Source organism: Lissotriton helveticus, chromosome 5_1 (assembly GCF_964261635.1).
Source record: "Lissotriton helveticus chromosome 5_1, aLisHel1.1, whole genome shotgun sequence".
Classification (NCBI taxonomy): Eukaryota; Metazoa; Chordata; class Amphibia; order Caudata; family Salamandridae; genus Lissotriton; species Lissotriton helveticus.
The window spans coordinates 833,017,433-833,089,521 of NC_136065.1; the positions used below are offsets into that span (position 1 = coordinate 833,017,433).

A 72,089-nucleotide genomic window follows, 5' to 3' on the forward strand; every position below is an offset into this window, starting at 1 on the left:
GGTGTGCTTTCTAGGGGGCTGGATGGATAGTGCTTGCTTAATGTGACAGCATGCGCTATGACCTAATCTGAAAACGGGTTTCTGTGCCGTTGTATGGACACTAGTGAATTAATAACCGGCCGAGGGTCAGAAATAGGAGTATCAATATAGGTACCTAGATAAACACACTACACCCACTCCACGAATTTATGTACATATTTACTAAACTAAGCAAAAGTAAACATAACTAACAGTGCATGTGTATACCAAACCACCCCAAAAATAATTTAGTTTGTTTTGAAAAATGGCGTATGCAAAATGCACGAAATGAGTATAGGTACTGTATGCATTCAAGCAGTATAACCATTCAAAAGGAGAGGCACATTTTATATCAGCATGAATGATTTGCGAAATAACACATGAAATGGCTCTTGATACAGAAAAAAAATTGCGAGACCATCTCATCACATATAAACACAATTAATTGCATATAGACTAGAGGTTTGAGGTAATGTAACGTCTCTAGAATTCCTAAGAATAGAAGCTCTGTTCTCTAAGAATAGTTTTACTTTAAGCAGAAGATAAGTGCCAAAAAGGTAAATATTTTGGAATTGGAAAAAAAGTTTTTGCCATTCAGGGGAGAAGAGAAAAAATAGTTCACAGTTACTTTGTTTTCAAAAGACTGAAGGCCAAATTCAGAGTTCAGGGAATGCCGAGTGCAAGTTTGTTTGAAATCATTCTCTCTGTTCCGGTGAAAACATCATTTCAGACAGACTCTCGAAAAAACAGTCTACAGCTTCTGGTGAAAGTTCGACTAGGTTGGAAAATGTCGCTATCATGCAGTCATGCGCATGATTGCTTTTAATGATGGTTCGATCAGAACTGCTTACAGAAGGTCGTACCTGGTCGATGCTGCTTTCATCTTGTACTTCACTACCCTTCAATCGTAGTGGTGAAGTCTCCACGAATGCCGTCATCAGGATAGGTAGCCGCTGGGGACAGCACAATGCATGAGCCTTTACCTGACCCAACAAAGTATCTGCATCCAATGGTACTTCTGATTGTAGTGTAAGACAGGTGTCCAACACGCATTCTTCGCCGCATAGCATGCACCTTAATACAGGCATAACACAATTCTGCCAGATTGGTCTGAATGAAAGAAACCAGGTCATATTTAGATCTCGTAGCCGGGCTAAGCCAAGGACTTTAGTTATGCGGTCCCGGTAGCGGATAGCTAGGATCGTTTCTTCCATTGTTGCTGGAGTCTTGTCTGTGACATGGCTTGCCATAACGAAGCAAGAGTAGCAAGAATAAAATGCCTGCTACGAGTCCCAACAGGAGTGGAAGTCCGCCAAAGATGGAATGGACGAAATTTGGAAAAATACCCAGGATCGCTTTGAATGGTGTTAAAGCTCCTGAAAAAACTGTCTTAAATACACTCGCGATACCACTTGTATCAGAAATATTTAAGATTTCGTTCAGCATTTCTGCGAAGTGTAGGGGGCAATTTGTTGATAACATTGAATGAATCTCTGCCGTTGTCCTTGCAACTTGGAGATCATACGTTTCTCTTGATGAAGTCAACTGAGTTGGCGTCTGTAGGAGCACATTCTTCATTCTGCTTAACGTATCAATTTGAATAGAAGAGATTTTTAAACTGGGCCATAACCTTCCCTCCCTGTCTGGAGCATCATTCGGGAACAATACTCTTTCACAGCACATGACCCTGGAAGTCACGCTTACAAGATAAGGTTTTCCTGGCAGCAAGATCTACAATTAGAATGTAACTCCCGTTCGAAAGTCTTCTAAAGAATGGTTCTATTTGTGTTGCAGGTGTGCCTAACTGGTGACATGAAAGGTTATTTGAAGTCCCTTCACAGGCCCCATGTAAACTAATACCCTGACACAGAAGTATGCCACCTAGTGATTTTTCACAATTATTACCGCTAAGAAATACACTCTGTCCGTTATTACTGACACATGTGTGTGTATAGGGCAAGTTCCATGTGGACTTAATGTATCATTTACCCAACCTTTCATACTGGCCTGCCTGTATATACTTTTGGCAGTATTGAAACTGGAAAGTTGTTATCGGTATATTTATTATCCCATGTATTATCCATTCAATGACAGGTCGTTCTGACATTGTCAATGGTAATCTCTCAAGTTTTTCAATGCTCAGAATTGTATAGTCAGCACCCTTTTGTGCCAAACTGATTTGTTTATCAGTAAGGTTAAAGATATTAAATAGTGACGTTGTGTTGATTAAACGCCAAGGCACATAGCCTGAACGCAGATTTTGTAACGTCCAGCCAAGCTGTACAATAGAACGTAATTGAGACTGACCGTGTTCAACATCAGTAAGTCTTGTTCTATTATATCTTTTGCAGAAGATACAATACTGTCCAGTGAATATATTCTGGAAGACAGAGTCATTAACCCATTGTCCACAACAGAAAGTGATTTTTCCAAATTAACACGGTCAATTTCCCGTATTTTTTCTGCTGTCTCAATTTGAGTTACATTCCAAGCTTCGTTGTAAGCTGCATATATAGAGGCCGCTATGAAACGTTTTTGACGCTGTTTGCGTGGTCCCATGATGAAATCACGCAAGTCAGCACCTTCTTTAAGTAAAGTTAAGTGTTGCTAAATTTCTGACAGTGTGGATGTATGTAGCCATTGAAAGCAGAGTTTCCCCACACTATAAGTAGTTACAATCCCTGGATGTTGTCTCTGGGAATATCTTGGGTCTGGCCTGGTCAATGTGAACCCCTGTATTTTGTTCAGGAATCTGTCTTGACAGTTATTTGTGTCTGTGGGCCAGATCAACCATTGTTTCCAATCAGCATGTGTTCTGTTTTGGTTTAAAATATGGGATACGTCTATCTCAACCTCCGTAGTGCTATTACTGTTAGGTGTTGGTTTTGGAATAGACGGTTTATTCAAGTCTTTAATTTTGGCTAGGCCAAGACAGGATGTCTGTTGAATTGTATCATTCAAGAATATAATTTGTTCTGGGATCATGCAGGCTCTAAATAATGATTCTATACCTTGCACTTGCCAATCTTTTGTGCCCCAGATCGTTTTCGTTTCAATGTTATTGTTCCAGAAATCAAAACCGAATGTATTTATTTTTTCGAAGAATGAGTCTGAATATATCAATTTAGTGTTTGTAAGCATGGTTTTCACTCCTGTCTTATTTAACAATTTGAAATAAAATTATTCTGCATTACTTGTGTTAAACCATGAAAAGTATGAATATTTATCAAAAAATGTCTTTGAACTGCCTTTTGGTGGAGTTGCACAATGCTCCCATTGGTTAAAATTTAAAACATTTCTAGGTTGAGTAGATTTATGCAGATAATGGTTACCATAATGGTTGTAACAAAACATTTTATCGTAATTAGATGAACCTTGCAAATAATCATGTTCTGTAAATTTAGCTGACATTACTAGATCAGACATCATATCATTAATACTTTCAAAGTCCCAATCATCAGCGAATGTGCTTGGTTTTACAAAGTCACTTAATGAAATCTTGAATTGATGAGGATACTTCAGGAGCTCAACCGGACCATAGATTTCGTAATCAGTTTTGTCCCATGCTACCCCGCCGGGTATACGATTGGCTGTGAAGTTTACTGAAGAAAGTTCTCTTTTCTCGATGTGTGAAGACTTGTGTGGTTTCAGGACCAAGTTGATGTCCTGACTTGCTGTGTCCATTGTAGCATATTTTCCCTCAATGAAATGTCCCAAGCATAATACCATGATGAGCCAAAGTATGAGGATGAATACTCCTAGTGCCACCCAAAGTTCAATCCATGGAGAAATCAGATAGGTTTCTTTTAGTTGATGAAAGAGTTCCTTTGCTTTGTCTTTAAAAGTTTTTGTTGTCGACTGTTCCTCTGGTTCACTTAGATCCTCAGAAAAATCATCGAAGTTGATGAAGTAGCCTGATGCTGTTCTGTCAATTGTTTCAATTGCTTCTGGATTCCTTTTTGTTTTTGGAATTTTCTTTGTTTCATTAGCATAGTCTGTGGTTACATGATTGTAGACTGGTGTTTCTTGATTTAAGATTTTAATTTGGTTTTCAAGAGGTTTAAGTTCCATGGATTTGTTGCATAGTCCTTGTTGTTTTACTGTAGGTTTATCAATTGTGATTAGTCTTTCAGTTTGAACCTCTGTGTTTGTAGCAAACTTTGGTGTTCTGCTACTTCTTGGGAGTCCACTTGGCCTACTACTTGTTATCGGCCACATGATTGTGGTTTAACCAGGTCGATGGATACAACTCGGTTCTCCTTTTTACCAGCAAGGGGCGGTAGTACTACTGATCTTGTCCCGTTGACAGACAAGACAGGAACTGCTTTTCTGTAAGAAGGCCCAAATTCCTTCTTTACCGCGATCTTCTCTCTGACCAGATCCCCGATTTTTGGAATCCAGACAGGCCTTGCTGGGACAGGTGGTTTCTCCTCAGTGGTTATTGGCTGCTGTTTCAACTTTATGTTGCTCAGGTCTTTTCTCGTTTCGTTTAAGTCCTGTAAAATAGCCAAACGATCTTTGATATCAAAGCATTTTTCTTTAACCACTGAAGTTTGACTATCAAGGTCCTGGATTAACATTCTAGTCCCAAACAATAGTTCGTACGGACTGAGACCTCTCAGAGAATTTCTTGGCAGATTATTAAGACTACGTTGGACACTTATTAAATGTTTGACCCACCCAGCTCCCGAACCTAATACCTTTGCCGTTATAGATTGCTCTGTACCTTGGTTTTTTCTTTACACCATCCCGTTTCCCTCAGGAAGGAGGTGACAAGAGTACCGCAATGCCATGCCCATTCCGGCCATGTCCGCCTCATAAGCTCTAGAGCTAAAAGCAGGACCCTGGTCAGAATGTAGCATGCCAATTGCGTATATGCCATTATAGACTCGCAAATCTTTTTATAACAGTTCAGACGTCAGCCAAGAGCTGGGGTCTACATTTTAAGTGATGATAGTCTCAAATAATATACATTGGGACGCATGTTTCTTGTTTAATCATGCGAATAAATCGCTTTGTGCTTTCTATTGTGTGTTCTGGCACTACCTCGACCGGCTCGCCACTGCGATCCCCTTTGCAGTTTTCACAATTTTTTGCAAATTTGTGATTATCCACGCTCATCCTCGGCCACCAGTATTCTGATTTAAATTCTATCAAAGATTCTTTGATTGTCTGATGCCTTAAACCTAATCCCATATGTGCTTCTTGTATTAAGAAGCCTCTCCTTTTCCTGTTTGGAATTACTCTATCCCCCACTCCAGGGATTTGAGCAAAAGGAATGGAGTTTGCATCGATTATGTATGTATAATTGAGTGGATACATGAGGGGTAGCGCTGAGCAGTCGCCTTTTGATGACGTTTTTACCGCCAGCATTGTTTCCCCGTTGTTAGAATTGGGGATCTCTGGTTGGCGCAAGTATACACTTGTGACAAGCAGGGACCCTCTCCTCTAAGTCAGGGCGAAGGATGACCCCTTAGAATTACCCTTGCTCACCCTCTAGGTGCGTGGCGTGAGCAGCCAAGGCTATTCTTCAGGCGTTATTCAGTGAAGCATTTGTAATTACACACACAGTAACATGTACCAATCCCCCCACAAATGGACACCAGGCTGTGAATATATAAAAAATACGCTTCTTTATGTAAAAATATATATATGATTCTCAGCAGACTTATCACAAGACCAAATAACGTTTTTGTAGCACCACAGATTGTAAATAGGCACTTTTCCTCTTAGTTGCAGTTCAAAAATAGTTCGTTTACTTTACTTCAGGGAATAGTTCTTTTGGTGTTCTCTCCTCTTAAAAGATAGTCTCTCACGCACTTTGGGGGCTTTAGGAACCACTCCGGGCCTTCGGCGTGCTTTGCAGCTCTCCTCCTGCCTTTGACGGTGAAACTGTCTCAGTCCCTACCGCGGCTCACGCATCGGGCGTGAGCACGCCTGTGCTGGGCCCGGCTCTTCCTCTCGGCTCGAGGACAGAGTTAAATGCGGGCCGGCCCAGCGGTGCGGGAGGACTCGGGGGACAGTGCGGCAGGTAGGAGCAAGCTCGGAGGCCCTGACGGGGAGTACTGACGGAGCACACAGCTCTTACTCACCCGTGGGGGCTCCGGGCACACGGAGACTTCTCTGCTCGGCTCCAAGGCAAGGAGCGATGACGGGGAAAACACAAGTTGCGGGCCCCGAGCCCGGTGGTGATTGATGAGCACTTCTTCTTTTTCTTCGGCGAGGGTCGGCACAGGCTTGTGCGACTCCGACGATGGGGCACTCTCGGATCTTGATGCCAGCGGGCGTATGCAGTCAGGCAGGCGCGGCCCGCGACCCTTGGCACGACGGTGCGGGGGTCTCCTCAGCGGGGGCGGCGCGGCCTGACGAACCTCGGGAATTGCAAAGCGGGGTCACAGGGCACGGACTGTGCAGCTGTAGACCCGGCGTAGATCACAATCCACAGAGGGAATTCCGGCGGGAGGGGGAGAGCGTCTCAGGGCACTCCAGAAACAGGCAAGGGGCAGAGGAGCAGGAAGCCAAGCCTGGGGGCAGAGAGCGACTCCGATCGGAGCGAGGCTCTCACAGGACAAAGGCAGGCAAGCTCCCGAGTGCCACAGCCCTAGGAGGGGCGATGAGGGGCGCAGTCTGGCTCCAGCGGGATGCACACACGGCTCGAATGTCAAGACGAGCAAAAGCACCAAGAACCCACTAGTCCTGGGGTTCGGATCAGGGGGCAAGCTCAATCAAGCCCTTGGAGAATGTTCAAAGCACAAAGAAGCAAAGTCTTTTCTCAGCAAGTCTTCTCCTCTCCTTTCTCAGCAAGGCAAGCAGCAGGCCAGTCCTTCCAGCGTCTCTTCTCCTTCTAGTCGGGTAGAGGTCCTTCGTGGTAAAACAGGATTCTAATTTACAAGGAGCAGGGCTCCTACTTTTATACATAGTTTATTTTGCTCTCACTGGCTAGGGGGGCCTCTGCATAACTGCTCTCAGCCTCTGAGCACTTGTGGTGGGTACTTCTGGCTTCTGCATTCAGTGTGAGGGCAGGCACATCAGCCGCTCCCCAGGGGGGCGGAGCCAGCATTGTGTGGACAGGGGCAGCCAGGAGTACTTTGTTGACAAGCTTCGCCCTTCCTGGGCCAGGTGCAGGCTGAGTCATCAGTCGCTCCCCAGGGGGGCGGAGCCAGCATTGTGGTGGCAGAGCACAGCCTGATGCATAGCCCAGGGAAACTCCCACCTCCCACTAAGGTGTAATCCTGCCATTCACCATCTGTCATCTCCCAGCCCTGTCACTCACACAACCCAGACAGTCAGATACACATCCAAGCAGAGGCGGGCTGAAATGGTTAGGCAAGCAAATGCTAGCTTTCTAAAAGTAGCATTTGCAAACACAGGATATTAAAATAAACTTTACTAAAAGAAGTATTTTATTATTCTGAGTTCAGGCATACTAAACACTAATTTCTACCATGTTCCCTGAGCCTGCTGGGATTATAGAGTGTAATAATTCCAGCAGCCCATCTGGCCTAAAGGGGACAGGTAGCCTTACAATAGTGAAAAACGAATTTGGCAGTAATTCACTATTAGGACATGTTACACACATCAGAGCATGTCCTACCTTACACTTACAATGCACCCTGCCCTCAGGCCTACCATAGGGGTGACTAATATGAAGTTAAGGGAAGGTTTAGGGGCTGGCAAGTGTGTGCACTTGCCCAGCCAGCATGACAGTACCAGACTGCACGCAGGTTCTGCAATGGCAGACCCTAGACACATTTTAAGGCTGCTTCTGTGGGTGGCGCAATCAGCGCTGCAGGTCCACTAGCAGTATTGGCATTCACAAGCCCTGGCACTCCTGGTGCACTTTACTAGGGACTGACAGTAAATCCAATGAACCAATCATGGACATCAATCACAGATACACTTTACAGTAGGGAGCAATTGCACTGTGGCATGGGTTGGCCGTGGCGCAGTGCCCTGAGCAGCGGACACCAGCAAAAATCTCTGAGGCACAACAGCAAAAAAGTGGAAGGGAAACTCACGCCAAGGTGCCAGGTCTAACACGTGTCCCCTCCAGCTGAAATGTGGGGAGAACTACCCTTCCCCAGGGAGTTCCTCATCACTAAGGCGGAAAAACCTGGACAGACTGTCAGCGTTGGCGTGATCTGTGCCAGGGCGGTGTTCCACCGTAAAGTCCATACCCTGTAGGGAGATGGACCACCTCAACAGTTTTGGGTTCTCACCCCTCATCTGCATCAACCATCTGAAGGGCCTGTGGTCTGTCTGAACCCGGAAGTGAGACCCAAACAAGTAGGGTCTTAGCTTCTTCAGCGCCCAGACCACAGCAAATGCTTCTCGCTCTATTGCACTTCACCTACTTTCCCGTGGAAGTAACCTCCTACTGATGAAGGCTACAGGTTGGTCCCAGCCCTCCTCAGTCATCTGTGAGAGAACAGCCCCTACACCATGCTCTGAAGCGTCTGTTTGCACTATGAATTCCTTGGAGAAATCAGGAGCCAGGAGCACGGGCGCCGTGCACATGGCAGTCTTCAGGGTGTCAAAAGCCTTCTGACAGGTGTCAGTCCAAATCACATTCCTGGGCTGCTTCTTAGAAATCAGCTCTGTCAAGGGGGTCACAATAGTGCCATAGCCCTTGACCAACCTCCTGTAATACCCAGTGAGCCCCAGGAAGGCTCTCACTGCAGTCTGGGTCTTGGGGGGTTCCCAAGCCAGGACGGTCTCAATTTTGGGTTGCAAGGGTGCCACCTTGCCACTCCCCACTTGGTGTCCCAAGTACACCACTGAACCCTGCCCAATCTGGCACTTGCTTGCCTTGATTGTGAGGCCTGCCTTGCGCAGGGCCGTCAACACTTCCCAGAGGTGTCGCAGGTGTTCTGGCCAGGTACCACTGAACACTGCGATGTCATCCAGGTAGGCGGCACTGAACTCATCCAGCCCAGCCAACACCTGGTTGACCAACCTCTGAAAGGTGGCAGGGGCATTCTTCATTCCAAATGGCATAACCCGGAACTGGAAATGCCCATCTGGTGTAGAGAATGCTGACCTCTCCGTTATTGCGTCCACTTTCTGCACGTTCTGGCTGCAAAATGGAGACGCAGGTTACCGCTCTAGTGCTTCATGACCAGGATCGGACAGGTGAAAAGTATTAGTTTATCTGAACGGGATTTAAATGCGAGACACAATCCCGGTCCATTGCTCCCAGCGTGAAGGAAGGGTTAGCAGACTGTTTAGAGAGCCTTTTTTTCGAGAATTCACAAGTAAGTCCTTTAATTCCGGAAAGCACTGCTCATCTTACCGAGTGTGTCTTCATAGTTTCGAGCTTATATATTTACTTTTAAGTAAAAACTTTCTCGTCTGTATTTTACAGAAAGTATTTTCGAGAACAGAACAGCTTTCCGTGCATAGTCAGTTCCAGTCTGGATTTTCGCCACGGACTGTTTACTCCTTGAAGCACTTTAGGAGACTTACACCATGCACGACGAGTAAGTTTCCCCGGGTGCTCGCATTTTTTAGATAATTGTGGTCGCACCTCGTTTTGTGCAATTACTCTGTGACTCCATGAGACTTTATTTCGTATTTCAGAAATTTTCTATATACGGAGTCTAAAGAATTCATCTGACCCATCCTAGAGTCGAATAATTATCGGTCTGCTGCCCTTGAATATATCCGTGTACACTTTTATACTTTGGAGGTAACTATGTGAATTCTTTCTCCTTTGTTGCATCTTGTGTGATGTTTACCCAATCTATGCACAGACTTATTCTCGGAACGTTTGACCTCCGTTTTACCTGTGTCTCCGCTATACATATACTCTTTTGATCTATTGTCCTCTCTAGGAATGAATATAGAATTTCGGAAATGATGAAGGCTATTCCCTTCTCTTTTTTTCTTAACAGTATTTCCTACCGTGTACATGTATGTGACCTTCGTGAATCTTGATGGTTTCACTTCAGCCCTTCCACTGAATAAATATATGTATGTCTCTCTACAGGTGAGTTACTTAGTTTTTCGTGAGACCAGCTGCTAACAATAGGCTTTTTTAAATTTGTAGAATATTTAGGTATTGGTCCATCTCCCTTTTTCTGTTTTCCTTTTTTCTATCCTTTTTTATATATAGGTTGCATAGGCAGTTTATTCATTGCCCTGATCTCTGTTAGTAAGTCACTATTTGAGTGACTTGGTGTCTTTTATTTAGAACACCGGTATGCTGCCCTTCTGCTATATGGTATGTTTATTGCAAGATTGGGGTTCTAATTTTGGAAACATAGTTATGTGTCTAAACATTTTGGCCTTGAACATTGAGCCACATGTAATCTCATTCTGTAGTTCCATCATTATTTTTACTATTTCACACCCTGTGTTTTTCTAGTGTATTCTTTTTCCTTGTTACTTTTTTGGTAAATTTGCCACCCTTTATGTTGTGACTTTGGACCAGACAGTGGTGTGTGTATATATTTATCGTTTTAGAGTGTAATGTGTAAATGTGTGCTTTGTCTCCAATTGATGACCAGTTTCCCTCCCCCTTGTATTATGAATTTATATCTTTTGCTCTCTGCCCACAGAAACGCTACGATTTGCAGTTTGTTGCCCGGCAAAGTTGAAATGGAACTGTAGAAACTATATTTGCGCCCTGATGAAGGAATCCTCAATGGTGGCACTTTTTCCAAAACGCGCGTCGGCGCTTTCCTCTGTCTGTTGGTTTCGAGTGTGTTTGTAGTTTCTTTCCTTGATGTATCTGGTGATGGCTGGAAGTGTGTATGCCTGAGAGTTTGAATGGTTTATGTATATAATGTTTTATTGTCTTTTGTGCTGGGCTTATATCACCAGAGAAAATAATTTTATATGTCTATGAAAATAATCTTTTGAGGAAATGAAATCTTTTGTATCAAGAAATGTATTAAAATAAAATGATTTGATACTTGACAGCGTTTTTGTGGGCAATTGCAATTATTTGAACTTTTGAGTCCTCTAGAATAATGGGAACTTCCCGTTCATGTTTTGATTTTGATTGAACGCCCTGGTGGGTAGTTCCCCCTTATCCTTTTATTAGGTTCAGGGTTCCCTTCCTTGTTGTACATTCGCTTACCCGGCACGTTGCCGTAAGGGTTCTTTGTTAGGTCCCCCTCTGGTCACTTGGAGATGTATGTTGATTAGATTGTATGCAGTTGTTTGAATGACTTGGTAATGTGAATTTTACCTATCTGGCCTTCTAGTCTATTTACCCCCTTTATATTTTTGTTTTTCAGTTCTTCTGTACTTCTTAGTTTACTAATAGGAATATGGACGCCATTAAAACTTTTGGCTTTAGCGAAGAAGACTTCAATCGTCTCATAGGACCATCTTCGTCCTCAGAACAACCCCTCTCTATGAACAAGGGATCAAATGATGAATGGTTAAAACTTCTTAACCTGAAGAAAAAGGCTAAGAGAACCGAATCCCATGCAGAGTTCATAATTCAATATCTTAAAGCTGGAGTTATTCCGAATGGACTCCGTGTGCGGAATATTCCGGGGTTGTCTGTTGAAATCCGTCTTTTTTTGGAAAGATGGTCACTTATAGCAAACCGTTGCTCAAGAGACCTGATGTTATTAATTATTGAAACCGCCAGGGAAGTAGCGAGTAATCTCCTGAAAGAAATCGTCGAAATGGAAGATTTGCTTCTAAAAAACGACGTGGTTGGGATGCGAAGCGCAAACTAGAAGAAGTCAATTTAGAATTAGACTCTTTCAACGAATACATCTTGCGCAGAAAAAACGATAAGCTTAAAAAAGATATCCGCTATTTCTCTGAAGAGAGGGTTTATCCCTACCTTCATGCCCAGTATTACTCTACTAGAGACATGCAACAGGGAGACCAACAATATTGGTCAAATAAACAAATTCGGAATTTTTCAGAAACATCAGAATCCGATAATGAGGGCGCATCTGGCTCCAATGACAACTTCTCTAATAGACGGGCACGGTTCAATGGACCCCAGAGATCCAATCGTTTTTTGGGGAACCGCCGAGGTACATCTCGAGTGAGATTCAGACCCCAAGAGAATACACGGTATCAACAGAACGGGTATCAACAAGCAGAGAACCCCCCACGTTTTCTGGAAACAAGGCGGAACCAATACTGGAGGGAATAGCGGATAATATGGATTTCTCCACTGTATCCGCTATACCGATTTTCAATCTGTCCAAAAAACCTATCGAAAAGACTACAGTTGATCTATTGTCCCGAGGACTTTCCTTTGTCCCTACTGCTCCATTTAATTTGTTTGAGCTTCATAGAGACCTACAATCTTTCTACCGTAAAATTAGGCTGAAGAAATTTTTTATGAATAGAGAGATCGGACCATCTAACAACATCTCTGGGTTCCAACCCCCCTCTATCTTTACACCATCTCTTGAACAGGTTGGTCCTGAGGTCAGTGTGTTTGAAAAAGCAGTTAGCACTAAAATTCAAAGCCTTGCGAAATATGTCCCCAAATCATCATATAATCTTTGCTATGATGAATATCAAACCCTGAAGAAGCTGTCGGCCGACAACTCCCTCATTATCAAACCCTGCGATAAGGGAGGCGGCATAGCTTTGCTAGATAGCGCTACCTACAAAGAACGTATTTTGTCTATGCTTAATTGCCCAAATTTTTTTATCAAGGTCGTAACTATCCAGCAAGAAGAATCATGACAAAAATCTCTGATATTACAAACGATGCTTTATCTAGGGGCTCCATCTGCAGTCAGGAATTCGATTTTTTTAACAAATCCTTCTTCAAAATACCGGTTATGTACGGACTCCCTAAACTGCACAAAAATCTGATGGAACCCCCTTTTAGGCCCATTGTGTTGACCATTGGGTCCTTGACAGAACCACTCTCTAAATTTGTGGATGCTTGCCTAGCCCCCATTATATGTCAGCTTCCAGCCTATGTCCGTGATACCGGACATTTGATTTCTAAGATTGAAGGGCTGAAGTTCAATCCCCAGACAGACCTTCTTGTCTCAATGGACATTGAGGCGCTTTATTCCAATATTCCGCAAGAAGGGGCACTTAAAGCTGTCAAAAAAATGCTTGATGGGACTAATTGTACTTCTGAAAAACTCTTCGTACTTGAATGTCTTGCTATAGTGCTCAGAGAGAATTACTTTGAATTCGACAAGAACATCTATAAACAAATACTGGGAATCAGCATGGGAGCTGCCTGTGCTCCTAATGTAGCCAATGCATATATGGGGATGTTCGAAGAGAAGCATATCTATAACGAACTTGCCCCCTTCTTTGAGAATGTCACACAATATAACAGATATATAGATGATATCTTCTTCATCTGGCAAGGTCCCCCAGAACAACTTAACAAATTCACTATGTGGATAAATCTCTGTGATCCCCATCTGAAATTCAGTACGAATATCAGCTCCAAGAAAATAGAATTCCTTGATGTGTGGATCTTTGAGAATAACAACCAGTTAGAAGTATCACTGTATACTAAGCCTTCTGCACGCAATACTTTGCTCATGTACGATAGCTTTCATCCTCGTAGCCAAAGAAACAACATTCCATTCAGCCAATTTTTAAGGCTGCGCCGAAATTGTTCCGATCTGAGCAATTTTGAGTATCATGCAGAAATAATGAAAAAGAAATTCGTTGACAGAGTCTACCCTAAGCGCATCATCCGAGACTCCTACAAAAGGGCTAAATACTACAACAGGGAGAGCCTCCTTAAACCTAAAGAAAAAGAGGTTGATGATAAGCTCGTGATGATCTCTACTCATTCTAACTTTAACGACAAACTTAGGTTTGTGATCAACTCGCATTGGCACCTTCTTAACTTAGACAAAACGTCAGACAAACTAGATAAACTCATCTTTGCGTTTTGACGCAATAAGAACCTTAGAAATGTTCTTGTTAGGGCGTCGACGTCTGATCCCATAGGTCGAGTTCAAAAAAGCATTACTGGAGCCAACCCAATATTGGGTAGTCACAAATGTGGCGGATGCCACACATGTGACCAAGTGATCTGTACCCCTGAGTTAAAATGGGGTAAAAGAAACATCAAGTTTAAGGAAATGTATAACTGTAAGTCTAGTAATCTGATATACCTACTTACCTGTCCCTGCTCGAAAGGCTATGTCGGAGAAACAGGTAGGGAATTTCGTCTACGTTTCTCCGAGCATAAATCATGCATCAGAAACTCCCGGCTGGGAGCACCCCTGGTGGCCCATTGGAAAGAAATGGGGCATAAAATTGAAGATCTCAGGTGGCTGATCCTCGAACGGATTCACAGTCCCAAAGATGGTAACTCCGATGCCCTCAGGAGCAAGAGGGAAGTCTTCTGGATTTTTATTCTGGAGACGGCTGTCTCCGGATTAAATGAATCCATTTCATGGGAAAATGCTATTCAGTAGTCCCCGTATTATTCCTACTATTCTTGTCTATTTTTGTTTTATTTTTCTCTTTTTATTTATTTTTCATTTATTCTTATTTTTTATTTTACCTTGGTTCGTGTCAATTGTTTTTTCCACACATGGACCTTTCAATCGGTATCTTATCGAAATTGAGATATATTTTCTCTATTTCCATTCAGAGGTTTTCTCCTTTTGTAGTCCTTTTTCTAGCTCGGTCTTCACTCGGGACGCCTACACTCCGTTATGGCGTCCACTTTCTGCACGTTCTGGCTGCAAAATGGAGACGCAGGTTACCGCTCTAGTGCTTCATGACCAGGATCGGACAGGTGAAAAGTATTAGTTTATCTGAACGGGATTTAAATGCGAGACGCAATCCCGGTCCATTCCTCCCAGCGTGAAGGAAGGGTTAGCAGACTGTTTGGAGAGCCTTTTTTTCGAGAATTCACAAGTAAGTCCTTTAATTCCGGAAAGCACGGCTCATCTTACCGAATGTGTCTTCATAGTTTCGAGCTTATATATTTACTTTTAAGTAAAAACTTTCTCGTCTGTATTTTACAGAAAGTATTTTCGAGAACAGAACAGCTTTCCGTGCATAGTCAGTTCCAGTCTGGATTTTCGCCACGGACTGTTTACTCCTTGAAGCACTTTAGGAGACTTACACCATGCACGACGAGTAAGTTTCCCCGGGTGCTCGCATTTTTTAGATAATTGTGGTCGCACCTCGTTTTGTGCAATTACTCTGTGACTCCATGAGACTTTATTTCGTATTTCAGAAATTTTCTATATACGGAGTCTAAAGAATTCATCTGACCCATCCTAGAGTCGAATAATTATCGGTCTGCTGCCCTTGAATATATCCGTGTACACTTTTATACTTTGGAGGTAACTATGTGAATTCTTCCTCCTTTGTTGCATCTTGTGTGATGTTTACCCAATCTATGCACAGACTTATTCTCGGAACGTTTGACCTCCGTTTTACCTGTGTCTCCGCTATACATATACTCTTTTGATCTATTGTCCTCTCTAGGAATGAATATAGAATTTCGGAAATGATGAAGGCTATTCCCTTCTCTTTTTTCCTTAACAGTATTTCCTACCGTGTACATGTATGTGACCTTCGTGAATCTTGATGGTTTCACTTCAGCCCTTCCACTGAATAAATATATGTATGTCTCTCTACAGGTGAGTTACTTAGTTTTTCGTGAGACCAGCTGCTAACAATAGGCTTTTTTAAATTTGTAGAATATTTAGGTATTGGTCCATCTCCCTTTTTCTGTTTTCCTTTTTTATATATAGGTTGCATAGGCAGTTTATTCATTGCCCTGATCTCTGTTAGTAAGTCACTATTTGAGTGACTTGGTGTCTTTTATTTAGAACACCGGTATGCTGCCCTTCTGCTATATGGTATGTTTATTGCAAGATTGGGGTTCTAATTTTAGAAACATAGTTATGTGTCTAAACATTTTGGCCTTGAACATTGAGCCACATGTATCATTGGCACAGCTTGGGGGCACTTTCAAACAGCGTACCTGCCAGCAGAGGAGGCTCCGGATTGTTGACGCTCTCCCCTGCCGCCGAGGGCTCACGGCTGCCGAGTGGGGAGGAGCGCTGCACCAGGACTACACTTCCCAGCGTCCCAGCACTATCGGGACCGGGACGCCGCCTCCTGACCCGTGCAGCTTCCGCCCGGAGGTGCATAAACACCAGGAGCACCTCCCGCGTCGCGGGACGCGCGCGGGCGAAGCTGGGCGGAGCCCGGGCAGAGGGTGGGCTGTCTGTGGCCGTCCGGGGACGAAGAGGGACGGGACGGGACACAAGATCAAAATGGGTAAGAGAAAATTACCCTCCCCTACTGTTGGCGGGACATCTAAGGTTAAGGCTCCCAGGAAATCCAATAGCTTCCTTTCCTTTCTGACTTCGGAGGTGGGGAAGTTGACAACTGAAATCGCTGGAACTGAACGGAAACTGGGATTAGAACCATCGCCGACTAGTAAGGAGGACATAAGTCAACCGCAAATTGATACTAAAACTATCCCTCTTGAACCGAGGATTGTAATTGCCCCGCCAAAGGAGACCGCGATATCCCCCACCCTTGCCACTGCCACTGCTGAACCCAACGGGGTGACCTCCAAATCTCCTAGTACAGTCGGAGTAAACAGAGCAATACGCTCAAAGCAAACGAAAAGACAGTATAAAAAAAAGAATACGAATAAACCTAATGGAGGAAAGGGCACAGTGGGCTCACTGGAAAATGCAATCAGAGACATGGTGGAAAAAGTAATCACTGAAAAGATAGAGTCCACACTAACAAAAATTGCTTCAGATATCATTGACGTTCTACATCAGTGCGTCGATGGTATCCTAAGGAAATGTGAGCGCCTGAATGTATGCCTAAAAACTGCCGAACCTGCTACTTTTGTCTTTAAAGGGAATACACCAGGGGCATCAGGACCTGTATGTACGCAACCAACTAGTGGTTGCAAAAGACCTAGGGAAGAATCCCCAGTAGCTAAGAGTGCGGTAGCCATTATGCCCACTGACCCAGTAACCACCCAGGCTGACGCCCCCAGACCAACATGAGGTATTAATAGGCCCTCTAAACCCGTGATCATAGCACAACAGAAGCCATCCAATTCGCCCAAACCTGTACGCCAACCCATAATTAATTTACCCCCTGAGGCTGTGCCTTTTGTAGCCATTCTGGTAAATGTTCCCCCACTTAAGCCAGGAGAGTATGAACAACCGTTCCAACTGCTAGCCAGGGCCAAGTCTTGGGCAGACATGACTTGCTCGGGAGACAACAACATTTCTAGTGCAATTCTTTCTGCACGGCGGGTGGGTTGGATAGGGCGAACAACTAAATCAGCAGAGGGTGATTGTGTGATAATTAACTTCAATAATCCCGGGGAGGCTCGCAGATTATTATGGGACGCTTCGCCCTTAGAGGGATTAGATGCTGGGCCCTGTGCTGTACCCTTGGGCTTTTTCTACCCTACCATTAAATCTCACTTAAATTCGAACAAGGGGTATGCCCAAAGCAAGGGTTATGATAATACATCTACTCTGCTTATTCAACCCGTCTGTACTCGACAGGAACCTGATTATAGCTGGACTATGATTAATAGGACGACCAACCTCAATCCTGGTACACACACACACTAATGTCCTTAAACAGACCCATACCCTTGCACAATAGATACACGCCTCTGGTTCGGGCGGCTGAACATAATTGACGCCCAGCTAACAACGATCCTTTGCCCACACTACCTACAGTGGGCAATCCCTTTATAGGAAAACTTAGTAGAAGATCTAAAATCATAAGTTGGAATATAGCTGGCCTTCGAACCAAAAGGGAGGATAGTGCATGGCTGAATCTTCTAAACCAATATGATATCATAGCCTTGCAAGAAACCTGGGACTGTAACACCAACTTCTGGGTTCCTGGGTACACATCCTATTTTGTCCCAGCCACTAGATCCCTCAGTGGCAGGGACAAAGGGGGCCTTATGATCCTGATCACTGTTCATCTGGCGGGATCTGCCAAACAAATAACTACCGGCTCCCCCAATTTTTTATGTTTAGAGATTAGTTTAGCTAACGGCTCCAAATTCACTTTCATTAATTTTTATAATTCCGTTTTAGACGGAGATTCCACTGAACATCTCTGCTCTTTACAGCTTTTTTTGATCAATTACAAAGAACGCCAAACTACCTTTACGCACATCATAATCATGTGGGATTTTAATACTCATCTCTGTGGGCTTTCTTGTTACATTGAAGATACTGATTGTCCCACTTCAGGCCACTACCAGCATTTTGAACACAGCCCCGAAGGTCATGCCTTAGAAAATCTATTATCTAGTGTTGATCTTTATGAACCTGGGTTTAATGATAAAAGCGTTCGTGTTATGACATACAGCGCCAGAAACTCTGAATCCTTAATAGATTATATTTTTGTTTCCCCTGGCTTATTAAGTATGGTTTTTTTCTATAACGCAGCCGTGGCCGCGTTCAGTGACCATAATCCAGTCATCCTTGAGCTCGCTAACTCTGTTGGTTTACTCAAGGAGGGAATAAACAAAATGTCAGTGATGGCTGTGCGGTCTGTGGACCAAGGTAGAAGGGTGAAGTGGTCCAAAGTAGTTCCTGTAGAGTTTTTTAATAATATAACATGTAAAGCCCGCAAAGAAATCGATATTTGTCAAGACAACTCAAAACAGGGGGAGGAAGTGATTAACGCCTTTGCCACCATGTGTGCTCTGGTTTCTGAAGAACTCACTGTCAAATCCAGAAAGAACACACAACCACATAAGGGCTGGTTTGACAGAGCTTGTTCAAAAGCACACAGTTGCCTCCTGGAAGAACTGAAAAAATCACCAAGGGATAGGGGGGGAAGTGGTCAGATTAAGAAAAGAATACAATAACACTATCCATGCACGCAAAGATGCACTCAAAAAGGATGCTTGGGCCAATTTAATGGAACAGGCAACTTTAAGAGACAGTGCTAGCTTCTGGGCCATTATAAACAACCCTCTTTTTTCCGGTGAGGCAAATGATAACTTGGATGCCAATATTAGTGAGGAGGACTGGTTAGCGCATTTCAAAATCATTTATGGGAGCGATCATGTGTGTGATACACCCACTCTTCTCACAACTAACTTCCCCAAGTCAGTACTCTCTTTCTCTGTGGAAGAAGTAGAGAAGGCCATAACTAATACCATAGGGAAAAAAGCGCCAGGCCCGGACGGCGTCCCAGCTGATATGTACAAGGCCAACTCCTCCTTCTGGGCCAATATCTTGACCAACGTTTTTAACGCCGCCACCAACCATAGCTTGCCTGTCTCCTGGTCACACGCCACCATCATACCCATTTTTAAGAAAGGTCAAAGGGGAGATCCGAGGTGTTACCGCCCCATCTCACTCATCGATTCTTCCTTTAAAATCCTAGGGAAAGTGATATTGGCAAGGATTGATGAGTGGGCTGCCAACAACAACATTCTATCTAACGCCCAATATGGGTTTCGAAAGGGAAGAGGGACCGAGGATCAGTGCCTCAATTTACATCTGATCCTAGGTAAATACACAGTGGCATCCAGCGGATCAATTTATTTAGGGTTCATGGATTTGTCCACAGCCTTCGACCTAGTGAACAGGTCCAGGCTGTGTAAAATCCTTTTGGACCTAGGGATGGACCATTCTTTGGTTTATTTTCTGGCTGAGGCACACCGGGACTTACAGGCCTCTATCAGGATGTCACAGGAGGGAGCTTGCACTGCCGGTTTCAAGTCCACTAGAGGGGTACGACAGGGGTGCATCCTCGCCCCAATGCTATTCACACTATATATAAACCATCTCGAATCAACACTGGAGCTGGCAACATTAGACGTCCCGCGTTTTGGAGGACTGTCCATTCCGGTCCTCTACGCGGATGACGCCGTGCTTGTGGCCCGTACTCCCCTTGGGCTACAAAGATTATTGGCGGCCTTTGAGGCCTTTATGACCTCCCTTGATTTAAAAATTAACACAGACAAGTCCCATGTCATGTCAGTGGGCGGGAGAAAGAATAAGAACTTGAAGCCCTTTTTTTGTGCCAACACACCAATTTCTAGCGTGAAAACTTTTACCTATTTGGGGGTGGTTTATGACGACCTGGGCACCCCAAATAACGGTCAAAGTTAACGCTATGAAAAGAACAGCAGCTGCTATCGCCGGTTTTGCGAAACGATTGGGCGGCAAACCCACGGAAGCATTACTAGCACTTTATAGAGCTAAATCTATTGCAGTAGCAAGGTACGGGGCTTCCATTTGGGGTTATACCAATAACATAGAAGCGATCCAGGTTGAAGAAAACAGATTTTTACGCACGCTGTTAGGTTTGCCGCAATCCACGGCTACCTTCTCCGTTCATACGGAATTAGGCCAGGGGTATATAAGTGATATTATCAAACAGTCCCCAATTCTGATGTGGTTAAGAATGTGGCTGAACTCTAACTTAACCCTGAACCACACAATCATGAGGGACTGCTTAAACTTGGACAATATGAAAAATATCCCGTGGCTCGCATACATTAAAAACACCTTAAATTCCCTGGGCCGCCCTGACTTATTCTGCAAACCGGAACGCATTGTCAAAGATGACCTGGAATGGTTCAAAGTGACTTTTATTAAAATGAGAGAAATAGAGCGGGAGAGCTGTGAGCTTGAGAAACCCACTGTGAGGGAGCACTTTATTTCTAAGTCTCAAATGGCCATTGAACCTTATTTAACGGTCGTGTCAATTCCGTTACACCGCTGGTTACTAACCAAACTAAGACTTAACCAGATTCACTTCCTGCTAAATGATTCTAAGGTGTGGGCTAAGCCCGAGGATCTACCCGTCTGTAAATGTAATAGTTACTCTTTGCAGGACACTATTAACTTTATGTTTTTCTGCAGTACTTACGCCTTGCCTAGGAAAAAATATATTGTTCCGTTGCTTAAAAACAAGGGGTTTGTTCAAGCTAAACCAGCCCTACTCTATTTAAAAAAGCTAGACTCGCCACTAACAATGTTTAGTGTGGCAAATTTCTTGGTAGCTGCTTTTCGCCTTAAAAAAAGTAGCGGAAACAGACAACATAACATCATTGGCGACAACTTATGAAATTATTGAGAAATTGTTGTACTTTTTAAAAGCTGTAAATATTTTAATTGTTCAATTTTAACAGTGATATCTATTTAATGTAACTGTATCCCCTGATCAAGTATTTGTGTCTGTGTGCTTTTTATGATTTGTTATGAATCGAAATAAAGCTGTTTTGAACACAATCTCATTCTGTAGTTCCATCATTATTTTTACTATTTCACACCCTGTGTTTTTCTAGTGTATTCTTTTTCCTTGTTACTTTTTTGGTAAATTTGCCACCCTTTATGTTGTGACTTTGGACCAGACAGTGGTGTGTGTATATATTTATCGTTTTAGAGTGTAATGTGTAAATGTGTGCTTTGTCTCCAATTGATGACCAGTTTCCCTCCCCCTTGTATTATGAATTTATATCTTTTGCTCTCTGCCCACAGAAACGCTATGATTTGCAGTTTGTTGCCCGGCAAAGTTGAAATGGAACTGTAGAAACTATATTTGCGCCCTGATGAAGGAATCCTCAATGGTGGCACTTTTTCCGAAATGCGCGTCGGCGCTTTCCTCTGTCTGTTGGTTTCGAGTGTGTTTGTAGTTTCTTTCCTTGATGTATCTGGCGATGGCTGGAAGTGTGTATGCCTGAGAGTTTGAATGGTTTATGTATATAATGTTTTATTGTCTTTTGTGCTGGGCTTATATCACCAGAGAAAATAATTTTATATGTCTATGAAAATCTTTTGAGGAAAGGAAATCTTTTGTATCAAGAAATGTATTAAAATAAAATGATTTGATACTTGACAGCGTTTTTGTGGGCAATTGCAATTATTTGAACTTTTGAGTCCTCTAGAATAATGGGAACTTCCCGTTCATGTTTTGATTTTGACCTCTCTTTGGCCCCATCGCTCAAGGCGATCTGCCAGTACCCAGACGTTAAATCAAACGTGCTGAGGAACCGGGCAGCCCCTAGCCGATCAATGAGCTCATCAGCTCTGGGGATAGGGTGCGCATCAGTCTTGGTGACTGAATTGAGTCCTCTGTAGTCCACACAGAACCGGAGTTAAGGTGTGGCTCCCGGCGCAGCAGCCTTTGGGACCAAGACCACGGGGCTGGACCAAGGACTGCTGGAGGACTCAACCACCCTAAGAGCAAGCATCTTGGAGACCTCCTCCTTGATGCAGGCCCTGACCCTGTCAGTCACTCTGTAAGCCTTATGCTTCACAGGTAAGCTGTCTCCTGTGTCCACATCATGGACGCACCAATCTGTGACACCAGGAACCAGGGAGAACAGATCTGGAAACTGCCCCAGCAATTGGCGGCAGTCTTCCTGTTGTTCAGGCGTCAGGGTGGGTGAGAGGTTAACTCCATCCACTGACCCATCTTTCTCAGAGGCCACTAAGAGGTCCGGTAGAGGCTCAGACTCCTCCTCCATTCCATCATCCTTTACCAAACTCAGAGGTCCTCTCACGGGGTGACCATACAGCAGTTCAAAGGGGCTGAACCCTAGGGACTTCTGTAGCACCTCACGGTATGCAAAGAGCAGGCATGGCAAGAGGACGTCCCACTTACCCCTCATTGGACCTTCCAGGCCCATGATCATGCCCTTCAGGATATGGTTGAATCTCTCAACCAACCAATTTCCTTGGGGATGGTAAGGGGTGGTGAACTTGTAGGCTACACCACACTCTTGCCAAAGGGACTTCATATATTTGGATATGAAGTTGGTCCCCCTGTCGCTCACCACCTCTAGAGGGAATCCCACTCGTGAGAACTCCCATCAGTGCACGCCCACCACGGGGGCCGTCACTGTCCTCAGAGGGATGGCTTCAGGGTACCGGGTGGCATGGTCCACCAAGACCAGGATGAACCTGTTGCCCATGGCTGTCTTGGGGTCCAGAGGCCCAACAATGTCAATACCCACTCGCTGGAATGGAGTACTGACTACAGGGAATGGTTGGAGGGGAGCCTTGTTCTTCCCTCCACACTTCCCACTTGCCTGGCAAGTTTGACAGGTCCTACAATGAGCATCTGAGCTCTTGTGCATTTGGGGCCAGTAGAAGTGGGTGACAAGCCTGTCATAGGTCTTGTCCATCCCCAAATGTCCTGCTAACGGCACATCATGAGCCAGCCCCAGTAGGAAGGCTCTGAACTTCTGGGGTACCACCAGCACACGGGCTGACCCAGGTTCAGCAGCCTTAGGCTCTGAATACAGGAGGTCATTCTCCCAGTACACATAATGTGTCTTGGCCTGAACACCATTGGCCTGGTCTGCAGCCTGCTGCCGCATACCCACGAGAGAAGGGCATTCTTTCTGCTCCCTGCAGAATTCCTCCCTGGAGGGGCCTCCTTCTTGCTGCCAATGGGTCAGCTCAGGCAGGTCCCCCAGTTCAGCAATCTGTTCCCCAGTAGGCTCCAGGGCATCCCCCTCAAGGTCTGCTTCCTCCTGGACCGTGGGAACAACAGGGGCCGGTTTCCTGCGCCTTCTCTCTAAGGCCGGTTCCTGGGCCTCTCCTTCAGGCCCCAGCACCTCTTGATCACCCCTACTGGCTGCCATTGACCGGGTGGTCACGCACGCCCAGTCAGGTAGACCCACCATCTTCAGGTGAGTCGTTTTCTCCACCTTTTCCCAAGGGGAGTCCTCCAAGTCATTCCCTAGCAAACAGTCCACAGGCATGGTTTTTCTCACACAGACCTGCAGAGTACCAGAGACCCCCCCCCCCCCCCCACTCAAAGGGAACTTGAGCCATCGGACACTGACTCTCTGAATTGTCAGCGTTGACAACCCTACAGTAGGCATGGGGTACAACCTCCTCTTGAGACACCAGGTGCTGCCTCACTGTAGTCACGCTGGCTCCTGTATCTCTAAGAGCCTCAGCTTTCTTACCATTGATGGTCACCACCTGCACATATTTCTTAGTGTTAGAGGGCAGGTAGTTTGTAGGGACCATTTCACTGTCTCCTAATGAGACTAGGTTCATCTGAACAGGATCTCCACCCCCTGGGACCATCACTTCTTCTCCTAAGTGAACACTAGTCACTTGCCGGGGTGGAGCACCAGTGGGTGCTGGTTTTCCAAACAGGCGACACTTGGGGTCACTGGCAATGTGCCCCGGGTCACCACATCTGAAACCATTGAAGGGCCCCTTTGGAACAGGCCTACCTGTCGGGGCCCCATTCTGCTTTGGGGGTAGGAGTGGCTGAGAACCTCGCGGCTGGTTCCCTTGGGGATTACTTTGGGGGCCTTTAGGGAACCCTTTCTGTTTACCCCTGTCCCCCCACTCTTCTGCTGAGGACCCTGCCCACCCTTGGCGGAGTCTCCCACTGAACCCTTGTTGACCCTGGTGCTGAGCCAGCGGTCCGCCTCCTCAGCAAGCTTCCTCGGGTTGGACAGCTTGCTATCAATCAGGTGCTGGCGTAACTCAGGAAAACAGTTATCAGACAAGTGCTCCCATGCAATTAAATCAAAGAGACTTTGAAAATCATTCACCTTGTTACCCTTCACCCAACCATCCAGGGCTCTGAAAAAAAAAGTCACATACTCCACATATGTAGTCCCAGGACGCTTCGCACACTCCCTGAACCTGTCTATACATTTCAGGGGTAAGCCCATACCTGGTCATTAAGGCTTCTTTCATGTGGGGATAGGAACTCTGTTCTTCAGTGGGCAAATCTAGCAGGGTATCCCGCCCTTCGCTAAGGAACCTCCCCCACAACCCCGCTCCCCAATCCTTGTAAGGGACATGGCTACCTCATATGCCCTAAACCACTGTCCTATGTCATCCCCCCTAAAGAACTCCTTAACCACATCTTTGGGGATGTACACCTTGGACTCTACCTGCACCGGCGTTGTGCTGCCACCAGAAGGAGTTGTTCCCAAACCTCTCAGCTCCAACTCCTTCAATCTCAGGTTATGCTCATTTTGGCGTTGCTGCGCCTCCATGGCCAATCTTTGTTTATCCATCTCCATTTGTCCAGCTAATTTTGCCATCTCCATTGCATGTGCCCTGTCTGCTGCGCTGTCTGCCAGCTCCTCTGGTGACAGGCCTCTGCGGGGCTCCACAGCGCCATCTGGTGGAATGATATCCACCGGGGTCTGGGGATCTCTTGACTCCTTCCAGGCTCTCAGCGCCTTGATGTATTGGGATTTCTTCTTGCACCCAGTGTGTGCAGCTCTGAACTTTATACAGAAGGCTTTCAAATCCTGTACTCTGTAGCCCTCCAGGCCTCCTTGTTCCCAGTCTATATCTTCAATTCCAGAGATCTCAGAGGGTGCTCTTCCAGCAGGAAGTGAGCCAGGCATGGCTCCAACAATGGCAGATGTCTCAACAAAATTTAAAAAAATGGAAACTTGTGGCTGCGTTATAGGTCTGCTCTCACTATGTGGTGATCAGTAATTTACTGTATGTCAACTACAAATGCAAATTCGCAAATCCTCACCGCTGCGTCCAATGTTAGAATTGGGGATCTCTGGTTGGCGCAAGTATGCACTTGTGACAAGCAGGGGCCCTCTCCTCTAAGTCAGGGCGAAGGATGACCCCTTAGAATTACCCTTGCTCACCCTCTAGGTGCGTGGCGTGAGCAGCCAAGGCTATTCTTCAGGCGTTATTCAGTTAAGCATTTGTAATTACACACAGTAACATGTACCAATGCCCCCACAAATGGACACCAGGCTGTGAATATATAAAAAATACGCAATTATGTAAAAAAATATATATGTATCTCAGCAGACTTATCACAAGACCAAATAACGTTTTTGTAGCACCACAGATTGTAAATAGGCACTTTTCCTCTTAGTTGCAGTTCAAAAATAGTTTGTTTACTTTACTTCAGGGAATAGTTCTTTTGGTGTTCTCTCCTCTTAAAAGATAGTCTCTCACGCACTTTGGGGGCTTTAGGACCCACTCCGGGCCTTCAGCGTGCTTTGCAGCTCTCCTCCTGCCTTTGACGGTGAAACTGACTCAGTCCCTACCGCGGCTCACGTATCGGGCGTGAGCACGCCTGTGCCGGGCCCGGCTCTTCCTCTCGGCTCGAGGACAGAGTTAAATGCGGGCCGGCCCAGCGGTGTGGGAGGACTCGGGGGACAGCGCGGCAGGTAGGAGCAAGCTCGGAGGCCCTGACGGGGAGTACTGACGGAGCACACAGCTCTTACTCACCCGTGGGGGCTCCGGGCACACGAAGACTTCTCGGCTCCAAGGCAAGGAGCGATGACGGGGAAAACACAAGTTGCGGGCCCCGAGCCCGGTGGTGATTGATGAGCACTTCTTCTTTTTCTTCGGCAAGGGTCGGCACAGGCTTGTGCGACTCCGACGATGGGGCACTCTCGGATCTTGACGCCAGCGGGCGTATGCAGTCAGGCAGGCGCGACCCTTGGCACGACGGTGCGGTGGTCTCAGCGGGGGCGGCGCGGCCTGATGAACCTCGGGAATTGCAAAGCGGGGTCACAGGGCACGGACTGTGCAGCTGTAGACCCGGCGTAGATCACAATCCACAGAGGGAATTCCGGCGGGAGGGGGGAGAGCGTCTCAGAGCACTCCAGAAACAGGCAAGGGGCAGAGGAGCAGGAAGCCAAGCCTGGGGGCAGAGAGCGACTCCGATCAGAGCGAGGCTCTCACAGGACAAAGGCAGGCAAGCTCCCGAGTGCCACAGCCCTAGGAGGGGCGATATGGGGTGCAGTCTGGCTCCAGCGGGATGCACACACGGCTCGAATGTCAAGACGAGCAAAAGCACCAAGAACCCACTAGTCCTGGGGTTCAGATCAGGTGGCAAGCTCAATCAAGCCCTTGGAGAATGTTCAAAGCACAAAGAAGCAAAGTCTTTTCTCAGCAAGTCTTCTCCTCTCCTTTCTCAGCAAGGCAAGCAGCAGGCCAGTCCTTCCAGCTTCTCTTCTCCTTCTAGTCGGGTAGAGATCCTTCGTGGTAAAACAGGATTCTAATTTACAAGGAGCAGGGCTCCTACTTTTATACACAGTTTATTTTGTTCTCACTGGCCAGGGGGGACTCTGCATAACTGCTCTCAGCCTCTGAGCACTTGTGGTGGGTACTTCTGGCTTCTGCATTCAGTGTGAGGGTAGGCACATCAGCCGCTCCCCAGGGGGGCGGAGCCAGCATTGTGTGGACAGGGGCAGCCAGGAGTACTTTGTTGACAAGCTTCGCCCTTCCTGGGCCAGGTGCAGGCTGAGTCATCAGTCGCTCCCCAGGGGGGCGGAACCAGCATTGTGGTGGCAGAGCACAGCCTGATGCATAGCCCAGGGAAACTCCCACCTCCCACTAAGGTGTAATCCTGCCATTCACCACCTGTCATCTCCCAGCCCTGTCACTCACACAACCCAGACAGTCAGATACACATCCAAGCAGAGGCGGGCTGAAATGGTTAGGCAAGCAAATGCTAGCTTTCTAAAAGTAGCATTTGCAAACACAGGATATTAAAATAAACTTTACTAAAAGAAGTATTTTATTATTCTGAGTTCAGGCACACTAAACACTAATTTCTACCATGTTCCCTGAGCCTGCTGGGATTATAGAGTGTAATAATTCCAGCAGCCCATCTGGCCTAAAGGGGACAGGTAGCCTTACAATAGTGAAAAACGAATTTGGCAGTAATTCACTATTAGGACATGTTACACACATCAGAGCATGTCCTACCTTACACTTACAATGCACCCTGCCCTCAGGCTTACCATAGGGGTGACTAATATGAAGTTAAGGGAAGGTTTAGGGGCTGGCAAGTGTGTGCACTTGCCCAGCCAGCATGACAGTACCAGACTGCACGCAGGTTCTGCAATGGCAGACCCTAGACACATTTTAAGGCTGCTTCTGTGGGTGGCGCAATCAGCGCTGCAGGTCCACTAGCAGTATTGGCATTCACAAGCCCTGGCACTCCTGGTGCACTTTACTAGGGACTGAAAGTAAATCCAATGAACCAATCATGGACATCAATCACAGATACACTTTACAGTAGGGAGCACTTGCACTGCGGCACGGGTTGGCCGTGGCGCAGTGCCCTGAGCAGCGGACACCAGCAAAAATCTCTGAGGCACAACAGCAAAAAAGTGGAAAGGAAACTCACGCCAAGGTGCCAGGTCTAACACCCATCAATGTATTTTACTGAACGCTTTTTTGTAGCTACGGAAGCCGATTTAGTTGTTTCCGCTGTGGCTGTCTCAGCCAATGAATTCCCTGCAACGTGAACGCCATCACGCTGATTACTCAGTGAGTGTATCACGTGAGTCTTTGGTAGTTCTTTCTTTAAAAGAACTATTTGTTCCCAAAGCGATTTTTGCTTTATTGTGGCACCTGTGTCATCTTTGTATCCGTTTTCAATCCATTTCTGTAAATCGTTATTGTATGATTTGACGCAGTAATATGAATCGCACACTATTAGTGTCGGGAATTCGCGATCCGCATTATCTAGCGCCATTTTTAACGCTATTATTTCAGTTTGTTGTTCTGAATTATTTTCCACTGAGTGTGTTTTTGAAAACAGAGGTCTCAATTTACCTCCGCGCCACACATCTTTTACAATCTCGCATGTGGCGTTGTATGCTTGCTCTCCCCAAACTGAGGGTTGAGCATGTCCGTCTGTATGTATTACACAGGCGTACTGTCGTATGGGCAGAATGTCGATTGGCAGAGGATATTCTCTTTCATATTCTAGATTTTTTAATTTTGTCATTTCTGGATCAAAATAGTATTTCACTCTGTCTGTAGCAAGAGAATCTTCCCATTGTATCCATTTTGGATTTAGTGCCATAGTAGGTAAATTACATGGGCCTGTTAATGCCTCAAAGGCCGATTCTGCTGTTCTGACTGTAATCTGTCTGCCGTCAGCTTGGTATCTTTCTCTTGCTACAGCTGTTTGAACGCGCGTGAACAATGTTTTCCTTAATGCTGAATGTATTTTCAGCTTCTGTGTACAAATGTGATTTGTATGCTATTGGTACCTTTTCTCCCTCATTAGAGGTTAGGTATGTGAATCCGCATCTTCCTGGGATGACTCGAATCACAAGGTTGCGTGTGTTATCGCGTGTTTGCAGTTTTGTTCTAACTAACATGTCGGTTTGTAAAGATCTCAAAATTTCTGTGTGTTTTTGAGTCCAATTGATTCTTTTAAAATCTGGTTTTATTAGATCATAGAGAGGTTTAACCCTCTCTGCATAGTTTATAATGTAAGTTCTTCCGAAATTCAGGAAACCTAGAATTGATTGCAAGTTTTTCAGTGTTCTAGGTGCTTGGATTACAGCACATTTCTCTAGGAAATTGTCAGCCAGGCTTTTGCCTTCACTTGATAATTCATATCCTAAAAATAGGACAGTCAGATGGGCAATTATTGACTTCTTGAAGTTGAATTTGTAACCCTCTGCTGCGAACCCAAGTATTATGGTGTTCACTCTTTTCAAGTGAGTATCTAAGTCATCATCTGTTAGATAGATGTTGTCGACATAAGATAATGCCTCATCATCGTATATTTGTAGTAACTCTGTTACTCTTGCTGAGAATAATCCCGGGCTGTTCTTGAACCCTTGGGGCAAACGACAGAAATTTCTGTGAGCCATTTATTGAGAAAGCGGTCAAATATCTGCTTTCTGGTGCTATATTTTGACAAAAGAATCCATTAGAGATGTCTTATGTTGTTTTTGTATTTTTTGCACACTATGCTATTCATTAGTGCGGCACTGTGTGAGTTTTGTACTGCAAACGTTTTGCAGCATGAGTTAAGGTGTCTGTAGTCCAAAACTAGACGATATGAATCATCTGGTTTGGAGACAGGAAACAAAGGATTGTTCATTTGTGAGGTGCATGTTTCAATCACCCCCTGGTATTCAAGTTGATCTAAGATCTCCCATACCTGTTTTTTAGCTTCTTGCTTAATTGGGTACTGCCTCTGTGCAGTCGGTTGAGATTTTAACTGGATTTTGTGAGGAGGAGAGTCCTCATCCCATCCCACATGATTTTTATATAGTGCAGGAGCCTGGGCTACTGCCCACTTCCTTGCAAGTGTATATTTTTTATGAATTGGGATATGATTTGAGAAGGCAGGCATAATCATTTCTTCGCCATGAGGGCACTCCCTGACAAACTCTGGTGGCCAGTCTTTTTCAGCTAGAAGGATGTCATAGCCCTTGGAGAGATTATCCCAAAATAGACCCCTTATTTTCCTAGTCTTATCTCCCTCTATACGTAAAGTTATTTCATATATTTTATGAGGTTTGCTAACTCTGGTATCTGCAGTTTCCACTTGAATGTATTCATTCGTGTCCACTGTCTTCAGATGATTCATCAGGATCTTGCGAGCTATGCTCACTTCTGCTGCGCTGTCTAGCATTGTCTGAGCCCACTCTCCGTTTTTCAGCTGAGTCCTCTGGATCCTCGGCATGTTTGATTATTTTAATGCTGGCTACCTTTTTCTTTGGAAATTGTAACTTTTTACTTTGATGAGCAGGTTCTTTGTCCTTGACGAGCTCTTCCCTGTGTTCTGACCGTCCTCTTCTTTCCGATTTCTGCGAGGAAGTCTGAAAAGATCGAGAGGGACGTGTATCAATATCTTGATATCTATCAGGTTTCTTCAAATTATCCCTATTTCTAAGGTTGTATTTTTTCTCAGAGGGCTCCCTCTGGGGAGACTTGTGTCCTTGGTCCAGAGATATTTCTCTCCGCCGAGGAGACCTTCCTCTGGACTGGAATTTCTTCTCTCTGGGAGTGGATTGTTTATTTCCCAGTTCTTTTTTGAAGTGTTTAGATTATTTTTAATAAATACCTTTTCAGGATTTTCTATTAGTTGGGGTTTTACTGGTTTCCCACCCAAACTATCTCTTCCTAGTTCTTCATAGGATTTTCCTATGATTCTGGCAAGTTCAGATGGTTGGTCTGCTATATCTGTTTCCTTCAATCTTTGGCGGATCGCCACATTTGCTGCTTCCCCTTTTATGTTTGCTAGTAATATTGCCGAGACCTGCTTGAAGTCTTTCAGTAATTTCATACCCAGAGTTAAAGCAGGTTCTGGACCGTATTCATTTTGAATCAGTTTTAGCACCTGTGGTATTACCGCCATGGACGGAACACCATGTGTTTTTGTGTAAATGGAAGCAAAGACTGTACCCCAAGTGTCACAGTCCTCCACATGTGGTGCGATCCTCATTGGGAGACAGATAGTCAGAATTCTGTGTTTCTCCACAGGGGTGGTATCTGGGAATACCGCCTCTATTTGAGTTATTTTCTGTGCTAACCAGAATGGAATTTGTTCCCTTTTAATGGGTACTTTACCTAGACAGGACTGTATGTTCTGTGGTGTGATTTTATTTGTGTTCCCCTGATGAGGGGTCAGCTGTGGAATTTTAAATAGCTGGTTGGACTGTTGAAGTCCGCATTACATATTGGACTAGTTGTCTGTGTATTTTAATCTGTTGTTTTAACTGTGTTAAAAGTTCTGGTATTGACATTTTTCCAATGTCTGGATGTGGTGTGTAGCTGGCTAGAACCGGCCACGTTGCTCCTGGTCTACCTAGTGGACCGAGCCTGGTGATGTGATCATTATGTTTAGGGCGCCTTTAAACCAGAGCAGGTGCTCTTGGTATTTGAGTGGTATTTCCACCTCCTCGAAAGGGGTGTACTCATCCGGAGGTTCCTCTGTCTTGTAATAATGGAACTCCTTTGTTACAGCGTTTGCTGCTGGAAAATGTATCCATGAATAGAATACCTCTGTCTGCCGATATTAGTGTGCCTCAATTACGAATATGACTGTACCACCTCTTGGTGTCAGTCCATTTTCTATAAGTTTTAACGGTATAGTTTTCCTTATGCTGACCGGGATGAGTATTGCATCCGGGTCTTGCTGTACGAGACTTGTGTCTTCCGCTAGGAGTTGAGCTGCTACTCTAGCTGTCTCCCTTTCTTCTTCAGTTTCTGACATTTTACTGTCAAGAAGGGTTTTTGTTGCAGATCAGGTTTCCACGGAAACAAAGATTAGATGCACAATATTTTGGAACACTGTATCCTTCAACGTTGAATAAACCAAAAACCATACATAGGAGTCTCCTCCTACTAAGTTTGGCGGATTTAACCTTTTACCCACTCCAGACGTCTTTGGAGTTTTATGGGAAAAAGGGTCTGTGTGAAAAAGCACGACTGAGTTACTCTAATGTCTTGCGTTAGATTTATCGCCTATCCAAACCGTTGGGCGCCATGTAGTGTAGTTCCTATTATCCCAATAGGCTCTGCGCATTGGAATAATATCTTTAATAGTATAGACGTAGGACTGTGGTTAACTAGGTCTTCTACTGACGATATTAGACTTAAAGTTATGTGTGCCAGCTAGCTCAGAGTTCACTAGAAACTTTCTCGAATAGGCAAGGAGGAGTTTAACCTCCCTGGATAGACAAGAAGGGATTTAGTTTCTGACAACCATAGAACATGACAACTTTGCTCTCCCCTAATCAAGAGTATATCTCTAGAGTCGTGTGAAAACAAAAGACAACTATTTTACTCAGTCAGTACGTGCATTCTTAGTTTCACCAGTTTGTAGAGAAATAGGAGATAGGCGTGCTTCAATAAAAAGATGTTATTTATTGATCAGTCTCTTTTCTCATACAAGAGAAATGAATCGCTATTATTGCAATACTTATAGTTAAGTAAAGTGCATACAGTAAAAATAGAATTATAAAATAATACTGTAAAAGCATTTATATGGTTTCTTAGCCATATGATACTTAAAAATGGATAAAAGATATACATACATATATACATTGACTAATCGTTCTCAACTGGTGCTTCTAACTACGCCTACCCCGGTGTACCTGACCTAAGCCTAATACTTGGGCGGGAGTAAATAAGTAGCAGTTTAAGTTAAGTTTGTTTTGCCAAGAATCTGACTCAAGAATTCTCTGTAAGGGGTTAGTCAGTTCAGTACCTGGGATTTAAAAGGCTGGAGGGTTGGTATCTCTGTCTCAGGACTTGATATCCCAGTTACCCGCGAGGGCGGCTGGAAACGCCGGAGGCTGGATTTCTCGGCAGGAGAAAAGGCAGCATCTCTCTCAGAGCGTCAAAAGGGAGGGGCAGCGTCCGTGGGCTTTTCTGCATCAGCTGGGCTCTCCGGCAAGTAGCGCTGCTCCAAGCTTGTCACCACCGTGTCTTAGCTTAGGGCAGCGTCGGTATATTTATACCTGAAAGGTGCCGTGTTTGACGTAAGGATGGACATAAGGACGTCAGTAAGAATGTCATAAGGACTGGTCGTTCTTACATTCTTTGCAGGAGTTCTCGAGCGAAATCAAAACAATAGCTGCGGGGGATTTCCCAGGTCTGCTGGAGGTTTGATTTGTTTTGAGAACTTGGTGTGCTTTCTAGGGGGCTGTGGATAGTGCTTCCTCAATGTGACAGCATGCGCTATGACCTAATCTGAAAACGGGTTTCTGTGCCGTTGTATGGACACTAGTGAATTAATAACCGGACAAGGGTCAGAAATAGGAGTATCAATATAGGTACCTAGATAAACACACTACCGCACTACCCTAAACCCTAAAACACAACCCCCAGCACAACCCCTACATTACACAAACACCACTGCACTTCAACAAATCCTAAATCACTATCCCCTGCACAACCCCCTACACTACCCAAACACCACTGCACTAACCTAAACCCTAAAATACTACCCCCGGCACAACCCCCTACACTACCCAAACACCTCTGCCCTGTAGTGAGTTTTAAGTTGAAGAATTAATTCCTTTTCAATCTTGAGGGTCCCTGGGGGCCAACTAGCCCACCAGGTACCTCTAGTATGTGCCAGGGAGCTGCGTTGCAGAGAGGTGTTCTGAGGTCACGCCCCTTTTTACACCTCTCTACAACACAGCTCTGTGGTGCTTACTGGAGGTAGCTGGTGGGCTAGTTGGCCCCCAGACCCTCAAGATTGAAGAGGAATTAATTCCTTAACGTTGGGCACAGTACCAAATTGGCTCTCAAGCACGTTATGAATGACATTTTAAAAATGCTGGACCAAAATAATTCCTGCCTCTGAATCCTCTTTGGCCTTTCATCCGCATTCGATACAGTTAATCACGATGACCTCCTTTCCATTTTGAAGAACAGAATAGGTTTCTCAGGTGGGTGTTACAATGGTTCTCATCCTTCCTTCACCACAGATCACAAAGAATCAAGGCAAACAGCTCCCTCTCCCAGCCCTCTCCAGGACTCATGGTTGTCCGCCCTATCTCCTATCCTCTTCAACCTTTTATTGAAACCACTAGCTAATTCTCTAAATTCCACGAACACTCTCTTTCATATGTACGCTGATGACACACAACTTTATTTGAAAACCTCATACCTGGACAACATCATCTCACTCAACACCACCCAAAATTCTACGTAAAATTGGTTAGCGGAGAACCATCTACTGCTCAACACCTCCAAAACGGAATTCCTTTTCATCTCCCCCCAAACCACATCCCCATGCTAGACCTTTGGCTGAAACACCTCACTGCCTTCAACAGCACCCCTCTCATCATAGACTCAGACAAATCTCTTGGAATCACCCTGGACAAGCACCTGAATATGAAAAATCATATCAGTAATGTTTGTAATGGAGCTAACCACTTGATGAGGACACTTAGAAATATCAAGCCATTCATTCCTCAAAAGGACTTCAAACAGGTGGTACAAGCATTGATCCTGCCGAGGCTAGACTACGGCAGCGCTACGCTCTGTGGCCTTCCCGAATACACCCTGGTTCCACTAAAAGCATCACTGAACGCTGCGGGCAGACTGGTCACAGGTACCAAACGAAATGAGCATATATCCCCAATCCTTAAATCTCTCAAATGGTTGCCCTACGAAGCTCGAATTCAGTCCAAGATTGCAGTTCTAGCAAACAAAGCCCTGCATTTCAAAACCCCCAGGTACCTAGCACAAAAGCTATCCTGTGATGGCAGAGCCTTAAGAAGCGCTATCACTCTCCTGCTGAAATCACCCATCCTTAGGAAATAGAGAACTTGTCTCCGAGCCTTCTCCGGCGCTGCCCCAAGGATATGGAACTCTCTTCCACCGGATGTACGCAGAATCTCATCAACGACTGCTTTCAAACTGGAAGCCAAAAGATTCCTAATGAACAAATTCTTAACTTAACAGCGTTAGGATCATTTATTCGAACTCATTGATACTACAACCATTGTACCTTCTTCAGGTACCATCATGTGATGTTGCTCCTCTGTACTGTATTATGTGCCCCCCTTCAAAGCCTGCTATCTTCCAGTTTATTATATTACTCTCCTGGATTCATTTGTCGGGGAATCATGCCATTATTCCTATTGTATATTCATACTTGATGTCGATATCGGATCTATGCTCTTCTTTTCCTCATTATGTGTCCCCCCCCCCTCGTAGCCTGCTTTATACCTCTTTTTGTACGACTCTCCTTGATTCATCTGTCTGGGAATTATGCTATTATTCTTGTGGTGTAATCTTTCTTGATGTTGTTATTAGATTTATGTCCTGTCTTCCATCCTTTATAAAGTCCTCTGATATCCTTTGGGATCTTGTTTGCACTATATAAAACTTTATAAATAAATAAATAAAACATGATTCAACCTGTAGTCTTAGCTTGTGGCCTTCGGGCCACAAGGTCTTGCAGATGACTCAAATGGTAATCTCATTTCAGTCTCTGATAAACAAGGAGTTCAATAGGGAATCCAAGGAAGGCCACACTCCTCTGTGTGGAAATATAGTTAGAGTGGTGGGCAGTTGCACAATGCATAGGGCTCACTGTCAATCTGACTCATTCAGTCAATGGTCAGCTAGCAGGGATCCCTGACATTTCTTGTTCTAGGATACAGTTTAACAGATATTGAAGCTCTCCAATCTAGAAGCGAATGGCTCTTTTTACTCTGTCTTCCAAAGGGGACAAGATAGGAATTGCAGTGGGAAGAACTTAGTCACCAACATCTGTGACTAAAGGCATTCCCATTAATCAATTGCCTGTTTCATGGTTAGCCCTCTACAACCTAACTTCTTTCACTCCCACTGGAGTAGTTGGCAGCACCAAGGTCTGTGCAATAGGATGGTTCCACTGAAGCCTCAGTCCACCAGAGCCATGCAGGGTTCCACCTGTGTGATTATATAAGGCATACTTTCGTAAACATTGGTACACTGCCACCACAAGGTCTCTATGTAGGTCAATGACAAGCATTTTGACAGCACAGTCCAATATGTTGATTTTGGATGCCACCCCACAACATGCATTATTGGCACTGCTGCTTTTAAAAAAGGTGAATCTCTGCCACGTGCCTATTCCCCAGGCAACTCTTTTCCAGTTTAAAGCTCCATCACATTCATTGTTTTGCTCAACGAATGCAGATGACTGCAAGCCTATTCTCCTTGTTTCTGCAATAATGACAAGGGACACCGAATTCTGACTTCCATCAGCTCTGCCAATAGGCTACTGGGCAGTTATGAATTCGTATTTAGCACTGAAACAAAGCAGTGGTCCCCAAGAGAGAGGTTTGAAAGCAGTTCCGTTTTTAGAAAAAATATGCCAGCTGCACTGCTAGAATAGAAATATTTGTGCTTGTGCATTGCTTATGAAAAGTTAGCATTTGCTGCACCATTTTCTATTCAGACACCATTTTGAACCACAAACTAAACAAATCCTTTTCTATTTCTGAGAAAAGGCCCCATTTTGTTTAGTTTCTGCAATATTAGGTTTTGCTTCACTAATGAATAGACTGTTCATATTACTGCAAACATTTCTCACTAGATAGAGGCCCTCTCCCACTTGTCTGATGGCGGGTACAGGGTGAAATGACCTTGGGTTGTAGTAGGTGGTATTTTTATTTCTCTGTCCAGCTGTGTCTGCTTGGAAAATTCCACTGTGACATTTGTTTCAGCACAGTTGCGAAATGTACATAATGTATCTTTTTGCTTGTCGATTTCAGTCCCTCTGCAGCATTCTTAGTGAATGAGCAGACTGAGTTCCGCTCTGAGTGTATATAAATAAACAGTTACTGGTTTGTAATATACTGTCTGACCGACTCTTCATTTAGTATGAAAGGCTGAGAGGTGGTCATTAGTGACTTGGGTGACCCTAATCGGGTCACTTTGTTCAGTTGGCGCCCGAACCGTGTCTCCTTCGGGTGATTGATCCATCCCCTTTCTGCAGACGGAGGGGAGGCTGAGGACATCGTCCGGTCAGATGGATGGCTCAGGGATCCCTGCACGAAGAGTATTATTTGCTCGCATCTGCACCTTCTGTCCTACCGGACTGTGTCTCACCAGTGGTCATCCCTACTGGAGTCCTGAATGGCGAAACTCTTGGATCTGACCATTTGGTCTGAAGAGTCAGCAGTGGAGAATTGATCAATTTGTGCTACTCACATCAGGTTTGTTTGTCTTCGTTCTTTGTGGATATGGCTCCACTGTGGTTTGAGTTTGGTGCGGTCTGAGGACTTTTTGATAAAAGTATTTGCAACTAGTTTGCTAGGGAAAAATAAACTTGTTTCCCATTTAAAATGCCTAGTCTTAGTAGAATCCTGTATCCGTGTTGTCGTTGTTGTTTTGCAGATGCTCGATTGGAAGAAGGTCAACCAGCGCCTCCTGAAGGCAACCCTAATTTTGATATGTATGTGAAACATGGTCTTGGCCCTATTACGTTTATTACATTATGGCATAAATATAGGAGGAACAATGCCGAGTTGCAGTGGCCATTGACGGGCACTTTTGATGAACAAAAAAATTGGGTTTTTAAAGGAGCAAGTATTTAAGAAAAGAAGTAGACAGTCCATGTTTGACTCCCTCAGAACTTGGCAAAAGGAGGCTAGAGAGAGACAGTTGAAGATGGAGAGAGATGCACGGAAAGGGAAAATGCAAACATTGACACAGAAAGCTGTGGCATATGACAGAGAAAAATGAGGGTCTGAAATTGAATGTGAGGCTAGGAGATTTGAGTGCATATTGATAAGTCTTATTTGACCAAAGAACAAAACAATACTTTTGTAGAGGAATTGTTAGACACTCAACCCTGCCCTCTTATGCCCCACAGAGGATATAACCTGCTATTTCCTTACAGTCACAGCAGCCTGTTACGTCTGCTCCGGCTGTTGCTGTATCCACAGCTTTTGTTTTGACGGCTGTGGCTATGACACATCCCACTTCTTCTTTACTCACGCCTTCTTTAGCAACTGTGACCCTCAGCACATCTGTTGACCCCTGTATCCTCTGTTCTCTCTCCTTTGGTGCAAGCGCCAGTGACAATTGTCCTTGTCACTTCTGTTGTTTCTCCTTCCATGGTTTTTCATCCTCTGACACCTTTGAATGTTGAGACACCAGTATGCGGATTTGATTATAGAGATTGGACAAAGTTCAAGGAGCGAATGGCCCCATTAGTGCAATCTTGGGTGGGGGATGAAGAGAAACAAGTAATAGCTGACCAGGCTGTGGGTGGGCCCGTAATTCGATTTGTAGTGTGGAGGATGTTTGAGAAGTCAGGTGAGATTTGAAACCTTCTACACAGCAACATGCTACATTGATTAGTCTTTGGCAACAACATGTTGGGACTGAAGCACCTCAGATTTTATTTGATATTAGAGATCATGTGTACGCTGCTGACTTGAAGCCAGCCCAAGTATTTGGGAATGTTACAACTCTAGTTGCTTACATGGGTAGATTACATGAGAGGATCCCTACTCTGGTATCTCAGTTTCCGAAGCTGGAGGTCCATCCTATATATTACTCTGAAATACCTGCGATAACAAACCAGCATGGAAATGTTACTAGACCAGTTGTAGCGGCCCATTTTCAGGAACAATGGGTTTATACTCCATGGAAAAGTAATGAGGTTCTGGCCCTTAAGGCCCATTTGCCTGATCCTAGGAAGAATCCTACAGCTTATTATAAAGAATTTACACAGGCTGCCTCTTCTACTGTAATGACTCTTGCTGATATTGAAATGTTCTTTGGTCTTCTCCTGTCGGTTTATGATTGGAGACAGGTTCATACTCAAGACCATATCGCGGAGTTGGGCGGTACATGGGATGTGATTAAAGGATCGATCAGGAAAGGAAGCCTGGTGATAAACCCTGAGCTGAGATATTAGCTTTGCCAGGCCCTATTATTACATATATGCATTACCTTATTCTGCCCAAGTAGGTAAGCAGGGATACATTGATGGCTTGCCGACAGAAAAAGGATGAAAGAGTGTTGGATTTATTTACCCAGTTTGAAGATACGTTTTTGGCCTATAGTGGGCAGGATATGTCTATTGCAGGAGGAGTTTGATTGTTTGTCAACAGATTTGTTTCTAATCTTCTTCATGAAATTACAGGTGTCTGAGAGTACATGGTCCACCTCTTCCCCCGCTGTTATTTTGAATATGTCTCAGTACTATGAACATTGAGATCAGGAGGAAAAGGATAGTACTGATAAGAAACACAAGGATTTAAAGACAAAGGTGTTGTTGCAGCAAGCGTTTAGGGGAAATGGTAGGGGATGGGTGGTCCCTCTAGACAGCTTCCACGTACCAGCAGACAGTCTTCAACTACACCTTTAGGGCAAAATCAGTGTGCGTATTGCAAGGAGGAGTGTCATTGGCATTGCCAATGCCATGTGCTTTTACAGAAAGTTGCAGCTCCTAGGGGACATGGGTCAGGTGGCAGAGGTCATGGGACAGAGAGAGCTCAGAATGCTACTGCTTCACAGGGTTGTTCTGATAATAATTACTTTGATGACCCTCATGATAGCCAGTATTTTAATGACGATTACGATATGGATGAGGCAACAGGTATGTCCTGTAGCTAGGACAGCTAAGGAAAGGAAGAGGGACCAGTTCCAATACCTGTAGACCAGCTTGGTCCTTATGTCACAGCAGATTTTCAAGTCTCGACTAAGGAATTTTTGGTGGACACAGGTGCGACAAAAAGTTCTGTTTCTCAACATATGGTCCCTGGGGTGCCCTGTTTGGCCGCAATAATGTTTTGGTAGGTTTTTTAGGTGTACCGGTTGTAAGCCCCATTCCCTACCCCCTTGCATTGACTGTTGGTCCTTTTACTGCGGAGTCCCCATTTTTGTTGACATCCAACTGTGGTAAGAATCTGATGGGTTTGGATTTATTGAAAAAGTTGTATGCTACAATTTATTGGTCTTCTGCGGGTGTCTATATCACAATGGGTCCTGATGCGAGTACTAAGCAGTGTTTAACTCAGGATGCACCCCATCCAGCTGAATTTTCTAATGTCCCACCCACTCTATGGTCCACAGGTGACACTGACGTAGGTCTGTTGCATATACCATCAATTTCTATACAAGACAAAGAGAATGCTGTTTTGCCTCTTATTCCTCAGTATAAGATACCGCAGGCAGGAGAATGGGCTATTCTTCAGATTATTCAGGATTTAATACAAAAGGGAGTAATTGAGAAAACGTCTGGCAATATTTGTAATAGTCCTATTCTTCCGGTTCTTAGTGCTTGGTACACATAACTACGGCAAGCCATTTGTGCTCTATGTCCACGAGATGGCTTGTTGCGTGCTTTCTGTCCTGACATGAAAATGTGGAGATAAGCAACGGCTGTGTGACTACTTCATTGCTGTGCTTGATCCCGTCGCAAGGGCCCTCCCGAGTTGTCTTAGAGCAGTTGCGGCTGTGGCCACTTCAATTCGGCAATCAGCTGGACTTGTGCTTGATACTGACCTTACAGTTATGGTACTCTATGCTGTGGATACACCTTTGAATAAGACAAAGACACAGCACTTCACCAATGAACGTCTTACCGGCTATGAATTGACATTGTTTGATAAACACATTACAATTAAAAGATGTGCTACTCTGAATCCAGCCACATTACTACCCCTCCCTTCTGGGAACAATGAAGTCAATAAGCATGATTGTATCTACCAGATGAAAGAATAGACATAGGGATGGGTAGACTTGACTGATGTTCCCTTATCTGACCCCAAGGAAAACAATATTTTTGTTTTAAATTACCAGATGGCACCACGACGGCAGCTTATGCTGTCACTCAGCTGCGCACAGTGTTAGAGACATCTAGGGTCGCATATCAGTCAGCTTAAGCTGCTGGGTTTGTTGCTCTTATTCGAGCTTGGGAATTGAGCGAGGACTGGTTATCAACATATATACTATTAGACAGTATGCCTTCAAGGTCGCGCAGAAAGAGGGGGCCTTACTTCTCATGACACCAACATTCAGCATGGGCACCTCCTATTGAGGCTTTTGTCTGCTATAACGCTCCCAAGAAATTGGCCATAATCAAGTGTAGTGCCCACAAGAAGGTTACTGATGACGTGGGCAGAGGAAATGCTTTTGCTGTTCAGACAGCTAGGGAAACAGCCAGAACAAAGATGAAACACATGTTTGTAGCAGGTCCAGCTAGGTGGGTCCCTTACGTTGTCATGTTTGAGAATACCCTTGAGAGTGTAAAGGAGATACCAAGTGAAGCCACAATGGAAGAATTAGTAGAATGGGAGGAAAGCACTGCACAGTTAAATGAGGAAAGATGTTGGATTGATAAATTAGGGAAGCAGAGAGGGATGTTGCCGGATGCATATGTCCTCCCCGTGGTGGCTATGTCGCATGGTCCAGCTCATATCCGTGCCAAAGGAATTTGCAAATTGTTAGACCATGTATGGCAGAATTACAATATCTCTAAGACAGCTGTACATTTGGTGACATATTGCATGGTCTGCATAATGCATAATCCAGGGAAGGGTACCCCTACACCACCAGGTAATTTTGCACGACCCATTTTTCCTTTTGAAGTACTTCAAATGGACTGTATTGAATTGGTGAGATGCAATAATCTGAAGTATGTTCTGGTGGTTGTATGTGCATTCAGTAAATGGGTTGAAGCTTACCCCACCAAAGACAATACAGCCATTATGACTGCAAAGGGTACTCCTGAAGAAGTTCTTTCCTCGTTTCAGCTTGCCCAAGTTATCTGGAATGACAACTGAAGTCATTTTAATGCAAAACTAATTACATTTATTTGTGAGGGTCTTCATGTGAAGCAGAAATTCCATGCTGCTAATCATCCATATATAGAGAAAGGAAGGATTCTATTTTTCATTTGGTTTTCATAAGAAAGAGACGACCAAGTCAAATATGTCCAATAAATGTACAACAGTTGGAAGTTTAAGCAACTATTGTTCACGGTCTGCCTCTTTTCAAATGCCCCTCAGGACTTGTCAGTGTGGGGACACCTAAGAGGTATAATGTTAGGGCAATGTCAGCAAATAGGCCATCATTATAGATTGTCTATTATTATATAAAGTAGGAATTATGCTCAATATGGAGCATAGCATACCTGAAGGGGGCTTGCGCTGCTTTGTAGCATAAAAGTGGTGACACCGTGTAGTAGAGGTGAACAAAAAAGACTCACAGGGGTCCCAGCCGGGAGCTGTGGAATCGTGATAAACAGATATAAAACTCTAATAACCTTTGATATGGAGAATAGCATCAAAAGTGCGAACATTGGCTCAGTTAACCACTTACCCCTAGAAGGGTGTAGTAAGCAGGCAAACGTGTATATAAAGGCCGGTCCAATGGATCCATAGTAAGCTCAAACAAGGAGTAGCAGAAGAGGCAAGGAACTGTGAAATGGATTCAAATATACGGAAGAATGGAGGCAGGGAAATTCATGTTTAATAATACATAGTAGACGTGAAGGAGGCGCAGGTAATTCTTACCGAGATGCTCACGGTGGCGCTCTTTGTACAGGTTAGTGTGATTCCAAGGGGTAAATTGATTCTTCCCTTAATGGAGATAATTTCTAAGGATGCAGGCACTGAAAAGAGGAGTCTGACGTTAGTCTCTTCAATATCGGTAGGAGCGGTATGCATAGAGCACGGGCACAAGCTCTGTTGTTACTAAATCAATTCAGGGGGGAGAAGGAAATTGTGATCCGTCCAGTTTCCTGTATATCTAATATCATAAATCACTTAGGGAAGTATCACTTGTCCTACATAACCTGGGTATACAGGTGATGTATATGTCCCAAGATAAAAAACCCTCATGCACGTGTGAAGTTGTTCGAGTTAGCGGTATATCTTGGTTCTCCGCTATTCACTCACGTGACTGCATAATCATTGGGTTAGTTGTTATACAACCTCCACCCGGAGGTATTTACCCTTGGTTAAAAACAGTAGTGATCAGTGATAAGTGGTAGGTGAATTTGTTTAAAAACTCGGACAGCCAGACTATTTTGTTTATTGTTTCTGGATTCGAGTAAGTTGTCTGAAAACATATAGATGTGCGTATGGGGAATAGTTAGGATTCTTACGCACTCAATTTTCGTGATTCTAAAAAGGTCGACATGTTTCAGCCCTAAGTTGCCTTGTCAGGTCAATCGGGCTTTCTTCAGGACCAAGTGAAAAGTAATGGTGTCTCATACATAAGGATTTCTTACTATGATGAGTAGTGTAGCAAAGTGACGTAGTAGTCCTTCACTTCAGTGAAGTCAATAAGTACCTCTTATGTGCTGTTGTTGCGCTTCAGCGGGTGCCAGGGGGTTGAGGGAGCCTACTGTGGCTCACTCCTCCTGCACGACTTGTGCTGACGCTGCCCTTCTAGGCACCTTACCTTGCACTGGCGCTGTCTTATGGATCGGCCTCCAAGATATGTATACTCCTGCTGATACAGTGACAATAAGGCCAGTGGCCTTGTCTCATTTTGTAAGGGCCACACAATGATGTCTCCATTAGTGGCCATGGGGGAGGCGAGGGGAGGGCTGGTGAATAGATAACAGAGCTGCGATGCGCTCCGTGAATCCGCGATCACCGTGGACGTGGCTGCATGAAACTAGCGGACAGACTAAATGTCACGCTAGAATATGGCTTAAAGAGCATGGATAAGTAGTGGGTCGGAGATATAGTCTCATTGCAGGGATAGTCGAGTATGTGTGATAATTGTAAGTTGTCCCAAACAAGTAGTCTCTATGATGAACTCAGTAGCGTGTGTCATGCGAATAGATACGCTCTGTGAATAAGTGACCGTGGCTGCATAGATATAGCGGACAGACTGGAAGTCACGCTTCAAACTTTGCTGAAAAGCAGGGAATGGTTGTTGGTCCAGAACCTTGGTAAAGATAGTCGAATTTCTATAATACCCCTATATACATGGTCTCCTAAATTGTATGAAACAAGTAGTAATTACGAAGAACTCAGAAGCGTGAAACACACGAACACAGAATAGCGTAACAATGACACTGGATATAGCGAGGAGGTGGTCGTCTCTTTCTTATGAAAAACAAATGAAAAATAGAAACTTTCCTTTTTCTATATGTTATCTATCTTTCATGATAGTACTGTGGGTTCTTTAAAATATTCACTTGGGACACACCGTGACTTGGTATATTTTTTATGTAAATATTTCATATATTATGTGTAAAAAATGATTGTTCTGTGTTGGTATAAACTCTGGAAATGTTTTGACAAAATTGACCCAATGTGTAGTCAGCTTCTTTCTTCTTAACACACCACCCACATTGCCATTGTGCATAAATACTCATCATAAGTGTTTTATATCTATCCACTGGAGCTGCTGTTGTTTTCTTAAATCATCCACAGTAAGCAGGATTGGTTGAGAAGTACAATGGTACTCTCAAACTGAAATTGGCAAAAATACAGGAGAGTACAGGGTTAAAGTGGCCAGATGCTTTACCGTTAGCTCTTTTGTCGACAAGAACAGCTCATTCTAGGTCAGGATTGTCTCCTTACGAGGTCGTGTTTGGGCACCCGGCAAATGTCTGGGGCATCCCGCGTCCTCGTAAAGTTTCTGATATCGAGTACCATGTGTTGCTTTATCTTGGCCAGTTAACAGAGAATTTATGTTCTATTCACCAACAGGTGCGTAAGTCCCTACCTCCTATACCAGAGGGACCCAGCCACGATATCCAGCCTGGTGACTGTGTCCTTTTGTGCAACTTTCAAAGAAAGAAAAGTTTGGAGCTGCTTTGGAAGGGGCCTGAACAGGTTTTATTGGTAGCATGTACTGCTGTGAAAATTGCTGGCTGTAAGACCTGGGTTCATGCAACCCCCTGTCGAAGGGTTCTTTTACCTCTACCCTATGATCAGTGGGTTAAGGATAGTATCGGGCCTCAGAGTGCAAGCAGGTACCTCGGTTTGTCCCTTTCAGCGATTCACAGCTAGTGTGGATGCAGATGGATAAGCAGAATACAGATGTGTTATACGAGGATGTTCCTCCAGACATACAAGCTGTCCAAGAGCCTTTGTCCACTGGACATGCAGTGCCTGGGGCTACCAGGTACAAATTGCGCTCTCAGCTGAGGGAAACTGCGTTTAAGGACAAAAGAGATTAAGGATGGACTGCGTAAGACAGATTGTACCGAAGCCTAGTACCAACTGCATTTGTTGAGATTAGTGAGGGATTTCTGCGAACTTCATTTTAGTTGTTTCAACATTAGAGAGGGAAGACCGAAGTATACCGTAAAGGCATACCATCTTGATTGACGTGGGTTACGAGCTTAGGACAGAGAAAGCTACACTGCCAGTGTCCAAGAGCGCCAACATATGGATGGACAATAGGAGCCTGTACCAGTGAGGCTCTGACGGATACTAAGAACTTGTATATTCTTCCTGCATTTTGATCCTCTCTTTATCAGTCATTATGCATCCTTTAGGCAACCGGTTGTTGAGGAAGAGCAAACATTAATTCTTGTTGCCAAGTATAATATGGTGTGGACCCGCAAACAGAAAATAACATGTGTTGCTCTTGTGGTTTTACTGCTAATAATATTGTGTGGGGTGTCATGGGTTTTGGAAAATGATCAGGATGTGCCTTTATGTATCAAGGTTAAAGTTATTTCTCCAACAAGAAAGAAGAGGACAGCCCTGAATAATATGTTTCTAGATTCACACAAGAGATTATGTTTCTAGATTCACACAAGAGATTCTTTGGAGAAGGGACCGCTTGTTACCTCACTGAGTCTGTCACTAGTTTATGGACTGCATATTCATTGTCCCTTGTGAATCACACTTATACTCACCTACCGCAATTTACAGAAGTAAAGGGAGTTTTTGGTTTTGGCCATCCAGGTCCCTGTTTATATTATAGAAAGCCACTGGGGATGGGTTATCCAGGGTGTGATAACAACACATATTGCGACAACTTTTACATGAAAGAACAAAATATCACACTGGTGGGTTGGCGTTATAAGGAATGGATAGTTACCTGGGAGGCTGGTTATTATCCTTCTTGTTGCCCTATCGTGAATAGTACAGATACTTCTTTCTATATCAATTGTTCTGGAATAGTGCTGTACAAGAATACAACGCCCCTGGTGAATGAAATGAAATGAAAAGACCATTTATATAGCGCAATAGTTACCCTTAGGCGTCCTAGCGCTGCAGAAGTCACGCTTATTGCAAAACAGTTGAGAGCTATTCTGGTTTATTAAAAAGCAGGGTTTTTAGGAGTTTACAAAAGGTGAGTAGTTTGGGCTCCGATCTGAGTAAAAGAGGGAGGGAGTTCCAGAGCTTGGCGAGATTGTGGGAGAATGAGCGGCCTCCACACCTAGCTCTCTTGAATCTGGGTATTACGGCCAAGAAGGGGGACCCAGATCTAAGCTGTCTGGTTGGATGGTAGGCGGTAATCAGGGGTTGATTGATGATAGCGCCTGTTTTCCAGAAGGATCGGTGTGCAGTGCACATTGCCTTAAATTCAATCCCAGCTCTCACTGGGAGCCAGTGGAGGTCCTTTAGTCTGGTTTTGACTGGGGCTCGGCGGGGAATTTGGAGGAGGGTTCTGCCTGCACAGTTCTGAATAATCTGCAGCTTGTTTAAAGTAGCCTGGGGTGCCCCTAGATAGAGAGCATTTCCAAAGTCTAGACGAGACAAGATCAGACCCTGGACAATTATCTGTCTAGCGTGAAAAGGTAGCAGGGGAAGGATTTTACGCAGAAGTCTTAGCAAGCCAAAGAAGGTGGCTGAAAGCTTAGTTGCTTGGTGGTTGAAGTCAAGAGACTTATCTAGCCATATGCCCAGGCTTTTGATCGAGTCTTTAGGTGTGGGGGCTGGTCCCAGGCAGGGGGGCCAGAGTGGGTCAATGGTGCAGTTGATGGAGTTGCCGAGGAGCATGAGCTCCGTTTTATCCCCTTTTAATTTAAGGCAGGAGGATGTCATCCATTCGGTGACTGCTTCCAGGCAGTTCTTAAGCCCGTGGGGTGTGGTTTGCGGGGGATTGAGAGCCACCACTAGATGAGTATCGTCCGCATAGGTGATAATTTTTACTCCGAAGGGGCGGACGATCTCAGCTAGGGGGCTCATGTATATGTTGAATAGCGTGGGGCTTAGGGAGGAGCCCTGTGGGACGCCACAGCTCAAGGGCTTAGTGGGGGAGGTGTAGTCACCCTCAAATACCTGGAAGGAGCAGTTGGAGAGGAAAGACTTAAACCAGGTGATTGCCGTTCCTGAGATTCCCTTCCTGCTAAGTCGGTGCAGTAAGATGTTGTGGCTTACAGTGTCAAAGGCGGCACTTAGGTCGAGGAGGATGATGCCTGCTGAGCCTCCATTATCCAGGATCCTCCTGGCTTCCCCTGTTACTGTGACCAGGGCGGTTTCAATCCCATGGAGGGGGCGGAAACCCGTCTGAGTGGAGTCTAAGAGTTTGTTGGACTCTAGGAATTCTGTTAGCACTGTATTGGCGTGTTTTTCAAGGATTTTACTCAGCCAGGGCAGCAGGGAGATGGGTCGGTAATTGGAGGGGTTGTTTTGATAAAAGTTTGCTTTTTTCAGGATGGCTTTGACCATGGCTCGCTTTCATGGGAGTGGGACAATGCCAGTGGATAGGGAAGCATTGAGTAGTTCTAGAATGGTTGGTAGAATGTGATTGGTGACAGAGTAGGGTACGTAGATGTGCGGGGTCGTTAGGGGAGCCGGATTTTACCTGATGCATGATAGATTCTAGATTGGTGGAGTCTAGAAGAGGGAAATGATCAAGTGTGGCTGGGGGCTGAAGCCCAGGTTCAAGAGGGTTCATGGACGGGATGACTGGGTGGGGAAAAGAAGTCTAGATTGTTTCGATTTTATGGAGAAAGAAATCTGCTAAGTTGTCGCAGTGGGTTTGGGCGGTCGAGGAGTCTTGGGGTTTCTCTGGAAGTTGAAGTAGGGTTTTTGCTATGCGATATATTTCCTTGGGCTTTGAGGCTGCTTTGGAGACTTTTTCCTCAAAAAAGGATGCCTCCGCGCATTTAATGCTAGCCTTGTAGGATTTAATCGCTGCTCTGTAAGTAGTTTTCCTAGAGGGAGAGTAGTCAAGGCACCATTTTCTCTCCATCTTTTTGCAAATGCGCTTCAATACCCGAAGTTCTGAGGAGTAAAAGGGGGCGGTCATGTTGCTGCGTTTGGATTCGGAGGTTTTGATCGGGAGCACAGAGTCAAGCGAATTGGAGATCCATTATTCTAGTTCTCATTCGCCAGAATGGGGTCGGAGGTGCTCGGTGGTTTGGATGTTTCAAGACCTGCCAGCCATTCAATTTGGGGGATTTTCGACCAGTTATGATTTTTGCGAATTGCTGTGGGCCTGGGAAGGTGTGGATTTGGGGTGATCCACGCGAGGGGGATAAGGAAGTGGTCCGTCCAAGGAAGGGGAGAGGGAATTCCTACTTGAAGGTCTGAGCAGTTGCTAAAGATGGGGTCAAGGAGATGGCCCTTAAGATGGGTCAGCGCGGGCACTAGCTGTTTGAGCTCAAGAGCTGAGAGGCTGTCGGTCACTTCACGGGCATTGGGGTCTGAGGAGTCATCAAAATGAATGTTGAGGTCCCCTAGGAGCGTAAAGTTGGATAGGCTGTAAGCAAGATTGGCTATAATAGGTGGGATAGTGTAAGAAAATTGTCCTGGTGGGCGGTATAGAAGTACCCTGGAAAAGGTGCTGGTGGGGAAGAGGTCAATAGTGAAGGGGAGACCTTCGCAGTTCTGGAATAGGGGTAGGTGAGCTGTGACATCCGTAGCAGTCTTTATAAATGACTGCTAAGCCTTCTCCCCTTCCCACTTTGCGGTCGCTGCGTAGTATTTGATAGCCTTGGTGAAGGGCCTGGATGATGTCAGGTTCTGACTGAGCGTGCAGCAATGTCTCTGTCAAAAATAGAGCATCTGGTTTTAGCTCTTGTAGTAACATACAGATTTATAGAGAATGCTTGGGGAGATTTAGAAGGTACATACTATGCCGCAAATTATTGGGTGGGGAGATAGGGTGAAATCGAAAGCCACACTGAGGGCAGATATTGTGTTGGGCTGCTGGGTCCCAAGAAGAGTGGCATGTGGAAGGGGTTTTCCCTCTTAGCTTGTGTAAAAAGTTTGGACTGTAGCTCCTGATGTGGGGCGGTGAACGGGCAACGGTTACGGCCCCGTGGACGGGCGCAGACGGGATTGCCTTTGGTGCGCCTTCGGCGCGCCGCTGGCGCGCCTGCTGCGTGCGTCCGCTGAGCGTAGAGAAAGGCGTCTGGTTTTATGGGGGGCTGCCAGTGAGATCCGCTCCTCCCTCCACAACAATCGGGAAAAATCCCATGGTGGACCAGGGGAGGGGCGGTAAACCGGGTGTCAGAGGGCGCAGGAGTGCGGGTAAGTCAGAGAATTCTGTGAAAACAAATTCTAAAATGCGGCGATAGTATTCAGTTAAAATATAGGCTTTTTAAAATGTGTTAGAAAGGATACCAGGGAGAGCAATGAGCTGTTCTGGTCAAGCGTGCATGACAAAGATCCGAGTACGTTTGAAATGAACACCAGATATGTTGCAGTAGATTCTGAAGGACCGGTTTATGCACACCCGGGGCTTTACTTTTTGTCTACTGGTACTTATTCTAACATTCATAATGGTACAGATGATTTCGCCCTTAGGATGGTGTTGCCCTTAGGTGTGCCCTGTAAGTACGCTAAGCCTAATGTCCGTTGGGTTAAGAGGACTTTGACCAAGGAATTTTGTGAGAGAGTGACCAATATAGAGGTCAATAATAATAGTAATGGGATCACTTTTGGATATCCTTTCTTCCATTTTTACTTTGGGTGGTACCTCCATGGCTCAGGGTGAGAAAGCCAGAGAATATTTAGGTACAAGTTACAAACATTATCTAATACTACAGTCTACTATAGTCGACTATAACATACTGTTGAACCGTGTCGAGCAGGCCGGCCTCAGGGACCCCGCCATTAGATGGATAGCTTCCTTCATCACCAACCGGACACAGTCAGTGAGACTTGGAACATTCACAGCCCAGAGGACATCTTCTTCTTGTGGGGTGCCTCAAGGCTCATCACTCTCACCACTCCTATTTAATCTGTACCTTCGACCTCTGCTACATTCTTTAAAGAACCGTAAAATTACCATCTTCAACTACGCTGACGACCTGCAGCTGATAATTCTCTTGAACTCCCCGGACTCTGTTGTTGAGTTCCAGGCAACAATGTCACACATACAGTGCTGGATGGATACAAACCATCTTAAACTCAACCCGGGCAAGACAGAATTAGTATTGCCCGGGAAGAGCGCGCTCAGCTGGGGTCGACATTTCTGGTCGACCGATGTGGGCTCCCCGCTAATGCTCTCCCACTCGGTCAAAAGCTTAGGGGTTATTCTCAGTGCCAACTTGTCACTTAAAGGACAGGTGGGAGCTGTGGTATCCTCTAGCTTTTTCCAACTAAGAAAAATCTGGAAAATTCCACATCTGCTGACCCATTCGGCACTTGTGCAAGTAGTAATAGCCCTGGTACTCTCTCGTTTGGACTTCTCGAATGTTCTATATCTTGGCCTCTCAGCGGGACTGCTAAAGCGACTCCAGATGGTCCAAAATCAGGCGGTCAGACTTATTTGGAAACAACCTAAATGGCAGTCAGCAAGACCTGGCATGGAAAAATTACATTGGTTACCGATGGCCCAAAGGATTGCCTTTAAGACGGGTTGCACTGCTTTTAAAGCACTGCACGGAAACGGCCCTAAATTTATAAGAAACATGATAACCAACTACAAGCCTCAGCTCAATTTACGTTCTGCCCATCTTAGTCTAGTCACCATCCCCTCGTTTAATAGAAAAAGGCAAGGAGGTAGCTGCTTCTGCTATCTGGCGGCCACTTTCTGGAACTCCCTCCCCTTATCACTCAGGAATTGTGACAATCTTCTGGTCTTTAGGAAGTCCCTGAAAATGTGGCTATTTAAGCAATCCTATGCATAGGAATCGTATTTCTGTCTCTCTATAACAGCACCATGAAACCCACGTGTGTACGTACGCTCTATAAATAGTTATTAACATAACATAACATATAGTGGCAGCTTTACGCGACATCATCACTCAGTTGGAAAGCATGCAGATATATTCAGAACACAATAGGTACGCAGCTAAATTCATCTTAGCCAAGAGTGGTGGTGTATGCGTGGTAGTGGGAGACCAGTGTGTAGTCGGAATCAAAAATATGGAAAAGAATATTACCAAACACATATTAGACATCCTTGAGAATGTCAAGGGAATGGAAAGTGAAAATTGGATTTGGTCTCTTTTCGGTAGTTGGGGCTTGATTCTTGAAAAAGTGATTTACATAATTTTGATATTGGTGGTTTGCTGTGCCCTTATTCAGTGTCTTCCCTGTTGTTGCTCTTATTACACCACCATTCTCACCCCTAAAAGGAAAATATAAATTCATGATACCAACGCTGCCATTATGCTGCAGAAAGAAATAGAAGACGTCATGAATATATGAGGGCGTTTTCGAGACCATGACATGTTCATAATATTCCTGTTTTCTTGGTTTTATGCTCTCCTTGTTGTTGCCAGTAAATGTTTAGCTCATGCTAAAAGGAGGATCTGTTAGAATAGAAATGTTTGTGTTTGTGCATTGCTTATGTAAAGTTAGCCTTCGCTGCACCCTTTTCTATTTAGACGCCATTTTGAACCACAAACTAAACTAATCCTTTGCTATTTCTGAGAAAGGGCCTCTGTTATGTTTCGTTTCTGCAATATTAGGTTTTGCTTCACTAATGAATAGAATGTTCATATTACTGCATACCTTTCTCACTAGATAGAGGCCCTCTTCCACTTGTCTGATTGCGGGTATAGGGTGAAACAACCCTGGGTTGTACTAGGTGGTGGGAGATATGAGAATCAAAACTTATTTTTTTTGTATTTCACTGTCGAGCTGCATCTACTTGGTAAGTTTCACTGTGGACCTGTTTCAGCCCAGTTGTGAGATGTACATAATGTATCTTTTTGCTTGTCGATTTCAGTCCCTCTGCAGCACTCTTAGCGACTGGGCAGACTGGGCTCCGCTCTGAGTGTATATGAATAAACAGTTACTGGTTGGTAATCTCTACTGTCTGACCGACTCTTCATTTCGTATGGAAGGCTGAGATGTCATCATTACATAACATAACATAACATAACAACAACATAACAACAACATAACATAACATAACATATCATAACATGGAGGAAGGTCAGCTTGGGCAAAGCTCTAACACAATTACTTAAAAAACAAAAATTATTTATTCCTTGCGGTGCGTACAACTTACTTACAAGTGAACACGCAGTCCTGAAAACAGTGTGATATGCAGCATTCCATTTCACCGTTAATAATACACAACCATTTAGCCCACATTGCGAAGGACGGGGGGACTTCAGGACATGCTTTTTGTGAATGGATTAAAGAATTTGCTAGCATCCAGGAACTACAGTATTGATACATCGCATTTCCCCCCCCCCCTTCCCAATGTAAAAGAACCAACCAAGAAAAAAAGGTAAAACATAAGGAACCCCTACTTTTACCGTACCAGAGGCGTGTACTCTACCTTCGTAATCGCGCTACTGTGTGTAGCTTATCATGACATTGTCCGAAACAGGCCCAGCCAGACTGCGACATCCTAGCCCATTAGTGGCCCTAGTGTCCTACACTGCCAGTGTACCTACCCGTAGAAGCGCTCATTCTAGCGTTTCACTCTCCTCTGCTTCCCCTGTGGTGCTATCGCGCCTGTCCTCCCCGTTATTATCTGCCTCTGCTGCGCTCCTCCTCTTATAGTCGAAGAATAATCCCCAGAAGTTCTTGGGTCTGCTCTTGGGGGAGCTCTAACACAATTACTTGAAGGGGGTGTTGTTGAGGTGGCTTAGAGTAGAAAGGAAAGGAGTACAACATTAGGAAGGAGGATTGAGTGCAAGGCAAACTATCCAAATAATTGAACAGGGGATTTCAAGTTTTATACTTTCGCAGGTAGCAAGAGATGAGGTAATGGATTTATGTGACTGAAATGTGTTAAATGTTTCCAAAGAATAACATGTATCCGGAAGCATCTATTCACAGCCTTCTTACTCGGCGTGTCTGCTATTCTTCGCTGATGTTTTCTTTTTTTTTCCACACTTGCCTCTCGACCTAAAATTCATCTCAATATGCTTGCAGCCCACAAACCCATTGTCTTCTTAAAACGAGAACCTGGGTCTCTCCCCTCTCAAGAGCTTGGCTCTGATTGAGAATGCGGCTGCCCGCAGGGCACGCAGTGGGCTGAGAGAGGGCGGCCCTCTTAGTGCCACATTAGGCACATCCATGTGCCCTGTTGCTGGGACTCCCTCCTTGGGAGTTCCTCCTAGGTCTGGTGCCTTGGCGGCATAATTTTCAGTACACAGTGGGATGGGGACAAGTATTTATACCTGCCCCCACCCACTGCCCATCTTCTTTGCTCCCCACTGGACATGCTGTCCAGTCCCGCCTGTGGTGGTCGTCGGGCTGGTGGTGAGTCTGCCCTTGGCTGGGGTGCCTTTGTAGTGGCATTGGGGCAGACTAGCAGACCCCCATCCCACATTGTGGGTCACCAGCTCTGCCCGTGGTCAGCTTGTGGGTTGGGCACTGATGGTTGGCACTGCTGCTCACTGCCGGTGGAGGGGCACTGGGTTTGGGGTGCCCCTTTTCCTTGGGTGGCTCCCTTTCAGGGGGGCACTTGCCTTTCCCATAGCAAGGAGGGCCTGCCTGCAGTGCCAAGGAGGCTGTGAATTACCGGGCACAGTGGTAATTTGTCACGCTGTGGTGCCGTATTCGGGTACAAGGAGATAGGTTCAACGCAGGCACAGCTTGTAGGCGGCCAGCCCCTGACTCATCTCCCTTTGAGCCAGTTGTTCCGGCCTCCAGTCTGGCGCTTCGTGGTGAGAATTAGCTTTGGGGGAACAAGCGAGCAGCATGGTGGGTGAGTCTGGCTCTGCAGTTTACTGGCCGGTAATTTAGGGCCAGCGGTTCACTCATTTGGGCAGCAAGGGTCACACTTGTCCAGGTGCGATGAAGTGGAAGAACTCGAGCCGCATGCTCGTTGCCCAGGAGCAGAGCTCCATTGAAAAGTTCGGCCAATTGTTGTCATGGGCCGCTGGAGAAGCAGCCTTGGCTCTTGGCGTGGCATGTGGGGGGTGCAGTCATGGGAGCCCAGTCAGCTCCTCCGGCCTCCTGCCCGGCAGAGCTATGGTGTGTTTCGGCAGTGGGGGTACAGTGAGCTGCGTGTTGAGTGGCCTGCAGCCCTGTCGGGCACCCCCCTTCCCAAATGTTGGCCAGCTGCTGTGGCCCTGGTTAGCTGGCGGGGCAGGCACTGCTGGGCGGTGCCATTGCACAGGACCGTGAGGTGAACAACATTGTGATGGGGCACAGATAAACTGGCATCCCATGGTGATGTATGCCGCCAGCTTGGCGCCTTGCATCCATCCATCTTGCCATTTTATTGCAGTGGGCAGCACACCCTTTGGTGGTAGGGAGGCCTGCCATCCAGGGTTTGATAGAGTTGTGGAAACTTTTGATCACATGAACATTTTAAGGGTTGAGTGTCAAGGGATATCTTTTATGCCTCTTTCTTAATGAGGTTGACTGGAGACCTGCAAGCGTGATAGGCACTCCAACAGAGTGCTCTTGATGAGCCTTGGAGAAGGCTTGCTGGGAGAGATGATGTGGCGGTCTGCCAGGGGTGCCAACTTTAGAGCTGGGGACCCCGGTTCGAAACTCGGCTTTGGCTCAACATCTTGTGATTGTGAGGAAATCACTTAATCTCCCCATACCTAGTAACGGCATCCAGAGAGCATACGAATGATTGATTAGTCGAGCTACAGAATTCTGAGTATGATCATTGGTGTACGGTATACTACATGTAGGAAACAATTAGCCATTTGGTGACTTATGGAACTTGCTACCATGTTTTATTTGCAATCCACTGCAACCTCAATGAGGTTTTCATTAGATGGAGCTTGTACGAGTGTGCTACAAGATGGGCTAGAGAGGCTGGGTTGGCTGTAGGCAGTGCAGACGTAGCGGCCCTGTGGCTTAATCCTATAAGTGTCGGTGGTGGCCCACATTCTGGGTGAGCGCACTGAAGTAACACTGTGAGAAAGCTGTAATTTTGGGGAGTTTGGTGAGTGTGATGTAACTACAAGATGACTTATTATTGATGGCTCATGGAACGAGGGATGCTTGGTCTACTCACATGGGAAGGTGATTTCTTTGCGGGCTTAGCCCTGAATACTACTTGTGTCTGGTTTAACATGCACAGAGAGATGGGATTTTCGATACCATGCAACACCATAAACTTAACCTGGTTTATTAATCAGGCCGAGGAGTGGCTGCATGGCTTTCTTTTGTGGAGATGGTTAGTTTGTTGGCATGCTATTCCAGATGTTTGCAGCAAGTTCGCACATTTTGTGATTCAGCGCTCCTCTGGCAACATCTGAAGAAAACAGATAGCCTGACTTCTTACTTAATGTAGATAACAGAGCAACATCGCTGTGGCCAGGTGGGCCCAGCACAAAGGTCTGAAATCTCTGCTCATAGTTTGGGTTATGATTTGTGATCAGGATAGGTGGAAGAACTGGCTTCACACCTTTTATTTTAATTTAAAGTAACATCATTGTTGAGTGATATTAAAGAGCACCAAAGTTAATAACTCCTTTTCGAGTACAGGCCAAAGAGCTACAGAGTTAGATGGTAAAAGTGGAGCTGAACCTAACCGTTGATATGCCAATTCAGTTAATTCCAAGGGGGTATTATTGGTGGGTGAAACTGGTTCTTAGGAAACCTAGATGGAGCAAGGGTAGATTAGTCAGCACCTCACCAGTTCACCCCTAGCGCTGGTTTTAAATTCACCCCAATTTATTAATAGGATATTGAAAATTCAAATTGTAATTTTCTCTTATGGGTCGACAATCGCACATCGCTAAGTCCTTATAGGTGTTGTAGTGCGCACAAAGTAATACGCATTTGCTGCCCTTTTGAGGAAAATTGAATTTTGCCCTGTCATGTGTCCCTACGTGTTCCCCATTATATGTTATATGTGCATGATCGCTATGCATATTTACCCCCTTGACCGAATAAAGACGCAATTATAGTTGTGTCCAATGTTAGTATGCCAGTTATCCAGTCCTCGTGAAAGCAACGAGTATTAGGCCTATGTTGCCAACGTCTTTACATTGTGCACGTTAATTCATCGAGTTGTCCCCGTTTCTAGGCCTCAAAGGGCCCGGACACCAGATTCGAGTCTCAAGTCTCCTGAAACCACTCCGAGGAGCGATGCAGCCCCTCCCGCATCCCTGACCCTTCACTTACTTTCTGCCAAGCAGCGCGGTGCCCGGCCTGGCCTGCCTGCCTGTCTGCCAAGAATATGTTATGCCTCTAGTTATCAGTTCAGCTCCCCGGCTTCACATTCCTAAGCTAACGAACCGCATAAACATCTTCATCTATAGTCTAGTCTTCCTGTCTCCATACAAGAGAATTACTGAATTAGTATCCATAGAAGATTCATAGCACACGCAATACACTAAGCAATATATGCATGCACCAGCCTTAGTGACAAGTAGCCTTTGCCCTGATGACTTTTAGATTCTAGCAACATGTTCTCCAAACACGAGATATCAGATACGCTATAGGTACATGTCGTCCTGACATCCCAGACTTTAGTCTCCTCTTCTAGTGCCAGAAGTCAGAGCCCCCAGCTCTCCCCAGTTACACGTCATAGCCCGTTTGTGCGCACCAGTAGGTTAAAGGTTCCAGCTGCCCAGGTAGCCCCCTCCATGTATCCACCCATTTATGACACTTCTGTGACGTTTACATCACATGTTTCCGTGCACGCCCTGTGCACGCTTTCTTTTTACGCCCATATGCTCTTATCTTCCATTTGTCACTTGTTACGCCTACTGTATTCAATGCAATTTTACTGTTTTACTATATATACTGTATGATGTTAATGAGACATTGCAGTTGCCATTTCCATTCCCCTTTTCCTTGTGTCTGTCCCTTCCTGAACCTTTGCAGGTGATGGAACCCGATGGTCCATTGGCTCGAGCCATCTGATTAAAGCCCATTCGACTCAGATACCACGGATTCTGCCTCTTATTTATTGAGCTATCTGTTTCAGTTAATGCATAGAAAAATAGTACCGGTAATTAATTATTTATTTACCACATAATGGCGCCCGAATAGGGACGAGCCCCTTCCCCACGTGCCGGCGATGTAACGCAGGCCCCCTGACCCTTCTACAGCCGTGACGGAACCCTACTGTGCACGTGCAGATATTTCTGCTTCAAGTCTCCCTCAGGCCCACGGAGGAGACGGAGACTGCGGTCCGGCATCCAGACGAGGCGGTGAGGAAGGCGGATCGTCCCGACCAGAGCCCAAGCCGAGAGAGCAAGGTCCGAGGTATCCGGAGGCCCACCTGTTTCCGAAGCCCGAGGCGCATGCGTAGTGCGTAGCAGTAACCAGACGTTGTAGCAGTCCAGTCCAGTCCGAGGCCTTCAGTTTGCTTCCCGGTGAGTACCGTTGCTGGGGGTATCTAGACGGGTTCATTAATTTGTGCCCGGTCCGACGGGTTTGGGTACACAGATCCGGTCCGACGTGTTCACCTAGGTGGATACGGTATGACGTGTCTCTTTAGGAGACCGGTATGTTCTGTACTGTTTTAGCAGTGCATCCAGTAATTCTAGTAAGTCTGTTCTCGAGAAATTCAAGTATTATGTTTTCAATGTATTAGGTAGTATCTGTTCGAACTGTTATTAATGTGTTCTTGATGTCGTGGTATGAGTGATTGTTTTGCTATTCATTACTGTGTTCATTGTGTATTGTGTTCAAGTTCAAGTACGATTCAAATATGCCTCTGTTTTCAAAGTTACGTCAGATAAAAACCAGAAAAGGGTTACTCGAAGAATCAGTTCCTGTCCCTCCCAGGGACAGTCCTGGACATTTCATGTATCATAAACATGGCTTAAATGCCATACTGTATCTAGATTTATGGGTGGACTACACCAAAAATCTCGAAGAGAAATATAGATGGCCTGTGTCAGGAACATGGGATGCCGAGTGCATCATGAGAGTAGAAGAAGCATTATGAAAAAAGAAAGCCAGACAATCCCAGAAAGATGCCATAGAGTTATGGCGTAAAGAATCCCATAAAAGAACCGAGAAGGAATTCAGAAAAGCAGAATTAAGTAGGGAATCTTCCGAAAAAGCCCAAGAAAGGGAATTACTAGAAGAAGGTGAACGAGTTAGAGCAGAACAATCAGACAGACAAAGAAATACCCTTATTAAAGGTATGTATCCCCTTCTCGCTGAGGGTTTGCCTAAAGCGACCCCGGAAACACCCTGTAATTTACCGCCACCCTTGGTCCCGACTAAGCTACGTCATAAACCGACCGCAGCTGAAATTTTTCTTTCTTCCTATTTAGACGACACTGTCCCAGAATATGCAAATACGAATCCAATTCCGCCAGTTCAAGTCCAGTACCCTGTTCATAATGTAATTACTGTGCCTCCAGTCGTTGGTCCTGTTAATGTGCCAGCACCCCAGGATCAACCCGCATTACGTACCCCTACTTTGCCAGTCACGTTACCAGTAGCCGCACATTCAGTATTAACTGACGATTCCAGTTCAGGAGGAGCAGGGGGAGGTACTCCTATCACCCCGCCTCAAACAAAGCGACTGACGCTGAGAGATGCAGCGTTACAACGTACGCCAAAAGTGACTACGTACGAAGCCCTCAAAAAGTATTTTAATGAGTGTGGATCTGATTGTAGATATGACCCAGTACCAGGCGAAGATAGTATGATAATATATTCCATACGTTTACGACGAGTTGCAAGCTTCTTGGTTACCATATCAAATATGGAACAACATCTAGACAGAATATATCACTTCATTCGTACAGGGGAGAAACCAGAAAGTATTCACGAAGCTATGGTACACAGGAAAGTCGAGATTCAAGGCATGATTTTACAATTTTTAATAAATTGTTTAATAAGAGAACAGGATTACCCTGATAAAAACAAAGAAGATATGAAAGTCCTGACCAGATGGAGTGACAATATAGCAGAAGGAAAACACAGAACACAAAATAGTATAGAAACCATGTACAGAAAGATTCGTAAAGAAATTATAAGTATACATCAAGAGGAGGAAGCAATGAGAGTAGCCGAGAAAGAGAATGACTCTTCAGACGAAGAGGTAGATAACGAGAATCCCTCCAGAATAGCGTATGTAGGTAGAACGAGACCTTCCGATAGACACACACGCCTAGATTACAAGAAAGTTTTTCCTCCTCCCGTACCAGAACAGTGTTCTCTTGAAGAATTATTCCAGGCTACAGATAAAGTTCTGAAATTACGAATAGGTTACAGTGAGCTTAGTACCATGCATGAACAAGAACTCGCCCGATCAGCAGTCCGATGGACTAGTGATTCTACCACGTTTTCAGACGAAGTAGTGGCTCAAATGTTTCTGAAACTGCCCCCAGCCGAGCAGCGACTGGTGGGTATGTACATGATCCAGCACCTCATCACACTGTATGAGAGTCAGCATTCTGATCCAGGTCCCTTATATAATGTATTGAACGAGTTACTCCTGAACCGATGGAAAGGTCTAGGTACCGATCTGATTAACGTCATTCTAGAACAGCGCCATAAATACAGAACGTTCCTGACTCCACATTTTGTTCCTGTTTCACCCCCATTCTACATAGACAGACCGAATCCGTTGCGAGAAGTGCATCCTGTTAAGGGAACGGGGGGTAATCTCGAACGAGTATTTGTTTACACCCCTATAACAAAAATAGAATTACTAGAAATGAAAAAGTTAGTGCCCTGTCACGATAAAGATCCAGCAGGGTTCCATCGAGAATTAAAAGACATGCTCCGTATGGGAGAATACACGTATCCAGATATCATAAAAATGTTAAAGGTCCTGTTGCCTGCGGGCATATATGAAAAACTTAAAGAAAAAGAATGGGAGGTGGGAGAGAAAAAGATAGACTGGACCGCGTTAGAAACCGAAGATAACACACGGGTCCCAGGTACTGGTCTTGGGGATAAAGTTAAAGAATTGCCCGAGTTGTTAATACAAGTCTTGCCAAGATTACTAGCCACGAAAAGGGAAGATTGGGATGCCATCTCAGCCTGTAAACAGAAGCAAGACGAAGACACTAGTGATTTTTATTCCAGATTTGAGAAATGTTTCATTATTAATAGCGGTCTGAAAACAAGTAGTGAATCGTATCCACATCTTTTTGTTACCAAACTAGTCGAGAATTCCTTACCACAAGTTAAAAACCGAGTATTGAAAGTCGAGAGTACATGGCAAGCTAATACCCCGTCCCAAATGCTACAGATGTTACAGTATCACCAGAACCGAATCAGGGAAGAGCAAGAACACGAAAGGAGACGTATGAAAGACACGAAAATGAAAGTACTAGTTGCACAGTCTGTTCCAGCAGATAGTCAGAAGAGGGGTACGAATCAAACTAGTCATTCTGCAGCTCCCGTTAAAGGGACATGTAATTACTGTAAACAGCCAGGTCATTATATAAACGAATGTGCAGTTCTGAAACACAACATAGCTACAGGTAAGACGAAAGAGAGACCGCGTCCTCCTAGACAAGAACATGTTCTGCAAAATTCGCAGCAACCACCTCAGAATGCACAACAGACAACTACAGTACCGCAGCCTATAGCTGCCACACAACACGTTACACAACAGATGTACCAGTACGCACAGTCAGATTATCCAGAATATCAGCAGTATTCATGAAACAGCCTAGAGAGGGAGGTTGGCTTGCCTCTCATCGAGGTTCCTGTAGATCAAGAGGGTCCCTATGTACACAGTCAAGTATTAGGGAAAGACAGAAAGTTTCTGATATCAGTGATGACGAGGTTCCAGGGGCTCCACTCTCAGGCTCAAGAAATGTTTCCCTGGGATTTTCAGGAAAGCCTATTGTTAATGAAATATCGAAACCAGTTTCCCTAGCAGTTGGTCCATTGTCCCGAACTACAGACTTGTTACTTACGAAATCATGTCCAGAAAATTTACTGGGTATTAAAACATTGAAAGAATTAGGAGCGGTGATATGCTGCTTCTCCGGAAGGAGTGAGATTGTTTTTACGAGATTTTAAAGGTCATTATGTGTTACGTGATTTTGATCCAAGATTACTGAATGTACCACAGCATTTATGGGCGCAAGGCCCAACTGATGTAGGTTGTATGCACATTACGCCATATCGTGTCACTCTGAAACAAGGTGTTGTATTGCCACGAATCCGACAATACAAGTTGCCACCCGAGGCTGTAGCAGCCTTAGCGAAAATCATTGACGAGCTCATTGCTCAAGGAGTAGTTGTAGAAACTGACTCCAATGTATGTAATTCTCCTATCATTCCGATTCTTAAACGTACTGATCCAAATGCACCTCCAGTTTATCGATTAGTGATTGACCTTCGAGAACTTAATAAATGTATCATACCCCAGTACCCAGTGGTTCCAGATATCTCTTCCCTATTGACTGCCATTGATTCCGAAGCTACGTTCTTTACTGTTATTGATCTCAAGAATGCATTCTTTAGTGTCCCCATTCATCCAGACAGCCAGTTCCTTTTCGGATTCTGTTTAAATGGAAGAAGCTATAAATTCACACGAGCTCCTCAAGGTTTCACAGAAAGTCCTAGTATTTACAGTCAAGCACTTAAAAGACAACTAGACAGTATTCACATGCCAACTGACACTGCCCTGCTCCAGTATGTCGATGATCTATTGATCACAGCCCGAACAGAACGTGACTGCGAACGTGCATCACTGACAGTCCTGTATTTTCTGGCAGACATGGGGCACAAGGTGTCCCCTTCGAAACTGCAATTCTGTGTCCAGCAAGTGGTATACCTTGGACACTTGCTGTCCAAGAGGGGTAGACAGTTGACACCAGACCGTATCCAGTTAATAGCACATCTTCCACAGCCCAAGACACAGAAGGAGGTACGAGCTTTTATCGGCCTCACTTCTTATTGCAGACAATGGATTCCTCAGTATGCATATCTAGCCAAACCACTGATACAGTTAACGACACAGGAGGCAGCCACATCGACTGTCCTCCATTGGACCCGGGAACATACACTTGTTTTTAATGAGTTAAAGAAAGCTTTATGTAATGCACCTGTGTTAGCGACACCAAACTACAGTAAGCCTTTTACACTTTTTGTTACTGAACGTGATGGTACAGCATTATCTGTTCTCACGCAAGATCAAGCAGGACAACACAAGCCTTGTGCTTATTTTTCTAGCACATTAGATCCAGTAGCCCAGGCTCTGCCTGCGTGCCTCAAGTCAGTTGCAGCCACAGCTCTAGCTATCCGACAAAGTGATTCCATAGTGTTAGGACACTCCCTGACAGTACAAGTTCCACACTCCGTGGAAGTTCTTTTAAACCGAACACAGACTCAGCACCTGACAATTGCACGTTTAACAGGATATGAACTGACACTATTTCAGCCACACATAGAAATCAGACGCTGTAACGTATTAAATCCTGCTACACTGTTACCCTCGACTGTTCCAAATCCTGCCACACATGACTGCGTGGAGGTTATCAACACCATGACAAAGCCAAGACAAGACTTGACAGACATTGCATTACCTGATCCAGACCTGACACTTTACGTGGATGGTTCATGTATGAGAACAAGTACAGGAGAACTAGTAGCCGCGTATGCAGTGACCACTGAAACTGAAGTTATAGAAACACATCGTATTGACACCTTGTCTGCTCAAGCAGCAGAGCTCATCGCTCTGACCCAAGCCTGCATACGAGCCAAGAACCTGAAAGTAAACATATATACAGATTCGCGTTATGCATGCGGAGTCGTTCACGACTTTGGAGTCCTTTGGCAAGAAAGAGGTTTCATGACCTCTCATGGAGCCAAGATTCAGCATGGCCCCCTCATTCAAGCTCTGTTAGAAGCAATACATTTACCGAAAGCCATTGCCATTATGAAGTGCAAAGCACATACGAAAGCCACTGACACCATTTCTCAAGGTAACGATCTAGCAGATCGAACCGCCAAGCTTACAGCTCAGACCCCAGACATTCCAGTTAACACGACAAAGACAGATGTTCCAGATCAGACGACTTGTATGACAGTTAAGGACCCTACACAAGACGTACTAGACATACAGACACATGCTACCCCAGACGAAATCAAGAAATGGTCTGAACAAGGAGGGGTCCAGACAGATCAGGGATGGTTGACGAAGGGAAAAGCCACATGGTTTCTCCCCGACTCTATGGTTCAAGTCATTATTAACACCGCACATAGTCCAGCACATTTAGGAGAAAAAGCCATGTTAGACAGTATCCAGAACCTTTGGTTTAACAAGCATTTACGAGCAGCAGCCAAGCAGAAAGTGCGTACCTGCATGATCTGTTGTCAGTTCAATCCAGGTAAAGGTGTTCCGGTGGAACAAGGTGGATTCCATCCTCCTGACCACCCTTTTGAAGTCCTCCAGATGGATTATATTCAGATGGATCGATGTCGAGGTTTCAAGTATGTCCTCGTAGTAGTATGCGCTTTGTCCAGATGGACAGAAGCATATCCAGTCCCAGATTATACTGCCGCGACCACTGCCAGGCAGTTGGTTCGTGAGTTTTTCCCCCGCTATGGTTTGCCCAGGGTTGTGTATTCAGACAACGGCCAGCCATTCTCATCCGAACTCATGAAACAAGTATCTCTTTTGTTAGGGTACCAGTGGAAGTTCCACTGTGTGCGACACCCCGAGGCAGATGGCCTCGTCGAGAGACACAATCAGACTCTGAAAATCTGCATTGCAAAAGTTTGCGCAGAGAAAGGCGTAGATTGGATGGTAGCTCTGCCAGTCGCCCTTTTTTATATGAGAATGGTCGCCCACTCCCGTTCAGGTCTGTCACCTTTCGAGGTTGTATTCGGTCGTCCCCCGAACATGTGGGGTACACCTATGCCACGTAAAATTACCGATGTTGACAGTAATATGCTGACAGATTACCTAGCTTCCTTGATGTCTGCACTACTCTCTTGTCGTTCACAGGTCGCGGCTGCCTTTCCAGACAACACCCAAGTGAAACCGCACGAGGTCATTCCAGGCGACCTCGTTCTAGTGAGGAACTTTGATCGTTCAAGTCCGCTGGAGCCCCGCTGGAAAGAGCCAAAACTTGTTCTGATGACCACAAGGACCGCAGTGAAATTGGAGGGCCGGAAGGGGTGGCTACACTCCAGCCACATCAAGCGTTTTCATGGACTCCGTCCAAAGACTTTTTTCAAGGACTGCCCCGATACTGACTCTAAACTCCCCCTGTTAGAGAAAACTCCGCAGCAGGAGTATAAAATCAAGCTACGGTCTAGCAAGTCAGACAGTTTAATTGTTTAAGTCCCTCTCGGGTGAAGCGGTTAGACAGGTTCCTGACATGTATGAGATAGACCCCCATAGTGAGAGAGTTAGACGAAACTCCAAGAAACTACGTTATTGTGAAAATCTGCGCAGCAGATGCGTGATTACGTTATTGTTTATGTTATTTCTGAGTCTTACGATCACATGCATAAGTTACGTTTTACATGTATTTTTTCCTCCTATTGATTCGCATGTACATCTTTCCTCTAATGATACAGTAGAGCACACTTTTAGTGAACTACCTCCTCACGAGTTATCCTATCGACTTGCAATGCGCAACAATACTTTCATACGCATGTTACACTATTCACACCAGACTAGCAATGCCACTAATTGTTGGGTGTGTGGTCGACTCCCCCCTTACCAGACACCGAAGGGAGTTCTGCCACTTTTTCCCTATCCGTTTTCACACAATGGTTCGTGTGGAGCATGGTTTACGATAACATCATCCTCAGACGACAAGTCCCTTCTGAATAGAACATGTTTCCCAGACAAGGAAGGTCTTTCCCATAGGACAGGGTTAGATCTAGAAAATGAAGTATATGATCTAGGTAATTTCTCCTCGAATTTCATGGTTTTGAATGTTCAGTCCGAGACTACTCCAGACTTGCCTGCTATTACAGTCCTACCAGTAAAAGGCGAATTATGTGTTAGAAAGAATGGTTCAGTACATCTAGGACACAGTGATTGTACTACTGTGGTCAAGTACAGTGACAGTGGGAAATCTAATTTCAAAGCCTCACGTCATTCGTATTTTGTATGTGGTCAGACCGCATATGTACGTCTGCCCCTAGATTGGGATGGAACATGTTACATTGCCTTCCTACTGCCACCAGTTTTCCTAGCCCCATCCGATTATCACCGAAATACACATCTAGTACACGTCAGACATAGAAGGGAGATCGAGTCCCCAATTGTCGATCAAACTGAAACTGCATTAGAACAGTATACAGACTTCAATAAAGGTTTCTTTTTCTTCATAGGACCTGTCCAGAATAGTAAGTTAATACGTAGGTTAACCAGAACCCTTGAAGCAGTAGTGAATGAGACTACTTCCGCTCTAGGTAATTTAACAGAAGAGCAATCTGCTATGAGATTTGTCGTTCTTCACAACCGCCTTGTTCTTGACGTCATACTGGCCGATAGGGGCGGAGCTTGTAGAGTCATCGGATCTAGTTGTTGCATTTTCATTCCTAATAACGCACCGTCTGTTTATTCCGCTATAACAAGACTTCATAAAATAGCCCATCAGTTGCACCAGAATCCAGGCACCTGGACATGGTCCGGTTGGCTCTGGAGTGTAATATCTGCCTGGGGATGGAAAGTACTGTCATTCCTAGGAATAGTAGTAATGATCATATTCAGTTGTTGCCTAGGTTTACAATGTGGCCCTGCGATTTGTGGCTTGTGCGCTACCTCTTGTATTCCAAGTCCTAAGTCCCATTCCAAGAAGATTCGAGACGAGCAAATGATGCTATATGAACAGATAGATGGTCTCATGAATATTGATGTTTCCTGAGGGAAACGTAGGGAACAAGGAGGGAATGAGGAAAATTGAATTTTGCCCTGTCATGTGTCCCTACGTGTTCCCCATTATATGTTATATGTGCATGATCGCTATGCATATTTACCCCCTTGACCGAATAAAGACGCAATTATAGTTGTGTCCAACGTTAGTATGCCAGTTATCCAGTCCTCGTGAAAGCAACGAGTATTAGGCCTATGTTGCCAACGTCTTTACATTGTGCACGTTAATTCATCGAGTTGTCCCCGTTTCTAGGCCTCAAAGGGCCCGGACACCAGATTCGAGTCTCAAGTCTCCTGAAACCACTCCGAGGAGCGATGCAGCCCCTCCCGCATCCCTGACCCTTCACTTACTTTCTGCCAAGCAGCGCGGTGCCCGGCCTGGCCTGCCTGCCTGTCTGCCAAGAATATGTTATGCCTCTAGTTATCAGTTCAGCTCCCCGGCTTCACATTCCTAAGCTAACGAACCGCATAAACATCTTCATCTATAGTCTAGTCTTCCTGTCTCCATACAAGAGAATTACTGAATTAGTATCCATAGAAGATTCATAGCACACGCAATACACTAAGCAATATATGCATGCACCAGCCTTAGTGACAAGTAGCCTTTGCCCTGATGACTTTTAGATTCTAGCAACATGTTCTCCAAACACGAGATATCAGATACGCTATAGGTACATGTCGTCCTGACATTCCAGACTTTAGTCTCCTCTTCTAGTGCCAGAAGTCAGAGCCCCCAGCTCTCCCCAGTTACACGTCATAGCCCGTTTGCGCGCACCAGTAGGTTAAAGGTTCCAGCTGCCCAGGTAGCCCCCTCCATGTATCCACCCATTTATGACACTTCTGTGACGTTTACATCACATGTTTCCGTGCACGCCCTGTGCACGCTTTCTTTTTACGCCCATATGCTCTTATCTTCCATTTGTCACTTGTTACGCCTACTGTATTCAATGCAATTGTACTGTTTTACTATATATACTGTATGATGTTAATGAGACATTGCAGTTGCCATTTCCATTCCCCTTTTCCTTGTGTCTGTCCCTTCCTGAACCTTTGCAGGTGATGGAACCCGATGGTCCATTGGCTCGAGCCATCTGATTAAAGCCCATTCGACTTAGATACCACGGATTCTGCCTCTTATTTATTGAGCTATCTGTTTCAGTTAATGCATAGAAAAATAGTACCGGTAATTAATTATTTATTTACCACACTTTCCAGGTTCCCAAGAAGGGACCTGGTGACAGCATTACTAGTCTCTGTGATGGCATCAAGCAGGAACCCTCTGGGTTCATTAGGAGAGATGAACAACATTCAGACGCAAGAGAAAGTTTTATACAGTGGATACCACATGTATTTCAAGGTGCCCTTATGTCAAATGAAGGTACAAGAAAAAATTCAGACAATTGCCTAAGATCACACAATTTATTCAAACAGAGTATATGGGCGTCCATTACTTAAGGACACACTATCAGAAATTGTGCCACAATGTATAATAGTGGAGACAAGCACCAACAAATAACGGTCTTGGGGGTCATTTTGACAGAGCATGTACACAGACTTTAAATCAGTGGGAGCATTGATGGTATAGACATGCTTCTTCCACCCTTAGCGGCAAGACTCAGCCAGCAGCAGTGCGTCCAGTCAGTGCTAGTTTGTCTTGAGTCACATGCAAGTGCATCAAGTGAACTGGACTATGTACCTAGGTCACACACATGAGGTAGAGGGGTTCCTGTAGGACCCACATAATCGGGGACTGCACCAGAATATGAAACTGCAACTTTTAGATTCCGACATAATGTGTCTGCACCACTTATAGTGTTAACAGTTAAACAGCCTTTGAGGATGGTCAAAGCACATGCCTTCAGGTGGGAAACAGTGAGTAGTGTTTGCCATTAGTCTTGAATATTTGAGTGTTAAAGAACATTTCAGGGTTCCCATGGCTTTTAGCCAAATTATCATTGCACAGGAAGATGGAGCAGGATTGAAAGGGCATAGGTTGGGTTTTGTCAATGGCAACACATGACTGTTAGCTCATTTTGGGTAATTTGTTTTGCTTCACCAATTAGAAGGGTACTAGGAAGAAAACCAGTAAACAGGCAGGCCTTTGATTCTTGTGGAGGGAAATAATTTCGGGGAGAAACCTATTGAACTAGGTCCATTTACTGGATTAAGCAACCAGGGACAGCCCAGTAAAGGCCCTGCTGCTGTTGTCATTGATTTACTACAAAGTACCTTGGATAGAGACCATATTAGTTATCACAGTGGATGTGTATCACGAGACGAATGGGTACATGTGATTGCTGAGGCCGCATTGATGCCCTGTCATAGCAGTCCAGATCACACCACAGAGGGTGAAGATAAGGCCATGTCACCTGACAGAAGATGCTAGTTTTAGTTGTCTGGGTTTGGTGCTTGCAATCTCATTCCATTTTTCTGTCAGAAACGGGAAAGGTTAAGTAATGTCTGTGAATGGATTGGGTTCCCTCAGCAGTCAAATAAGCAAAAGATTTAGCAAATTTCTATAATATCATAGTGTGACGCAATCAACAATTTTAACACAGCCAAAACAAAGCAAAGTACTTACTGGCAGAGGCACAATAGATAAACATTCACTGAAACCAGATTTGACACTATTAATTGTTTGCCGTAGTTTAGAAATAAAACTGCGTGGGAAAGGTCCAATCAATTCAGCAAAGTATGTGTACCCCGTAAACGAGTGCATGTTTGAGGTTGCTTCAGTTAAACTAAAATGTACCTGCCTTATCGCCATCGCAGCTAGGTTGTGTAAATTGTCATCTATCAAGTGTGGTGTGGTTCCAAAGTGGGGGAAATACTGTGTTAGAGCACAAGAAGGCTACAATGCCATTCACATATTCAAGAAGGGGCAGGTAAACTGTGCATATTGTTCTCCTATTCCCACCCACTTGCCTGCACCCTGATATACATTAGTGAAGTTTGGAATTCATCATCCAAAAGTTGGGGAGACACTGGGTCAGAGCACAAAAAGGACAACAACAAAAAATGTACATTCCCATTATTCGTGAAATGGCACAGAATGGTACATATGGTTCTCCTCCAGGTCCCACCCACTGCCTGCTCTTTAGTACACATTAGCAGAAGTTCAGATTTAGATGCCAAGGTGGGGACATCAGCATGTGGACACAGCACCTAAATATCGCAATCAGACGGTGAGGGGTTGGGATGCAATATGGACATGGAATAAGCTCAATTGCATTAGATGGTAGGGTGGTGGGACCAGCAATGTTATAGGTGTTACATTTGCCGACATATGGGCGGAAGGTACATTGGCAGGAACCTGTAAATAGAGTGGGTTATAAACAGGTTTTCCTTTTGTCATCCCTATAAAAGTTGTGCAATCTGTAAACAGGAGAGAATGAGTAAAGGGATCATGCATTTAAACAAGCCTTGTGGGCTACTTACGTTTGTCACTCCAAAAAGTGTGCTGTGAATAGTGTGGAGAAAATGGGTTTGGGGCACAAATGCTGACAATTCACAGAACACATCTTGCATTCATATTTAAGAAGGTGTAGGTACATTTGCTCATATGTCACCCCATGTCCCCACAAATCCTAAAGCATTGGCAGTGGCATCTGTTTCAGCACCCTGGTATACTTTTAGCACAACCTGGTAATGTGCTACATACACTAGGCTGGGGGCATCAGCAGAGCGACACATCATCTGAAGATCGCAGTCAGATGGTGGGTTTTGCAGGCAATATGAACTGAAATGTAGCAGGACATCAGGAGTACCCTTAGGGGACCTCAACCCCCCCCGGTGGTTATATCTACCCTTGTCTTGGCTTAGGTTGGGAGACTCTCCTGGCATCCTCGAAGGGACATGAAACAACTTAGATTAGATACATGTCATATGAATCTATGGGGAGAGGGCCACGCCTAAGATGCTAGCTCAGGCAGCAGGGGTGCCATTGGTCATTTGGCTCAACTCTGTCTCCTCCCAATGACCCTCTCCAAGGGAGTCCATATTTCACTGCTTGGGCGGCACTCGGTTATCAGTTTGAACCCCCCAAAATTTGGGACTAGCCAAGTGAGAGGGAGTAAACAAGGGCTTAGTCAACCCCAATGTACTGCACATATTTGCAGGCAGTGCACAATGGATTATATCAGACAGAGCTGTGGTTACGAAGAGAGCAGTAATTTGAAATTCCCCATTGGGTAATTCTTGCTGGCTCTGTACTCTCATACAGGTGGCGGTCAGCAGGGAGAGATAAGTGCATGGTGTTGGCCACAAACAATAATTTGTTAACAAACATCTGATTGCCTTGGAGGAAAAATCTACTATGCGTACCTACAGATTGTTAAAAAAAGCTGTGGTTAAACAGAGAACAGTAATTCCTAACTTCGGGGAGGCCGTCAAACTTTCCTATGGCAATGTAAATAAGCCATGAACAAGCTCACCAAGCAGGAGGGTTTGGTTCTTTTCCAATGCTGAATCAAATAGAACAAGAAGGGCTTAGTAATTAGGCGTGGCATCTTTAGTGCAAAAAACACCTGGTATCCCTGATAGGATCGGGGCACACACACGTCAGAGGTAGAAATGAGTGGTCCAGTAGAAGGACTGGTAACCGCAGGTTGCAAGAGGTTAAGGAGGTTGCCATGGTGGGGGTGCCCTGAATATGATGGCGATTCAAAAGGGGGTGGTGATGGACAGAGTATCTGAATTAAGCAGAACACTCCTACCCAGTCAAAAGATCAGGGCTTGATCCATCACCGTTTTTTAGCTCACTGCACCATCCCAGTTCAGAACCTGGCTACATGCAAATTAGTCTGACCCTGGCCCAGTGCATCTTGGGACCAGGGCAGACCAAACTACCAAGCCAATTCTTTACTGGAAAAGAAACAAGCTTCCGGGGACCGGTTTCTGGCATTACAGCTGTCTTCGGCCCGGCTTGCTTGAATCCTGATGGTGCAGTGAGCAAGGGACTCACATCTGAGCATACCCTTCCACACTTGTGGTGGCCAAAACGATTCATAAAAGGGGGTGGTGATAGACAGAGTATCTGAATTAAGCAGAACACTCCTACCCAGTCAAAAGATCAGGGCTTGATCCATCACCGTTTTTTAGCTCACTGCACCATCCCAGTTCAGAACCTGGCTACATGCAAATTAGTCTGACCCTGGCCCAGTGCATCTTGGGACCAGGGCAGACCAAACTACCAAGCCAATTCTTTACTGGAAAAGAAACAAGCTTCCGGGGACCGGTTTCTGGCATTACAGCCGTCTTCGGCCCGGCTTGCTTGAATCCTGATGGTGCAGTGAGCAAGGGACTCACATCTGAGCATACCCTTCCACACTTGTGGTGGCCAAAACGATTCAAAAGGGGGTGGTGATGGACAGAGTATCAGAATTAAGCAGAACACTCCTACCCAGTCAAAAGATCAGGGCTTGATCCATCACCGTTTTTTAGCTCACTGCACCATCCCAGTTCAGAACCTGGCTACATGCAAATTAGTCTGACCCTGGCCCAGTGCATCATGGGAACAGGGCAGACCAAACTACCAAGCCAATTCTTTACTGGAAAGGAAACAAGCTTCCGGGGACCGGTTTCTGGCATTACAGCCATCTTCGGCCAGCAGACTAATTTGCATGTAGCCAGGTTCTTAACTGGGATGGTGCAGTGAGCTAAAAAACGGTGATGGATCAAGCCCTGATCTGTTGACTGGGTAGGAGTGTTCTGATTAACTCAGATACTCTGTCCATCATCACCCCCTTTTTGTAATTATTTTGGCCACCATGAGTGTGGAAGGGTATGCTCAGACATGAGTCCCTTGCTCATTGCACCATCAGGATTCAAGCAAGCCGGGCCGAAGACGGCTGTAATGCCAGAAACCGGTCCCCGGAAGCTTGT

General features: G+C 45.1%; 1 long non-coding RNA gene across 1 annotated transcript; it reads left to right on the forward strand.

The window, feature by feature from the left end:
* Nucleotides 1-14,700: 14,700 nt before the first annotated feature.
* On the forward strand, nt 14,701-21,708 carry LOC144753394 (uncharacterized). The gene is made up of 5 exons (XR_013594331.1): nt 14,701-14,856; nt 14,967-15,081; nt 15,182-15,290; nt 15,496-15,590; nt 21,462-21,708. It is a non-coding gene; the product is annotated as an uncharacterized LOC144753394 (long non-coding RNA).
* The last annotated feature ends 50,381 nt before the right edge of the window (nt 21,709-72,089 follow it).